General features: G+C 43.5%; 2 protein-coding genes, 1 long non-coding RNA gene and 1 pseudogene across 5 annotated transcripts; 3 read left to right on the forward strand and 1 right to left on the reverse strand.

Moving 5' to 3' along the window:
• Positions 1–7,109: 7,109 nt before the first annotated feature.
• LOC306997959 (neuronal acetylcholine receptor subunit alpha-9-like) lies at positions 7,110–10,396 on the forward strand (annotated as a pseudogene). Its single transcript, XR_013800680.1, has 2 exons — positions 7,110–7,632; positions 9,620–10,396. The product of XR_013800680.1 is annotated as a neuronal acetylcholine receptor subunit alpha-9-like (transcript).
• A 13,017-nt stretch (positions 10,397–23,413) lies between these two features.
• On the forward strand, positions 23,414–32,210 carry LOC306997416 (sialic acid-binding Ig-like lectin 14). Of its 2 annotated transcripts, none has more exons than XM_079610722.1 (8): positions 23,414–23,459; positions 23,648–23,730; positions 23,976–24,368; positions 24,695–24,988; positions 25,219–25,479; positions 25,724–25,771; positions 26,141–26,258; positions 31,547–32,210. In XM_079610722.1, the coding sequence occupies exons 2-8, from the start codon at positions 23,661–23,663 to the stop codon at positions 31,632–31,634; spliced, it is 1,272 nt and encodes a 423-aa protein (XP_079466848.1). In that variant the 5' UTR covers positions 23,414–23,459; positions 23,648–23,660; the 3' UTR covers positions 31,635–32,210. The 2 variants fall into 2 exon arrangements, with proteins under 2 accessions (XP_079466848.1, XP_079466847.1); XM_079610721.1 differs by having other exon boundaries at positions 23,416–23,459; positions 31,544–32,208.
• Positions 24,683–25,283, reverse strand: LOC306996625. The gene is made up of 3 exons (XR_013797129.1): positions 25,175–25,283; positions 24,877–24,941; positions 24,683–24,784 (listed from the first exon to the last, which is right to left on the reverse strand). It is a non-coding gene; the product is annotated as an uncharacterized lncRNA (long non-coding RNA).
• Positions 32,211–42,713: 10,503 nt separating the features above from the next.
• LOC306997666 (neuronal acetylcholine receptor subunit alpha-9-like) lies at positions 42,714–46,140 on the forward strand (the record flags this gene model as incomplete). The annotated part of the gene is made up of 3 exons (XM_079611030.1): positions 42,714–43,236; positions 45,238–45,770; positions 45,961–46,140. Exons 1-3 carry the CDS (start codon positions 42,729–42,731, stop codon positions 46,138–46,140), a joined length of 1,221 nt encoding a protein of 406 aa, XP_079467156.1. The 5' UTR covers positions 42,714–42,728.
• Between the last annotated feature and the right edge of the window lie 15,173 nt (positions 46,141–61,313).

Raw genomic sequence — 61,313 nt, forward strand, 5'->3', positions numbered from 1 at the left:
CACATGAATTTTCAGGAAATTCTTCACACAAAGCTATGACTTAGTGCATGAGTTGTATGAACATAAAACACAGAAACAATTACTCTAATCTTGTGCCTTCAGATTCTTTCTTGACCACTTTTATTTGCCATTTTAGTGAAACCTAATGACCCTTCAGTGGCTATAAAAAAAACGTCTCAGGTTACAACTGTAACCTTTGTTCCCTGAGAACAGGGAACGAGACAATACGTCATCGACGCTTTGGGGAACGCCTCAGGCGTGACAGGTGTCTGAAATCACAATCAAATCACGGCAATCACATTGACCGGCGACAGCCCGTGAATCATTACGTGAATGATTAACGTGCGACCTGGAAGTATATAAGGGCGCCTTGCAAACATGACAAATCATCCTTCGTCTGAAGGGACTGTTTGGTAGGCAGGCCCCGAGGCATGGCAGGGAGACGTATTGTCTCGTTCCCTGTTCTCAGGGAACAAAGGTTACAGTTGTAACCTGAGACGTTCCCTTTCGGAGGGAACTCGACAATACGTCATCGACGCTTTGGGGAACGAAATACCCACTCCGCCATGCTGAGGGGAGTGCATGCCAGGAGGCAGTGACAACTGTCAGAACCAGCAAATTCAAATGAAATGCAAGAACCACTCACCCTCAGGTCACACTGGGCTGTCAGTGACAGCATTCCCTACGGTCATAGCCCAAGCTATAAGCCTAACAGGAGGAACTCCAAATATGTAATCCGAAGGCCTACCTGGGCCTGCTCAAAGGCCTAGGACCACAACTTCAATTTAGAAGGGGTCCCTTCTAGGGAATGTGGCTAGGGAACCCGAGGGAACCCCAGCCAGTCACTATTCGGGGGAATATACCACCCGAAATGCCACCAGGACGGCCTGACCTGGTGTCACTACGTCGGACACTTCAGTCTGGCCAAATTCCTGTCTGTCTGGAGACAGAGCCTCTGGACATTTGCCTTAGGTAAGGCATCCAACCCGAGGGACTGCGAAGCTGGCAGTGAACCCTCAGCCCGGATCTCAGAGACGGGATATCCCGGAGAGTATGACTCAGCATAGTGCTTTACAACCCTTGCTAGAGAGGGGAGTTTCTCTACTCGATCCATGGATCTACCCAGTGTTTGTGTTTGAAACACTGAGGAGGCCTGTGAAGGCCTAGGGGCTGATCTAACTGGGAGGCCTCACGAGAGGCCTACGACCGTCTGACCAGACTCAGGAGTCCAAACACTCATAGAGACCCTCAGTGAGGGGAGCAATGGACCGACTGGTAGGAAACCAGGCTGTAGGCAGAGTAAGAAGTTCCCGGAGGGAACCAGAAGCAGAGGATGAACACTTTAGTTGAGCCAGGGCACGAGCTCGCTTTTAGCAACGGCCTAATAAGGCCAGCTGAACTGATAGCAGGCGGCCACTAGCTTCCAGAACCCAGCATGGTTGGGGAACCACTCACAGGGAGGCCTGGAGGCCTACTACCTGATAACCACAGTATGTGGGAGCTCATATTCAGGAAGGCCTGGTAAGGCCTGTAACCTGATAACCACAGTATGTGGGAGCTCATAACCAGGAAGGCCTGGTGAGGCCTGTAACCTGATAACCACAGTATGTGGGAGCTCATAACCAGGAAGGCCTGGTGAGGCCTGTAACCTGATAACCACAGTATGTGGGAGCTCATAACCAGGAAGGCCTGGTGAGGCCTGTAACCTGATAACTCCAGTATGTGGGAGCTCTCATGACCAGGAAGGCCTAGTGAGGCCTGTAACCTGATAACCACAGTATGTGGGAGCTCATAACCAGGAAGGCCTGGTGAGGCCTGTAACCTGATAACCACAGAATGTGGGAGCTCATAACCAGGAAGGCCTGGTGAGTCCTGTAACCTGATAACCACAGTATGTGGGAGCTCATAACCAGGAAGGCCTGGTGAGGCCTGTCACCTGATAACCCCAGTATGTGGGAGCTCTCATGACCAGGAAGGCCTGGTGAGGCCTGTAACCTAGCGACCACAGTGTGTGGGAGCTCAAAACCAGGAAGGCCGGATGAGGCCTGTAACCTAATAACCACAATATGTGGGAGCCCACATTCAGGAAGGCCGAGTGAGGCCCGTAACCTGACATGTGGAGACTCATAACCAGGAAGGCCTGGTGAGGCCTGTAACCTGATAACCACAGTATGAGGGAACTCACCTTCAGGGAGGCCTGGTGAGGTCTACTACCTGATAACCCCAGCATGTGGGAGCTCATGACCAGGAAGGCCTGGTGAGGCCTGTAACCTGATAACCACAGTATGTGGGAACTACCTTCAGGGAGGCCTGGTGAGGCCTACTACCTGACAGCCACAATACTTGGGAGCTCACATTCAGGGAGGCCCGGTTAGCGGCCTACCACCTGATAATCACATTACGTGAGAACATGCCTTCAGGGAGGCCCGGTGAGGCCTACTACCTGATAGTAGGTCAGGCTAGCTGTCCAGTTGCCTGTCCTTTGGGCTTGCCTACAGGAAGGCCTGGTAAGGCCTACTACCTGATAGCCACCGTAAGTGGGAATTCACCTTCAGGGAGGCCTGAGGAGGCCTACTACCTGAAAGTAATCTTAAACAACTGGTAGCTATGAGCCCTGAATCTGGGTGACGGTTCGAAGGCGGCCTGCTAAGGCCAGCCCACTGGGGACTCGCCTATCAGGGAGGCCTGGTTGGGCCTACTAGCTGACAGCAAGTCAATCTGCTCCAAATGTACACTGTTGGGAATCATACCACACCAACAAGTAAGTCCCACAATGTTGGGACTCACTTCCGAGGAGGCCTGTTTAGGGCCTACTACCCATCAGTGAGTCAACTGCCCGAACCACCAAGGCCAGCAACACTTTTTTGAAGTGAGCTGGCCTACAGCGCCCACTTGGGGGCTGCCCATACAGGAGGCCTGCTGAGGCCTACTACCTAATGGCGCAGCCTTCGTTGGCAGATAAGCTGTTTACACAGCGCCTACAGCATTCTGGTACCTAATCACATTGCCCATGGCAGTGTACTCAGCAAAAGCGCTAGCACCCTTTGAGCAAGGGGAGTACAACATACGCCACTCTGCCTCAATGGAGGCCCCAGAGCCAGGGGCCTACCATCTGTAAGCATGGGCGTCAGCTCATGGCAATGCTCTGGCTTCAGGGGAGCGTACTTCGACCAAAAAAGAAGTGAAGGCTAGAACTTTCCGCTCAACCCGAGCCATAGTGGTGCGAGGTAGGATAATACAGAACTGAAAGTGAAGGACTCAGACCTGCCCTGTATCACAGGGGAATACTCTCCACCTCACCCTGAGGTTTACCAGGGTGCGGGCCCGCCAGTGGCTCTAGGGGTGACAGAAAAAGTATCTGTGCCCAACCTAGGGGAGTGGGGCTTGTTTGTGAGCCAACCACCTACAACCCGACGCTCGAGCAGTAGCTCAGCGAGGTGAGTAAAGCCTATACTGGCAGCCCATATCCGTATGCTAGTTCTGCACGGCAGGGTCGGGCAGACAGACCCAGCCTCTTAGTGAGGCGAAAGGCGGCCTAACCCTGCTCAATAAAGACACATTGTACCGGGGAGGCCTATTTGAGGCCTAACCCAGGATCTTTATAAACCATGCCTCTGCACCACGCTGCATTACACTTGTCGCCCCAGAATGCAGAGAAGGGGGCGGGCCTTGGCCTAACGACTCCCATTGGAGGAGGCTGTCATACAGGGATGCTAGGAACCTATATTCACACAGTGAAGGTTCAGAGGCAGAAATGCTTAAGCAGAGCGCCTCCACTATCCCTGGCACAGCCTAGGCCAGCTACAGAGGCGGCCCTGGTGAGGGCCAGCCTGCAAGCATAGATCTACCTGAGGGCTCGGAGGAGCCACAGCCTTACTAGAAAAATAGTTATTATTTCATACAACTGGCTGCAGAATCGCTCAGCCCACTGAAAACCCAAACAGAGCTCAAGGGGGCGATGTACTCAGGAAGGAAGTCAGACGGTCCCATGGACCGGACATAAGATCTATCTGAAGCACTAGCGTCAGTCTATACTCCAAGATGAAAATCCTATGGGAGGGAGACCAACTACTCTACCCTGAGGTGGCTAACAGCCCGAGGGCTAAGATAGTCGTTCTAGCCACCTAAAGGGGGACTTCAGGGCCCTAATAATCCAAAAATGTACCTTACATGACCCCATAGCTCTATACAGGGAACGAGGTCTGTAGAGAGATAAATTTTAGTGTTAGTTGCACACAAATTACTCTTAAAGAAGACCACTCAGCTCACCTGCGGCGTGCGAAGTGAAGACTTACCAGACAGTTATTTATGAACATGGGGTCTACCACCTATACATGCCTGAAAGAGGCACTCTCCTAAACAAGCAGAGGCAGGCCAACAGAACATTGTTCTAACCATGAGCCCAGCCTCAGGCCTGATGTAGAAAGTGTCTGGGGAGTCGGGGAAGAGAGGAGAGGGCTAAGATATAATCACGCCCTCAGGGGGAGGTGATCCATGCCGATGCTGTGTGCAATCGTGCTGGATCACCTCCCTCAGATCCCTCTTCTTGCGGGAGTTGCACCTCTACAGCGATCTACTCCTCCACGGAGGAGGCGCACGAGAGGCGACACTGGCTCTCTGGCCCTGTCTAAGGTCCCCGGACCATGATGGGCCAGGCCCTCCCGTCTGTCTGGGTGTGGATACGGATCTCAGCGGTATGTATTTGTCCTAATACAGCTGAGCGCGCCCTCGCCTCTCTGAACTTTCCAGCCACCGCCTACACGGAGGTGCCAAAAAGCTCAGAGGGCGAGGGCGAATCGAGGAGAAAGACTTTCTCTCTTCTCCCCGATGTCGGCCAGGTTCACTCCGTGGCGCAGCTCAGTAACCGCCTCAGGGGCCCCACCCCCTGGACGAGATCCCCCAGCAGATTGGCCTGGTGTACCTGCAACACCGCCATGATGTGCAGGGTAGCACCGGCCTGACCCGCTGGCGTGTATGCTCTGCCATTCAACTGGCAGGGTTTGAGCTCTCAGTGTAGACGCCTGTCCAGACACGAGATAGTTGCAAACGTCTCGTCAATGGGCGGCATCGACACATACCCATGCTCTCCTATCACCTCAACATCAGTGAGACTAGCCCGCTGATGTCGGTGGACACGGGCAGAGTATGGGTTCTTCCATGTCCTCTCGATCTCAGTATGAGATCGGGAAGAAATGAAAGGCTCACCTGAGCTAGTGGTTTTATGACTGAGGAAAAAACGCTCTCATAGTGAGCGATTTTTCCCCCAACGTTACCATAAAACCACCAGTTCAGCATACACGGGGCAGGGTGGCTGAGAAGATTGATTATCACCACCCTCATCAGCCATCTCCTGTTTGTCCGGAAAAGCACTCACTGCTTAATCTCGTCAGCCGCCGCATCGCTTGAGAGGATTATACCCCTCTCAAGGCGATCGGCGGGCTTCATCTGGGATCCCTTTTTTTTTTTTTTTTTACACCCAGACGCTGAGCCCTCTTCTCTCAAGGAGAGGGTCAGACGAGATCGGAGCGTTCTCAAAGAAAAACGCTCGCAATTGTACAGGCAGTTCCCTCAAGAACTGCCTGTGCGCGCTCTTCCTTCCCAGACAGAAAAAGCACAGTTGAAAACACTCAGCCTTCTCAGTGCATTTCATAAATACCTGATTTTCAAAAGCGGTTACAGACAAAACAGTCCCTGAAGACGAAAAGATGATTTGTCATGTTTGCAAGGCGCCCTTATATACTTCCAGGTCGCACGTTAATCATTCACGTAATGATTCACGGGCTGTCGCCGGTCAATGTGATTGCCGTGATTTGATTGTGATTTCAGACACCTGTCACGCCTGAGGCGTTCCCCAAAGCGTCGATGACGTATTGTTGAGTTCCCTTCGAAAGGGAACTCCACACACCCCTGTTAAGACGCGGCTTTTGTGATGTAACAATTAATCCAAGTAAATGCATAGATGTTCTTGAAATAACCATTAAAATAGGAAGATGAGTAGGATGTTTATTATTATTATTATTAATAATAAAAATAATTATTCATGATAAGAACCTCTAACACAAATCTAAGTCAACAAAGGAGAAGGTTTTAAAATGGCCCAGTCAGAGCCCAGTCTTAAATCCAATCCAAAAATAAATAATAAAAAAGACCTTGAGGAATTTACTCAAAAGAGGGATGTACATACAGTAGAAAAGCCCTCTTATCACCATGGAGCTCGTTTGCAAGTAAGACTTGGAAAAAAAGACAAAGTAAGAATGGAAGTTGTTGATATATATATTAAAAAAGAATGTATTAAAAGCAAAATATGCTTCAACCAAGAATTTCAACCAAGTATTACAGGAAGTGGACTTGTGCAACCAGGCTAAGTATATATATATATATATATATATATATATATATATATATATATATATATATATATATATATATATATTAATATTGCATTAAAAGTGTAAAAAGATCCAAAATTCTTTACAGGGGTGTGTGTTTTTTAGGGCTTTTCAAACTGCGCTTAAACCCGGGTTATCCTCGTTCCAGCACCACTTTTAACCATGAGTAAGGGAATGTTTCGCTTTTGCAGTGTGTTTATCCTGTATTGCGAATGCCACACTTGTTCAGCATAAAAACGACATTGTTAGAATGTTACAGCTAGACAGCCAATCCTGTGCCTCATATTTATGTGCATTGGACAGTCACAGAAACACAGAAGAAGAGACTGTTTCATTCTTTCATTCAGGATAAACTTGATAGTAAAGTCGGCGATGTAGAATATGAGGATGGACATTTTAGATGTAAACAGGTCGCGTGCTGCATTCATCCAGGGACACTGACACTGCACATATGCAAATAAAAACATTAACCCAGCAGGGTTTAGGAAAGTGCAGTGTGAAACATCAGTTTTTAAATACCCAGGTTTAATTGTTAACCCTGGCTAAATTATGAGCAATGCAAAAGTGAAGCAAGATAACCCAGGATTCCGTTTACTCTGGGTTTAGTATGACCCAGGCAGGGTTAAGTATTTCAAGTGTGAAAAGCCCTTTTTTATAATGACCCCAATTACTCGACTGTTTACTGTAATAGCATATTCTGTTTCTTGTAGCGCTGATGATCACTTCACCAGCACCATGGACACCAATGTGGTGATACGCCATGACGGCCAGATCATGTGGGATGCTCCAGCCATCACCAAAAGCTCCTGTAAAGTGGATGTCTCGTTCTTCCCCTTTGACGCCCAGCAGTGCGGACTGACCTACGGGTCTTGGACTTACAACGGCAACCAGCTTAACATTTTGAACGCCATGGAGAGCGCGGATCTCGCCGACTTGGTCGACAATGTGGAATGAGAAGTGCTGGGAATGCCGGCCAAGAGAAACGTCATTCTGTATGGGTGCTGTGCAGATCCTTATCCGGACGTTACATACACTCTGAAACTGAAGAGAAGAGCCTCGTTTTACGTCTTCAACTTGCTCATTCCCTGTGTGATGATCTCATTCTTGGCTCCGCTGGGCTTCTATCTGCCTGCAGACTCTGGGGAGAAAGTGTCACTGGGGGTTACTGTGATGCTGGCGCTCACCGTGTTTCAGCTGCTGGTGGCTGAGATCATGCCTCCCTCGGAGAATGTACCTCTTATAGGTGAATCACAGCTGCTTGACAAGTTATATATATGGTTAGAGTTTGTGTAAATACAACATCTGAATACGAAATTAGTAAAAAGGCAAAGCCAGTGTAAACCAGTATGGCTGTGCGGATGCTCGGTGCTCTGTCACGCCGGACAGAGGACAACAGTTCAAAGAGAGAGGGGGTTTGGGTGTGTGGGGTCCAAAGTGATTTTCTTAGCCCTTTTTCTCACTCTGGTGGTGTAAAGATCTTGGAGGGTGTTCAAGGGGAACCAATAATCCTCTCAGCCGTTCTGACTGTATGTAGTCTCTTGATGTCTATATTTGGTAGCTGAACCAAAACAGACAGTAATAGATGAGCAGAGGACAGACTCGATGACTGCGGAGTTGAACTGTTTCAGCAGTTCCTGTGGGAGGTTGAACTTCCTCATCTGACAAAGAAAGTACAACTTCTGCTGGGCCTTTTTCACTATGGAGTCTACATTAGTGTCCCACTTCAGGTCCTGAGAGATGGTGGTGCCCAGGAACCAGAATGACTCCACTGCTTCCACAGTGCTGTTCATGATGATGAGTGGGGGAGTGCTGGGATGTTTCTCCTGAAGTCCACTATCATCTCCACTGTTTTGACTGTGTTCAGCTCAAGGTTGTTATGACTGCACCAGACAACCAGCTGTTCAACCTCCAGTCTGTAAGCAAACTCATCACCTTTTTTTGTATGAGGCAGATGACTGTTGTGTCAACTGCAAACTTCAAGAGCTTGACTGAGGGGTCTGAGGAGGATCCAGCACGGGTCTAGTGATGTTCTTCATGTAGGCCAGCACCAGTCTCTCAAATGACTTTATGACCACAGACATGAGAGCGACAGGTATGTAGTCATAAAGTCCAGTGATTTGGGTTTTTTTGGGGACTGGAATGATAGTGGAGCATTTGAAGCAGCAGTGAACTTCACATTGCTCCAGTGATCTGTTGAGTTGGTCAGCGCAGACTTGGTCTCGGCCTGAAGCTTTTCTAGTATTTAGTTTTTTTTTAAGACCTAGCACATGTCCTTCACAGGTTGGATGGCAGGAGGGGGATTGCAGGAGGTGTCGGTGAATATGTGAAGTACAGATCAGAGTGGCTGTGGGGTGTGAGTTTAGGCTTTTCAAACCTGCACTAAAACACATTCAGACCCTCAGAGCCATGTTGATTCTCCACTGATCGTGGGGATGGTGACTTGTACTTGATGTTCCTCAGGCCTGTCCTGACTGATGCCGGGTCGTTGGCTGAAAACTATTCCCCCCGCGAATTACTGTTGCGGTAATTCACAAATTAATGAACAATATTAGTTAATAAAATAAGTGATTATGGAATTAATCCACGATTACATATTTAATTAATAACAATTAATATATGAACTAATATATTAACCAGACAGACTCTTCATTAGTTCCTAATGAGGCAATCATTAATGAATAGCTTAGATAATCATTAGTAATACATTAATTCAGTATTATCTGTGCATTAGTTAAGCATGAATTAATGCTTATTAGTGCACCCTTACTGTAAAGTGTTATTGATTTGTCTAATCTCCACTCAGCAACGTTGGTGGAGTATGACATTAATTTCAATACTGTCTATAAGGAAGATGGGCAGTATCGCTTCTTGCTTCCCCACTTCTTAGAAACTTTATGCAATAGTGCAGAATTGTTTCTCTCTGTAATGTGCTTAAAGCCTTGAGACACAAAATGAAGAAGATGGGCTATTCCACTGCTCGCGTCCCACTTTTTTGAACTCTTATACATTTTTTTGGCAATGTACCTAAAATGACTAAAGCAATTATTAATGGAACAGTTAAGGAACCAGACTCATTAAACTGTTACTGTACATATAACATATAATATATAACAGAGCCTACATATAATTCAACAGAATTGGTAAAATGTCATTGTCAATCTAATTTAATCATGTATTGATTTAAAAAAAAAACTGACACTAAAAGTTTCTCTACCTCTTACATTCTACAGGAAAGTATTATATAGCCACGATGACCATGATCACTGCATCCACCGCCCTCACAATCTTTATTATGAACATACATCACTGTGGCCCCGAGGCTAAACCAGTCCCAGACTGGGCCAAGAAATTCATCCTGCAGTATCTGGCCAGGATTTGCTTCGTCTACGAAGTCGGTGAGAACTGCATGACGCTGCAACCAGAGAAACCAGAGCCTCAACCGCAGAAACCGCCTGACTCCAACTGCAACATGAATGGACAAGCTGGGAAAGACGACCTTGTGTTCAAATTTGAGCAAGGTCAAGACGCCACATTTCCAAAACTCACAGAGGACACCGAAGACATGTCTCAGATCATGAGCCCGTCGTGCTCACTGGGAAAACACCCCACCTGTCACTACGGGATGTGGAAGGAGGGAATGTTCATGAGCATGGATTGCGGCGATGGCGCGGCAGAGGCGGGGAAAGCCACAGGAAGAGGAGGGGAAAGAGGAGATAGATGCAGAGATCATGATGGTGGGCTCAAACTGCAGTGCAGGTGTGAGCAGCAGCATCTCATGAGGAATATCGAGTATGTCGCAAACTGTTACCGCGATCAGAGAGCTACGGCGAGAAGAACGGGGGAGTGGAAAAAGGTTGCCAAGGTTCTGGATCGATTCTTCATGTGGCTGTTTTTCATTATGGTTTTCTTCATGAGCCTGCTCATAATGGGGAAAGCCATATGACATGGAAGTATTTGTGAATGATATAAGGACACAACTTATCGCAAAACAAACCCAGACAGAATGATCAAAATTAAAATATTTGGCAATTAAGATATATTTAATATCATTTTTTTGTTATTTTTTTGTTATTTTATTATGTGAGACCATTGAGTGACACAAAACATGAAACTAGCACGGCAATGTAGGAAAGTTGTTGCCAGGGTCAACAGTACATTATGCAGTGTTGAAGTCAATACGGAAAATACTTGTGAGTACTGCAATTGACCAATCAGAATCAAGTATTCCAGAGAGCCGTTTAACCCTAGTGCATCCTTATGGACATTTTTGTCTTTTTCAGTTTTGTTTTTTGATAAGTTTGCCTGTTCTAATGCCTGCATACATTTTGGTACAAGTGTGTATTTTTTGGGGAATTTCACTATTTCACCCCCATTTCCTTTACACTAGGTACAAAAAATAGTTACACTTATAGGACCTTAAGGACAAATAAATCCCAGGGCCATTTAACTAATCTGAGGCACTCTTTGTTAATAGGCTTTTATTCTGTTAGCAAGGTTTCACATTTTTTTTCTACTATTGTTTACCAGATGGTGCCATTTCTCAGGTTTGGCTTATAAAGCAAATTTTCACTTTATTCCTGTTTTCTGCTTATGCGTATTATATTCCAAACTGGATAAAACAAAATATGCAGCTTTATATGTGTGGGTGTGTTGGTAGGGATGTCAGAGTGTGGTGTGTATGCGTGTAATAAAAAAAATGTGTGTGCGTCTCTGTGCGAGAGAAAAACTCTACTGCAAATCACAAATCCAATCACTGTGTATACCACTGGAGCTTTGCTAGCATCTAATAGGGAACATTTTGTCAAAATGGGCAACATTTTACTGAAAGTAATTTTTTTGAGATATGTTGTGTTGTGATTTTCTAACAGTTTTTGAGTTCAACATGTTTAATTATATTTATTTAAAATAATGTTCATAAATCATTTTCATACACTTAAAGGTGCTGTATGGAGTTTTCAGCGGCATCTAGCGGTGATGTTTCAGATTGCAACCAATACGTTCACAAGCGAGTGCTCGTGCGCGTGCTTTCTTTTGTTTTTTATTATTATGTGGAGTTTGTGTTGGAGTCGTGCTAGTCGTTTCCTAGTATTTGCAGACTCCATGTCATAAAGTTGCAGTGTCGTCGCTGTTGAGTGCAAAGTCAGTAGACGAGGCGAGCGGCGAGACGCTCGGGAGCGCGCATGCAGGTCTCAGTCACGTCACTGGATTTCGCGGCAAATCCGACCCGGAGCATCACATAGAAATAGGAATACTTGCTTTCAGAGGTAATAGCAAAACCCGCCAAGTGGATCATTTTATTGTGAGATTATAACCTCTTCACACACAGGTAATAAAAAATGGATTCATTTTAGTAGAAAAACTCCATACAGCACCTTTAAACCTCTATAACTTTTGTTTTTTACTTCAACAAAAAAGTGTCTTCTTTAAAATGAGACTTAAAGAGTTAGTTCACCCAAAAATAAAAATGATCCCACGATTTACTCACCCTCAAGTCATCCTAGGTGTATATGACATTCTTCTTGTAGACGAATATAATCGGAGTTATATTACAGTTTTTCTCAAATGCTAAAACACATTTCACAAACGTTTCCTCCATGTTCCCCAATGTCTAAACACAACACCCTTTTCTAAAGCTACATAAACACAACCACACCTTCTCACTTCAAAACTCAAACTTTCACACCAAAAGAGCAGCTCGAAGCTTTCAAAAATGTAAACACTATACACATCATTACACACTACAGCAAAACAATTGAAAACACAATGCTCAATTTGTGAGAAGGTTCTTTGTTTCATAACTGCCAATGCATATTTTTAGAAACTTTACAGTAATGGATCTTCTTAGATCTCTGCAGAGGATTAGGCATTTAGATTTGTGAGTTTCATATGAAGAGTATAAATCTATAGTAAATTCTGCATGTACACTACTGTAACACAACTCAATGCAAAAACAGAATCGATTGCACACAACAGTACTCTTGAAAACATGATCAGGGTGTGAAGTTTTTTTATTTACTTTATTCACACCACACACACACCACAATCACTGTGCGGCATCATGACGCTGAGCTGCATCGGGCCACATCACCTCATCCACATCGCAGGCTATATTGTCTCTTGCCAGGCACCGCGGGAAAAACGCCCTGGAATGGCGAATCCATCCTTGGAAGGCCTCCATTGCCCTTAGGAGGTTCTCTCTAGTGTATGTGTCACAGGTCGGGGCGGGCCAAGCCAGACTGCACCCACCCCTGAAAACCGGGAACCACCTCGAGGAACGGGTCAAGGACCAGACAGACAAGAGAATAAAAATAATCACAGTTCTTTATTAAATTAAAAGGGGTGAATTGGATAAGTCCTAATTAAAACTTCTTCTTGCCGCCAGGGAAGTACAAGCGTCTCTGGACCTCCTGGGATGGGAGGAGAGGAACGATCGTGGCGGGCCGGGGGCTCGTTGAAGGGGGCTCAGGGGAGGTCCTCGCGCCGTCCAGGTAAGTCACTCGGTAGGTACTCAGGTGTGGGGGCCAGCGAGTCCCTTCTCTTCTTCTTGAACAGGACAGAGGCTTCCCATAGGGCGTGTGGAGACCACTTCTCTCTTCCTGAACAGGGCAGAGACTTCCCATAGGGCGTGTGGGGACCACCAGGCAGGTAGAGCACTTTGGACGAAAACACTCCGCGTCGTTGGACACTGAAACAGTACAGGAAGGTCTTAACGGTTCCTACAGTACATGAAACTTCAACTGATATACCTCTCCCTTCGTCTGAACAGGGCAAAGGCTTCCAATAGGGGCGTGTGGAGACCACCAGGCTGGGAGGGCACTTGGACGGAAACGCTCCGCTTTGTTGAACACTGAAACAGTACAGGAAGGTCTTAACGGTTCCAACAGTACATGAAACTTCAACTGATATACCTCTCTCTTCGTCTGAACAGGGCGAAGGCTTCCAATAGGGGCGTGTGAAGACCACCAGGCAGGGAGAACACTTGAGTGCAACGCTCCACTTCGTTGGACACTGGAACAAACACAGCACGGTTTTAACAGTCCAGCGATATATAAAACACTCAGCTTTAACAGGGCCGGGTCTTCTCACGGAGGAAGTGGGGCTCTTGATTTGTCGAAACCTTCCCCTGGAGACAGCGGGTGGAAGACTGAATGGGAAGAGTGCACGGCAGACTTCTAATATTTCTCCACACAGCAATTTCACTTCACAGCACAAACCGGGTGAATCGTCATTTCAGGCACTGTAATTCCACTCACACACCGTGCATTAGGGCCAGCACTCACCCACCGGTCTTTCTCCCACCAGATCGAATCTAGTCTTTGGCCAGGGCTCGACTTCGCTCCAGGAAAAGCAGAAGAATGTTGCAGCTGTCGTTACATTCGGCAAAGAGAGGACTGAAGTTGGAGACAGATCAACAATTCACTCGGTGTAATAATTCACTCGTGCCACACACTTCCAAACTTGCAACACCACTTCAGTGTTAGTGCATATAAACAACGGATCCAATACTCATCACTTGCGTCTTTCCCACTGCTGACGATATTCCTTAGGTTTTCGCTGACAAATCCTTCACTCCTTCCTTTCTCTTCCTTAGCTCCAATCTTCACCACTCCACAGCCCAGCCTCAATAAAAAGAACGACCCGCTGACAAACACAGTACTACACGGGAGGAGAACCCCCAGGTGGGGAGGAGAACCACCCCTCCAGTCTCTTTCCTCTCTGTTTTTAAAGCCCCATCTAGCTGCGTGTCCCTCTCACAGCGCTCCCTTTAATTAATCCACACCTGCTGTCAATCGGGCAATTGGCCTTGCTGCCATGGCAACAGATTTGTAGTGCATAGAACGGATATTCACTGGGGATTTCTCAATCAACTGCATTCGCAAGGAACTTAGTCCCATTCTGATTTTTGTCACCCCGTGACATACCCCCCTGCCAAACCGTTCTAGTCCCTAGAACGGGATCCGGACACCCAATCTCCATACCTGGCTGGGGGTAACCCCCGGTTCTCCCGTTGGGATCGCCTTGGCGGGGAGTTAGGTTCCTCTGGTCTTGGTGGGGAGTTTTAGGTTCTTCTGGCCTTGGCCCTATACCCAGCCTCTCTTCTGTGCGTCCCCGTCTGTGCCAACGCAACCCCCACTACGGTCGGGCCCGTTTGACTGAACTTAACTCCTCCTGGCTCTTGCACTTGCTGGGGGGTTCCACCGAGATAACTCGGGCTAGACACTGGTGACGATGCAGTTGGATCGGGAAAGGATTCGTGTTCCGGACTCTCACCCGGACTCAGCCGCCTTGGGCGGATGCCAGTCCTCTGGCCACCTCCACCTTAGGACCGTCGTTGTGCGGTTCCACCAGCACCCACTCTTCCGGGTGGTAAAGTCTAGGGGACACCCGGACCCAGACCATCGCCTCGCTTCGAGCCGGGCTGGACAACGCCCAGCGACAAGCCACTCTTCCAGTGCTCTCCCGGTCCCCCTGCTGTTCGGCCAGGCAAATTCGGTGTCAGTCAGCTCTAATGTGATCCCATTCTCTGCCCTCTAGGTCCTTGATCGCTCCACTCGAGGTGGTAACCCTGCCGACTACGCCAAGTTCTGTCACAGGTCGGGGCGGGCCAAGCCAGACTGCACCCACCCCTGAAAACCGGGAACCACCTCGAGGAACGGGTCAAGGACCAGACAGACAAGAGAATAAAAATAATCACAGTTCTTTATTAAATTAAAAGGGGTGAATTGGATAAGTCCTAATTAAAACTTCTTCTTGCCGCCAGGGCAGTACAAGCGTCTCTGGACCTCCTGGGATGGGAGGAGAGGAACGATCGTGGCGGGCCGGGGGCTCGTTGAAGAGGGCTCAGGGGAGGTCCTCGCGCCGTCCAGGTAAGTCACTCGGTAGGTACTCAGGTGTGGGGGCCAGCGAGTCCCTTCTCTTCTTCTTGAACAGGACAGAGGCTTCCCATAGGGCGTGTGGAGACCACTTCTCTTTTCCTGAACAGGGCAGAGACTTCCCATAGGGCGTGTGGGGACCACCAGGCAGGTAGAGCACTTTGGACGAAAACACTCCGCGTCGTTGGACACTGAAACAGTACAGGAAGGTCTTAACGGTTCCTACAGTACATGAAACTTCAACTGATATACCTCTCTCTTCGTCTGAACAGGGCAAAGGCTTTCAATAGGGGCGTGTGGAGACCACCAAGCTGGGAGGGCACTTGGATGGAAACGCTCCGCTTCGTTGAACACTGAAACAGTACAGGAAGGTCTTAACGGTTCCAACAGTACATGAAACTTCAACTGATATACCTCTTTCTTCGTCTGAACAGAGCGAAGGCTTCCAATAGGGGCGTGTGAAGACCACCAGGCAGGGAGAACACTTGAGCGCAACGCTCCACTTCGTTGGACACTGGAACAAACACAGCACGGTTTTAACAGTCCAGCGATATATAAAACACTCAGCTTTAACAGGGCCGGGTCTTCTCACGGAGGAAGTGGGGCTCTTGATTTGTCGAAACCTTCCCCTGGAGACAGCGGGTGGAAGACTGAATGGGAAGAGTGCACGGCAGACTTCTAATATTTCTCCACACAGCAATTTCACTTCACAGCACAAACCGGGTGAATCGTCATTTCAGGCACTGTAATTCCACTCACACACCGTGCATTAGGGCCAGCACTCACCCACCGGTCTTTCTCCCACCAGATCGAATCTAGTCTTTGGCCAGGGCTCGACTTCGCTCCAGGAAAAGCAGAAGAATGTTGCAGCTGTCGTTACATTCGGCAAAGAGAGGACTGAAGTTGGAGACAGATCAACAATTCACTCGGTGTAATAATTCACTCGTGCCACACACTTCCAAACTTGCAACACCACTTCAGTGTTAGTGCATATAAACAACGGATCCAATACTCATCACTTGCGTCTTTCCCACTGCTGACGATATTCCTTAGGTTTTCGCTGACAAATCCTTCACTCCTTCCTTTCTCTTCCTTAGCTCCGATCTTCACCACTCCACAGCCCAGCCTCAATAAAAAGAACGACCCGCTGACAAACACAGTACTACACGGGAGGAGAACCCCCAGGTGGGGAGGAGAACCACCCCTCCAGTCTCTTTCCGCTCTGTTTTTAAAGCCCCATGTAGCTGCGTGTCCCTCTCACAGCGCTCCCTTTAATTAATCTACACCTGCTGTCAATCGGGCAATTGGCCTTGCTGCCATGGCAACAGATTTGTAGTGCATAGAACGGATATTCACTGGGGATTTCTCAATCAACTGCATTCGCAAGGAACTTAGTCCCATTCTGATTTTTGTCACCCCGTGACATATGGTTGTCTGTCAAACCTTCCATTTCCACGATGAGAAGAACTCCTCTAGGGTTCAGGAACGGGGAGTAGGGTGGCAGACAGACGTTTAAAAAGTGGTTACTGTTGGTGGTGAACCACTCTCTTTTTTTTTTTGTTCTGTGGAAGCGTACATTGTCCCAAATGATCACATAAATGTGATGTGCGGGCCCAGGATGGTGTTGTTGGCGGTCCAGGAGGATGTCTTTTAGCTCCTCTAGGAAGGTGAGGAGACGTTGGGTGTTGTAAGACCCAAGGACAGCACGCCAGTGGACAAGCCTCTCCAAACCCATGTGTCACGGGGTGACAAAAACCTGAACAGGACCAAGATCCTGGTGAATGCACTGCGAATTTGTTGCCATGGCAGCGAGGCCACTTGCCTGAGTGACAGCAGGTGTGGGGCAATTACAGGGAACGCTGGGAGAGGGACACATGTTCAGATGGGGCTTTAAAAACAGAGAGAAAACAGACTGTGGTGTGGTTCTCCTCCCGTGTGGTACTGTGTTTGTCAGCGGGTCGTTCTTTTTATTGAGGCTGGGCTGTGGAGTGGTGAAGATCGAAGCTAAGGAAGAGAAAGGAAGGAGTGAAGGATTTGTCAGCGAAAACCTAAGGAATATCGTCAGCAGTGGGAAAGACGCAAGTGATGAGTATTGGATCCGTTGTTTATATGCACTAACACTGAAGTGGTGTTGAAAGTTTGGAAGTGTGTGGCACGAGTGAAATATTATACCGAGTGAATTGTTGATCTGTCTCCAACTTCAGTCCTCTCTTTGCCGAATATAACGACAGCTGCAACATTCTTCTGCTTTTCCTGGAGCGAAGTCGAGCCCTGGCCAAAGACTAGATTCGATCTGGTGGGAGAAAGACCGGTGGGTGAGTGCTGGCCCTAATGCACGGTGTGTGAGTGGAATTACAGTGCCTGAAGTGACGATTCACCCGGTTTGTGCTGTGAAGTGAAATTGTTGTGTGGAGAAATATTAGAAGTCTGCCGTGCACTCTTCCCATTCAGTCTTCCACCCGCTGTCTCCAAGGGAAGGTTTCGACAAATCAAGAGCCCCACTTCCTCCGTGAGAAGACCCGGCGCTGTTAAAGCTGAGTGTTTTATATATCGCTGGACTGTTAAAACCGTGCTGTGTTTGTTCCAGTGTCCAACGAAGTGGAGCGTTTCGCTCAAGTGTTCTCCCTGCCTGGTGGTCTCACACGCCCCTATTGGAAGCCTTCGCCCTGTTTAGACGAAGAGAGAGGTATATCAGTTGAAGTTTCATGTACTGTTGGAACCGTTAAGACCTTCCTGTACTGTTTCAGTGTTCAACGAAGCGGAGCGTTTCCGTCCAAGTGCCCTCCCAGCCTGGTGGTCTCCACACGCCCCTATTGGAAGCCTTTGCCCTGTTCAGGCGAAGAAAGAGGTATATCAGTCGAAGTTTCATGTACTGTTGGAACCGTTAAGACCTTCCTGTTTGTTCCAGTGTCCAACGAAGTGGAGCGTTTCGCTCAAGTGTTCTCCCTGCCTGGTGGTCTTCACACGCCCCTATTGGAAGCCTTCGCCCTGTTCAGACGAAGAGAGAGGTATATCAGTTGAAGTTTCATGTACTGTTGGAACCGTTAAGACCTTCCTGTACTGTTTCAGTGTTCAACGAAGCGGAGCGTTTCCGTCCAAGTGCCCTCCCAGCCTGGTGGTCTCCACACGCCCCTATTGGAAGCCTTTGCCCTGTTCAGACGAAGAGAGAGGTATATCAGTTGAAGTTTCATGTACTGTAGGAACCGTTAAGACCTTCCTGTACTGTTTCAGTGTCCAACGACGCAGAGTGTTTTCGTCCAAAGTGTTCTCCCTGCCTGGTGGTCTCCACACGCCCCTATTGGAAGCCTTTGCCCTGTTCAGACGAAGAGAGAGGTATATCAGTTGAAGTTTCATGTACTGTTGGAACCGTTAAGACCTCCCTGTACTGTTTCAGTGTCCAACGACGCGGAGTGTTTTCGTCCAAAGTGTTCTCCCTGCCTGGTGGCCTCCACCCGCCCCTATTGGAAGTCTTGCCCTGTTCAGAAGAAGGGAAGGTATTTTGGTTGAAAGCTACATATACTGTTGAACAGCTAACCTTACTGTATCGTTCCAGTGCTCAACCCAGTGGAGCGTTTCACTTCAAGTGTCCTCCCCGTCTGGTGGTCCCCACACGTCCTCCATTGGAAGCATCTGCCCGAAACGGAAGAAAGAAGGTACCTCAGCTGAGTGTTCATATACTGACGAACAGTTAAACCTTGCCATATCGTTCCAGTGACTCGCTCGCCCCCACACTTGTATACTTACCTGGTGACCTACCTGGACGGCGTGAGGATTTCCCCTGATCCCCATTCAACGAGCCCCCGGCCCGCTACGATCGTTCCTCCCCTCCCATCCCAGGAGGTCCAGAGACGCGTGAACTGCCCTGGCGGCAAGAAGAAGTTTTAATTAGTACTTATCCAATTCACCCCTTTTAATTTAATAAAGAACTGTGATTATTTTTATTCTCTTGTCTGTCTGGTCCTTGACCCGTTCATCGAGGTGGTTCCCGGTTTTCAGGGGTGGGTGCAGTCTGGCTTGGCCCGCCCCGACCTGTGACACATGGCCACACAAAGAGTAATATTACCTCCCCATTGGCCAGGAACCTCAGTGATAGCTCTTTGGCCAATGACGTTACGGCCTCTTTGCCTTCGTTTCTGTAGGTTATAGCCAGCCTCATCCAGGAAGAGTTTTTTTTTTTTTGAAGTCCCCTCGAAAACGAGATGTTACATCTCAAGGGGTTTTCCTCTTAACAATAAATTCAAATTCAATTTAAAAAAATACAATGACATGGTCAATGACTGTTGCTCGCATCTCGTCCGTAATGATGGTGCGAGGTTGTCTTGCTCTCCCTCCAGGACCTTCTCCTCTCCCTTGTTGGCCTCCTCCTCTCCCTTGTTGGCCTGCTCCTCTTCTTCCGTGGCTAGCTCTTCTCCCTCCTCTGACTCAAACTCCTCTTCCCCTGACTCTGCCTTCATCCATTGTGTTTGTTTGAAAACTTCAGCAAACTGTGCACTCTGAACTTGCATTTATACATGTGGTCACAGCATTAGCAACAAGTGTCTTCAATTTTGAGTCGTTGTGTGTAATGAATGACGACAGGTGTGTTCATTGTGTTCAAATATTGCTGACTGTGGCAAGCATTTTGCATCACATGAGCTTTCATTTGAGAATATGAGCAGAGTTCTTTTGCAACTTGTGTTTTAGCAAGGAAAAATGTGTTAAGATTTATGAGAACGGAGGATTGTGTTGTGTGAATTGTGTCTTCATGTGAAATGTGTTTATGATATTGTAAAATGATGGCTAGATTTAGTAAAAGTGTTTAGACAACTGGTCATTTGGTTTAGAGGATTGGCTTTTGTGTTTTAGCATTTGAGAAAAACTGTAAAACATATCCTGGCTCTTCCAAGCTTTATAATGGCAGTGAATGTCCGTTTCTGTTTTGAAGTCCATAAAGTGCATCCATCCATGATAAAAGTAATCCACATGACTCCGGGGGTTAATAAAGGCCTTCTGAAGTGAAGCGATGCGTCCGTGTAAGAAAAATATCCACATTTAAAACGTTATCGACTAAAATAACTAGCTTACGGGTTCCGGCAGACGGCCTACACAAGTCGACTTACACCAAAAGAGTAACACTTGGCGTGATGTATGACGTAGGATGTAGGAGTAGTGTAAGGTTTGACGCCTCTCACGGTTCAAACAAACAGGGCTGGGCAACAAACTCAAGCTACCGTTTTAGACTTCTAATTTGTGAATGGTGTTTTACTTTGCTCTATCCTCTGTGCTTCCGCGTTCGTCAATGCATCATGTGTCAGGTCAAGTCTTACTCTTTCGCCAGAAAATCAATGCGTACGGCCACCTGCCATATTATTCTTACACAAACGCATCGCTTTACTTCAGAAGGCCTTTATTAAACCCCCCGGAGCTGTGTGGATCACTTTTATCATGGATGGATGGACTTCCAAAAAAAGATACCCTTTGACTCCCATTATAAATCTTGGAAGAGCCAGGACATTTTTTTATATAACTCCAATTTTATCCGACTGAAAGAAGAATGTCATATACACATAGGATGGCTTGAGGGTGAGTAAATTATGTGCTAATTTTAATTTTTGGGTGAACTATCCCTTTAAGTCAAATCTTTATGACAGTTTTTTGACATGGTCATTTTTGTCCTCCAAGGACCTCAGAGTAACTTTTTTAAATTGATGCACAAGGGTTAATTTACATTATTTATGATAAAGAAGTTTAGCCTAAATGATTTGTGATTGGCTAACAATTATTAGTTGTTTTCTTCTTTTGAATGAATTATTCATTACTTAAAAAAAATAAGCAAATCCTGTCCTCAAAATGCCTGAAACAAAAGCATTAAAAAACTGATGACAGATGTTGTGGAGCTTTGTTGATTGTTGTATTTTTTCTCCACACATCTCCCAGAGCCTATTCTTCCTTTTTATCCTTTGCACACAGGTGTTTCCACCACGGGAACTTTCCCCAGGAACTAGGAACTTTGGGGTGGTACTCTGTGTGTTTACACCGCAGGAACCAGGGTCTAAATGAAGTTCTACCAGAAAGACTCGGGAGATAAATTGATATAACAGCGCATATTTATTAACAGCCCAGCAAGCATGAATTTATAAAGTTCTTTGGCGTAGGCCCCGTCCTTAGAGAGCAATGCGAGGGTAGCGGAATCTGCATATCCTGCCTGAAGACGAAGGCAGGGGCGCAGCCGACCCCCCCTGGAGGTTAAGGAAGGGACCATCCTGGTGGTGGTGGGGAGGATGAGGGGAAGGTACCATCTTGGTGGTGGTTGGGGAGGATGGAGGTACTTGGCAGCGTCAGCATCTGCGAACTCAGACGAATGTAAGTACCGATCTTTTATACTGTGAGTGTTAGCACATGATTGGTTAGAAGAGAAGTAATACGTGGCACGCTGATTTAGTCTTCTTGGCAGAACCTACGCTAAAGCTGTCATTTCCGGGTAAATTTTTCCCCCCCTCCGAAAGTCCCTGCTCGCAAGGTAGTACTTTTTTCAAAGTTCAGGAACTTTCAGGGGTGGGACTTGTGTACTGAACTTGCTGATTGGTTGTGTTTACGCCGCATTTTGATTGGATGACTCCACGCAGCATTCTAATTGAACCGGCATTTTTTAAAATCTATTGCGGCTTGTCTTCATGCAATAAGAGTTGTCTGTCTGCAAATATTAAATAAAAAAGAAAGAAAAGAAAACACAGCTGAACCGACGACGAGGTTCAGGCTTTATTAAGCATATTTGTGTAACAGGAAATTTTCTGCGCGTTCGTCCCAGCCATCTCACGGTCAATGTCCGCATCGTCTAATTTTACATCTAGCATTACGAGCTTTCTGAACACGCTTTAGTATCAGTGCTCGTCTCTTTTTGTTAATTTCCTCGTTAGTAAACCAATACATCACAAACAACTGCAGCACAGTTTAAATCTCCTCCATACTTATTATAAATGTGGCGCTCAAAACTGATTACTGTCCGTTGCAGACTGGGAGGAGCAGTCGAGCGCAGTTTCAATCTTCCCGGTACTTTAGACCGCGGTGTAAACGCAGAAAGCAACCGGTCTGGGGCAAAAAAAGTTCCTGGGAAAAAAATTCCTGGGACAAATTGTTCCGGGTAATTTCGGTGGAAACGCGGCTATAGAAGATCATTCTAAAGGAGCCAGAAACCAGAAACGCAACATGGACAGTAACCGACAGTGATCAGAACACACTTAGGAGTAAAAATGCATAGGATAATGATAAACTAAACTAGACACATGTGTCTAGTTTAGTTTATCATTATCCTATGCATTTTTACCTGCAGGTGAGAAACATAATCAGTAACCAAGGAAACAAATGAGAACATACTTAGATAAGATAACATGAGAACCAAGGAAGCAGGAACTAAAAGCACAGGAACCATGGAATGAAATGAAAGTCAAAATAATGGTGCGTTTGAAAACTTATACTGAGTATATATATACATTTGAATTTGAACTTACTTTACAACCATTAAAAAAGTATGTTCTATGTAGTATGAATGTAGTATGAATGCATTTCGGACGTACTATATCCGCCATGTTGCTATTGTCACATGACCTACCAGCATCCGTTGTGTCGCTTTACTGGCATGCCATTCACAATTCCTCTCCCGTGGCCTCATGGAATAAATTGTCCTTCGAATGCACACTTGCCAGAATATGTAGGTAATCCGGGTACTTTTTGCAAATTATTTTTCAAAAAGATAGAATGAATTCAGACATCCTACTCTGTTGGCGAGCTGTTTTTAGTATACTATGTAGGGAAGTATTCTATTTAAGACGCAGTGTAAGAGTCCTCGAACAGAACTCAACAAAACTAGATGTGTGACAATTTACAAATTTTTTCAAAGCAGAGAACTTCCTATGCACATTTAACTTGTTACATTTCCAATAGACCTACACTATTTTCACTGCCTTTTTCGCTTTCAAGTCAAATTTTTGGCTAATAATGCATTTGAATCAAACTATGGTTCATTTATTTGTTTTACTGAATTATGCTAATTATTTCATTATTTATGCTTGTCATGCACAACAATCCCTCATTTGTGCAAGTCAGTTTAATGAGGAAGTGCTCCACTAGAGGAAGGATGCAGCTTGTACACTCGTGTGCTGCTTCTGCAGTCTTACAACTAAATCTTCTGAGAACACTGTGAACGGTTTGACTTGAAGCGGTAAGGCCAATTTTAATGCTGTAAATTATGACATTTGACAAAAACATTTGAAATGTAGTTTTCTTCACTAGCACATATTTTATATATGCACTGCCAAAGTATTTGCAAACAAATATAGAATAGTATATAGGACATTTTGCATGCATAGCATTTATATTCATTCTCAAGCAATGTTTTTTTGTGTGCAGATCTGTGGAAGGCATGTTTAAAATGCAGATCATTTCAAGCTGTACAATCCTCTCTTTGTTTGTATTAAATATGTTGTGTACAGGTACGTATTACATGTTTTACAGTAACATTTAAGTTTAAATATTTGTATTAAATTTGAAAATAAAAATATTTTAATAAAAACTATACCTCACACTCCTCAACCATCACTGCACTTCTATGAGTGAAATATTTGTACATCATATACACTACATGTGAACATGTTTTGAGCATGAACAGGCAACTATTATTTTAAGATATGAGATGTCCTGTGTCCAGGCATTTCATCACTTTCTTCTGTTATTTAAGGCAATGGAAAAGAGGACTGGAACATCACCTTCAATCCGCCAGAAATTACTGCAGTTCCAGGATTATGCGCTCTGATTTCATGCACCTTCACCTATCCAGAAGAAGCTAAACCTATTGATAACGTTCAGTGGATAGTATGTACAAATGGTCAATGTAAAAAAGACAGAAGAATTTTCAAGGGGAAAGTGATTACACAAAATAAAATCAAACTGGAAGAGAAGAAAACTGAAACAGAACGGATTAAGATGCTTGAACCTGATCTGACCAAAAACAATTGCAGCATCATCATGAAAGACATAACAGCAGAAGATGAAAATGAATATGCATTTAGAGTGGAGGGGCAGCTTAAACATAAAAGCACATATAAACCCACAGTTAAAATCATCATTCAAGGTAATGCTTGCTTGTGTTTGGCAAAGTTTAAAAGGTCATGCCTTTTTCTCTAGTCTGATGTTCTCTTTCAGTTCTCAGTTGTTTCAGAGGGATGTTCTGCTCACTGCACACGTTCTGATGTTATGATTTCATAATCTCAGCAGAGGAACTATGCAGGACATGATCTCTTAAAAATAAGGAAACTTAAACACATGGCTGTGCTCTGCTTATCACACTAGTTTTTTTCTCTTCATCTTAATAAAATATGCATTTGATCTGAATCTGTCCTCAAAGAACCTTGTGGAAATCTGCAATGTCTACATTATGTTGTGTACCTCTCTTTGCAGACGAGCCTATAATGGATATTCCTCCTCTCAGTGAAGGAGTGGAAGCCAGTCTGACATGTTCAGCTCCTTTTCCATGCCCGGAAACTCCACCTGAAATAACATGGTGGATCAAGACAAGAGGAGAACATATCACCAATCTCAAGGATGTCAACATCACTCTGATCACCTCCAGAAGCCTTTACCTCTCAACTTTGCACTTGACTCCGACCTCCAAATTGCACAATGCCACTGTAGGATGTGACGTGAGCTATGGAAACAAAACCATCAGTGCCAGTAGGACTCTAGAAGTAACATGTGAGTACAGATATACACATTTAACCAAACTTATTGAAAAAGCATGTTTCTTTGACAATTGCTAAAAACTAAAATTCTGAAATACAGTTCAGAAGAGTGTAGAGATTCTCACTGCTGAGAACTTCCTTCTTCTATCTTCTACCATTGATCAATGAGTAGAACTAAAATGATTTATTTCCTGCTTACTGTGTCACTATGGTGTCAAAACCAATGCAGTTGCTCTTTTTCAGATGTACAGACTCTTCGAATTCTGGGCGATGACAAAGTGATGGAGGGTGACACTCTCCGCCTGAACTGCACTGTTGAGAGTCACCCACCGTCCTCTGATCCTGTATGGAGTTTCAATGGAACTGCAGATAAAATCAGGAACCACACGTCTGCAGAAAATCTCATGATTACCAATGTGAGAAAGGAGCATGCTGGGATATACGTCTGTGAGATGACATATATGAACGAGACTTTGAATGCATCCATCACTATCAATGTCATTCGTAAGTAGAACCAGATTCCACATGAAATGTTTTGGTAACCTAACAATGTCACAGACTTACAACATTAAAATTACGAAAGCAACTGTTGAAATACTGAATTATGACACATCTAGAAAAGTTCATTGCGTGTTTGAAGGGACAGCCCTAAAGTCTGAATTATGTCTTTACTATAACATGAAACATTTATCACATGCTAGGTGACACAAATGAATTGAAAATTAACAAGTCCTTCACTCCTGCATAGGTGAAAACTTGCTTGGGAAAGACGATCTGCTGAATTCCTCCAAAAAATGTAATGCTGAGCAGTTTACGCACTTTAGACACTGTATGTTTATTTCAGGGCGATTATGATTTAGCCAGTTAGCAATGTTCCTGGATGACAACTTGAAAATGTCTATTGTTCTGAGGTGAGAGTAACATGTTCCTGGAATCCTAAACTTAACCCATTCCCTAAACCTACTGCTAAAATCCGATTGATTGAGAGGAATGTTGTTCAATGACCAGAAAAGTATATTATATAGATCACTATCAATGTCATTTGTAACCAGATTCCATTATGAAATGTTGATAACCAAGCCACAGACTTACAAACATAATTCACTTATATATAGACAAATGTAAGAAATTCAAGACTATAACAATTTGTGTTCTTAAATTCAAGGTAAAGAGGCTTTTCAAATGCAAGTGGACATTCGAATGATAATAGGATTTTTGTTTGGAATATCAGTTTCAGCAGTCATCTTCTCTGTGGTTTTGTGCTGTCACGAGTCTTGGCAAAGGTACGGAAATGCTTAAAATGTATACATTTTGTTGCGCCTTGTGCATATCTTATGATATTTACATGAAGGTGTTCTGAGTGAATTATAGAGATGGGATTTGGTTGATTTGAAAGCATGTGAACAATAGCCCCGTTTACATGCACTTTTTTCCTATTCTGATTGAGATTGTTCTGATTGACGGATTCCAGGTTGACTGTTTACATGGGATGTTATCTAAACCGATCTGGTGTTTACATGTGCTGATGCTTTCAATGGGAATCATTTGTTACATGCACACAGCTTGTCTGCCGCATCTGAAAGCTCATTATTTCCCTCGTTTTAAATCCTGTCAAGATGGTGAATCACTTATTCGTTGCGCTAGTTTAGGCATTAGCCACATTAGTGCGAGCCAGGGTTTTAAACGGGCCAAGCCAGGGTATAAGCCTCGGGCCAGTAGGACCGGGCCTAAAATCTGCTACGTTTCCATTGTCGGGCCAGAAGCTCCACAGCGCTTTAATAAAACACGCCGTAACACGCCTCTCTGGAACAACATCACACTAACCCATCATTTCACCAACAAATGGAAGTTTTATCAGGAAACTATCAGAAAGAAATCACTGGAAACAGCGTGATCGGTAAACAAACACAATAAAAGCGTCCGTTTGCTGGCATAATTGTTGTTTAATTGAATATTTAAAACCCACAAATCGATGTTTTACCACAGGCTTACAATAAAAAGTGATACATTGATCATAATGAATTAATTTGTGTCAAAATTGCACATTAGTCACACAGAAATAAAGTTTACCGGTTTACCATCTATTAAAAAAAAAAAAAAAGAGAACAAACTTAGTTACAGGACATATTTACATCACATTTAGAAAGAATGATCATTTCTACAAATATGCCACCAAAAATACGACCTGAGGAGCTTTAGCACTCTCCCGAGTCTCGACTCCCAGCAGGCTATAGGCTACAGGTATATTTTCAGTCAGAGAAACAGAGGAAGCTCCCGAAAAAAAAGTTGCTTTATTTTATGATAGTCCGGTATAAAGAGACGAGACGTATAGGGCCTAGGCCACTGACAGCCCAGTCAACAATTTGATCTCACAATGATGTGACTATGAGCTCACAATATTCTCATGGTGCGGTCATAATGTGAGTGTCACAGTGAACTAAAAGTGTAACCACACAGAGCTCTCACTGTGTGCTCATTCTTTGTTCACAACATGAGGTCACTGCACAATCACAGTGCACTCATACTGTGGTCGAAATATGAGGTCACATCACACTCACTGTGTGCTCATACTGTGATCACTGTGTACTCATACTGTGGTCACTGTGTGCTCATACTGTGGTCACTGTGTGTTCATACTGTGATCACTGTGTACTCATACTGTGGTCACTGTGTACTCATACTGTGGTCACTGTGTGCTCATACTGTGGTCACTGTGTGCTCATACTGTGGTCACTGTGTGCTCATACTGTGGTCACTGTGTGCTCATACTGTGGTCACTGTGTGCTCATACTGTGGTCACTGTGTGCTCATACTGTGGTCACTGTGTGCTCATACTGTGGTCACTGTGTGCTCATACTGTGGTCACTGTGTGCTCATACTGTGGTCACTGTGTGCTCATACTGTGGTCACTGTGTGCTCATACTGTGATCACTGTGTGCTCATACTGTGATCACTGTGTGCTCATACTGTGATCACTGTGTGCTCATACTGTGATCACTGTGTACTCATACTGTGGTCACTGTGTGCTCATACTGTGGTCACTGTGTGTTCATACTGTGATCACTGTGTACTCATACTGTGGTCACTGTGTACTCATACTGTGGTCACTGTGTGCTCATACTGTGGTCACTGTGTGCTCATACTGTGGTCACTGTGTACTCATACTGTGATCACTGTGTACTCATACTGTGGTCACTGTGTGCTCATACTGTGGTCACTGTGTGTTCATACTGTGATCACTGTGTACTCATACTGTGGTCACTGTGTACTCATACTGTGGTCACTGTGTGCTCATACTGTGGTCACTGTGTGCTCATACTGTGGTCACTGTGTGCTCATACTGTGGTCACTGTGTACTCATACTGTGGTCACTGTGTGCTCATACTGTGGTCACTGTGTGCTCATACTGTGGTCACTGTGTGCTCATACTGTGGTCACTGTGTGCTCATACTGTGGTCACTGTGTGCTCATACTGTGGTCACTGTGTGCTCATACTGTGATCACTGTGTGCTCATACTGTGATCACTGTGTGCTCATACTGTGGTCACTGTGTGCTCATACTGTGGTCACTGTGTGCTCATACTGTGGTCACTGTGTGCTCATACTGTGATCACTGTGTGCTCATACTGTGGTCACTGTGTGCTCATACTGTGATCACTGTGTGCTCATACTGTGATCACTGTGTGCTCATACTGTGGTCACTGTGTGCTCATACTGTGATCACTGTGTGCTCATACTGTGATCACTGTGTGCTCATACTGTGATCACTGTGTGCTCATACTTTGGTCACTGTGTGCTCATACTTTGGTCACTGTGTGCTCATACTTTATTTCCATCAATAAAAACAATCAAACAAAAAGTCAGCTTTTTCCTTTATTTGGCTTTCTTTTCAGCCTGGTGTTGGCGTTGGACAAAAAAAAAATCTACTTGGCGAATACATTCTGCGTCTGGTGTTGTTCTGGTGGTTACTTTTAGCTTCTTCACCTCTATTTCACTTTGTTTGTGAAAATACCTGATACTTTCTAAAAACACAAAGAGCAAGGTGTTAACATTACAATTTCTATAGCAGCATCCAGATGCACAAACCAAAACTTAAACACTTTTCAAACATGTCAGGAGTACAGGTGGCAACACCTTCTTCCCATCTTTCCCCGTTCTGTTATACAGACAGAGAACATTGTCTGACGCTATGCTTTTTATAGCCTGTCTCACCATCTCACCTATATTGGAGCTGCCATGAGTATGGATGAGATAGTGTACCTGACAAAAACATACATAATATTGTCATGATTAAAATATACCAGGCTTCAACATTTCTTTTACATGGTATCTGCTGCAAAAAAAAAAAGACCAGACCACATTGCACATCTAAAAGTATGTAAATAGGCCACTTACCATTTCTGCGGTGTAACAATACCATGCACAACTTTTTCTTCTTCTTTACATATTTTATGGTGGTTGGAAGACCAGCTTAGATGGTGCATTTACCACCGCCAACTGGACCGGAGTGTGAAGCATTCACCTTGAGCTCATGCTTAACACACATGGTGAGGTATGAGCACACAGTGATCAAAGTATGAGCACACAGTGACCACAGTATGAGCACACAGTGACCACAGTATGAGCACACAGTGATCACAGTATGAGCACACAGTGATCAAAGTATGAGCACACAGTGACCACAGTATGAGCACACAGTGACCACAGTATGAGTACACAGTGATCACAGTATGAGTACACAGTGACCACAGTATGAGCACACAGTGATCACAGTATGAGCACACAGTGACCACAGTATGAGCACACAGTGATCACAGTATGAGCACACAGTGACCACAGTATGAGCACACAGTGACCACAGTATGAGCACACAGTGACCACAGTATGAGCACACAGTGACCACAGTATGAGCACACAGTGACCACAGTATGAGCACACAGTGACCACAGTATGAGCACACAGTGATCACAGTATGAGTACACAGTGATCACAGTATGAGTACACAGTGACCACAGTATGAGCACACAGTGACCACAGTATGAGTACACAGTGACCACAGTATGAGCACACAGTGACCACAGTATGAGTACACAGTGATCACAGTATGAGTACACAGTGACCACAGTATGAGCACACAGTGACCACAGTATGAGCACACAGTGACCACAGTATGAGTACACAGTGACCACAGTATGAGTACACAGTGACCACAGTATGAGTACACAGTGACCACAGTATGAGTACACAGTGATCACAGTATGAGCACACAGTGAGTGTGATGTGACCTCATATTTCGACCACAGTATGAGTGCACTGTGATTGTGCAGTGACCTCATGTTGTGAACAAAGAATGAGCACACAGTGAGAGCTCTGTGTGGTTACACTTTTAGTTCACTGTGATACTCACATTATGACCGCACCATGAGAATATTGTGAGCTCATAGTCACATCATTGTGAGATCAAATTGTTGACTGGGTTTAATGCCATTGCCATGACAATTTAATTAGGTCACCGACTGTGGTTTTTTTAGACCCCAAGAAACTCATTGAAGAAACTGAGAATCCTCATACTATGATCCTCACCATGTGTGTAAAGCGTGAGCTCAACGTGAGTTCATCTGATCCTCATACTGTGATCCTCACCATGTGTGTCAAGCGTGTGTAAAGCGTAAACCTCACGCTTTACACACATGGTGAAGATCACAGTATGAGGATCAGATGAACTCACCTTGAGCTCACGCTTAACACACATGGTGAGGATCACAGTATGAGGATCAGATGAACTCACGTTGAGCTCACGCTTTACACACATGGTGAGGATCACAGTATGAGGATCAGATGAACTCACGTTGAGCTCACGCTTAACACACATGGTGAGGATCATAGTGTGAGGATCAGATGAACTCACGTTGAGCTAACGCTTTACACACATGGTGAGGATCACAGTATGAGGATTGTGTGATGTCACTGTGATCATCGCATGATCTCACGTGTTGTCTGGGAGATACAATAAAATCAGAATTATGATTGCCTTTATGATTTGTCTGATTTCTTCAAGCATTCGTATTTACCATGTTTACCATGGTAATGGTTAACGTGCAGTCTTTTGCATCGGGTATAAATATTTCTACCTTGTATGGTGATCAGAATCGACATCGGATCACAAACAGAAGGCATTCCAACATGAAAGTTAGTTGAGGTAAATTATTTTAAAAGTCTTTAAAGCTGGTGTTAGCTGACAGAATTATCCGGCACAAAACCAGGCATACGCAGAAAGACGTACACCCAAAGTAATCGGATCGGCTCGTTTACATCGTGTCATTTTTCATTTGATCGGTTCATGAAAAGGTTTATTCCACCCCCTTCAATCCGACTGAAATTTCAATCGGGTTGAGCATTTTTATTCTGCTTGAGGTGTTGACATGGATAATTTTCATTCTGATTGGACTTTTAAACTGTTATAATCGGAATACAATGCTACATGTAAACGGGGCTACTGTTGTCCATAGCCATGATAAACAGTATTTCACTCCATTTGCTTGTCTTATTCCCTGAATATGTTTTTCAGCAGAGACGAGACACAAGTGGTGGCCACAAACACAGACACTGAAGTTATACTGGAGGTTTTTTATGACCAACAAGGACATCAGAAAAAGTGAAGTTTATTATTTAAAAAAGCTCATATGGAGGTCCTTAAATTCCCATTATGTTGGATTTTGCTTAATCTAAAATTGTAAAATATCTGGAGGTTACCGCTATTTCATTTATGTTTATATAATTTAGTCTATATTTAATATAGGCTTTATACTTTTTACAAATGTAGTACAGAAACTTCATCCTGATCTGAGCTTAATTTTTGTCTGTAGGATTAAAAATCCTTATACATTTATAAATGTATATTGTATCATACAATATACAAATTATGAATTGAATAGTTTTGTCATTCCATATTGTTTTCTTCTGGCTCCAGTGTACTTTTTTTTTTTTTTTTTTACAATTAAACTGTGAATTACTTCAAAGTGTTCAAATTCATAATTTCACACTTTCTGTGTTTTAAAGGATGTTTGTAGAACTAAAGCAAATTGTACCCCGGGTGTATATTATACATAGAAACTGTGTAGAACATAATAAACATTTGTGTGGAGTTTTTTGTTGTTGTTGTTGTTGTAAAATGTGAGTAAAATATTAGGCCTATTAGATATAAGATTAGGAATGAACGTGTGCATATTGTAAATTAATTTAATAAATGTGACCGGTCACAGAAAGTAGGGACACAAGTCGGTTCTGGAGCATTTTGAGTTATTCACAGATTCTGAAAGTGTAGTCTCCAAGCTTTCCAACGATGTGTAACACATGGAAATCTGATAATATTTGGAGAAGTTGTGGCCATTTGAAGGTAGGCACTCAAAAAAATTCAAAGTGGAGAAATCTGCCTCTAAAGATTGAGCAGTTCTCACCTCTCTGCTGCTGGGAGTGACAATAGGGCTCATTTACATCTCATTTAGATAAGCCATACCCCATGTAAAGCTCCCCCTGTAAAGCTGTAAAGCACATGTTGTTTTATTAACATTAAATGAATAGTTCTCCCCAAATGTTTAGTTAATTGTCATCATTTACTCTCTCAAGTTGTTTTAAACCTGAATAAGTTTCTTTCTTCTGTTGAAGATATTTGGAAGAATGTGGGTAACCAAACAGTTGATGTTCCCCAGTGACTTCTATATTTATTTCCTATGGAAGTCAATGGGGACCAGCAACTGTCTGGTTACCCACATTCTTCCAAATATCTTCTTTTGTGTTCAGCACAAGAAATAAATAAATACAGGTTTGGAACAACATTAGAGTGAGTAAAGAATGACAAAATGTTTATTTTTGGGTGAACAATCCCTTTAAGGACAAGCGGCTGCATGTTTACTATTAGGGCTACTGTCTCTTTAAGACCTGAAAGCAACGCGTCTAATATGTACGCATAATATGACACGCAGATTTCTCTCAATTTAGACATAACCAACTTTTTTATGTAAACCTTGAGTGTATTTGACAGTATTAGCTCAAAAAGACTCGAAAGATAACCTAGTCCAGTATCCAGGCACTGTTAGACAGGCTTTTAGTGCATGCGCGCGTCGGCTGTTTGTGCGCAGAAAAGCGCATTAGAACAGCGCTTCAGCAGCGAACGACATGTTTAACCGGCAAGGCTTTGAAGGAGAACTCCGGTGCAAAATGAACCTTTGGTCTAATTACACATTGTTACCTAGTCAACCGTTATCTGAGATTTGTTTTCATGATTATCGACTGTAAATAGTTTTATCTCTAAAAACAGTTTAGCCTATAACGCTAGTATAACGCTAGTATATGGGGCATTGAGTAATGACAAATAAAAATCGCTTGTTAATACCACTAACAAGGCTCAAAATAGCCCCACACTAACATGGTAGCATAATGAGGGTCCCTACATGCAAACCGAAGCATTGAGAACTTTGACAGTGTCCAGACAGTTTAATAAGAAGATATTTTATACATACAGTCAACTTCACGTATACAAGCAGAATCCATCTTTGAAAAACAGACTCTATCAATCGATCTACGAACAGCCGATCCAAATGCGCTGAACTGTGTAGAATCTCATATGGTCCAGCGCATTTGGATCGGTGGTTCGTAGATCGATTGATAGAGTCTGTTTTTCAAAGATGGATTCTGCTTGTATACGTGAAGTTGACTGTATGTATAAAATATCTTCTTATTAAACTGTCTGGACACTTACACAGTTCTCAATGCTTCGGTTTGCATGTAGGGACCCTCATTATGCTACCGCGTTAGTGTGGGGCTATTTTGAGCCTTGTTAGTGGTATTAACAAGCGATTTTTATTTGTCATTACTCAATGCCCCATATACTAGCGTTATACTAGCGTTATAGGCTAAACTGTTTTTAGAGATAAAACTTTTACATTCGATAATCATGAAAACAAATCTCAGATAACGGTTGACTAGGTAACAACTAGGTTCATTTTGCACCGGAGTTCTCCTTTAAAGCACATGCAAATAATGAACTTTTGAGAACTGCAGTGTCGTGTTCCTCTGCGTAAACATTTAATGTGAGTATTTGTCGCGTTGTACACTGGGCTGTTGAGACGCAGACTGCTACAAAAGCACTCTGACTGCTTGCAGCAAGGATCACAGCGCAACTTTGAACTATATCGATGCGATATGGTCTAATTCCATATCCCATTTAAAAAATATATCAATATATTTTTTATATCGATATTATATCGCCCAGTCCTACCACGCTGTTCCCTTGGAGGGCGGGGGCAATAACAAAAGAAACAAAAGCCGGCTTATCCAGTATGGAAATACACACAGACAATGACACGCCCCTACTGCGAGCTAGAATCTCACAAAACAAGCCGATTTCAACCTAAAAATGTACGATTTTAAATATACCAATATTGATATCTAAAACATGGAGAGGCTTCTTCGTGATCTCAACTAACAGATTCAGCAAAAAAGCGAAAATCACCAGTTTCGAAAAAAAAAACGCTTCTTTCTCATTTTGCTCAAAAGTTGTGCTGCCGACTTGTGTCCTTACTTTCCGTGGCGGGTCACAAATGTGGTCACTTGGCTTTACTGGAAGCCTTATAGTAAAATATTATATTTTTTCTTCCATTTCCATTAGACCAAAAACTGAATTGCCTTTATCTCTTCCAAATCTAAAAACAAATTATTTGGCTAATGAAACATTTGAATCTGTCAGGGTTCTGCCCTGGCAGCTTTGTCTGTGTTGTCTTTGTTTCATGTCTTGTGTCGCGCTTGAACATATGGCTCCTCTGTCTTTGTTTTGTTGGCCATGTGCTCCTCTGTTCCTGCCTCCTTGTTTCCCAGTACCATGCCCTCTTGTCTAGTTGAGTCCTTATTTGTCTGATTGTTCTCACCTGTTCCTCATGTTCTCTGCTCACTTTCTTGTTGAGTCCTCGTTTGCCTGAGTGTGCTCACCTGGGGCCTGTACCATGAAGGTAGCCAAACAAATTTGGGGTTACAGGATTAGTTTTGAGTTGAGAAAACCAAACCAATGCAATCAGGCTTTATTGGTAACATCTAATCTATGCAAAATAATGGAGCGTATGGTTATGAGTAGATTAGTATATGTCATTGAAAGGGATAATATCTTATCACCTTACCAAAGTGGATTTAGGAAAGGACGTAATACAATGAACTCAGTACTGTGCCTGGAATCTGAAATAAGAAAGGCTCAGGTAAATAAGGAAGCTTTAGTGGGGGTATTTTTTGATGTAGAAAAGGCATATGACATGATGTGAAAAGAGGGACTTTTAATTAAGTTAGAAAAAATGGAAATTAAAGGAAGAATGTATAACTGGATCAGGGATTTCCTGTTTAATAGAACTATACAAGTAAGAGTAAGTACTGCTTTATCTCAGATACACACAATTGAGAATGGAAAACCTCAGGGAAGCGTTAGCAGTCCAATCCTGTTTAACATTATGATTAATGACATCTTTACAAAGGTTGATAGGGGCATTGGAAGATCTTTATATGCAGATGATGGAGCGATGTGGAAAAGACGGCGTAATGTAAAGTGTGTGGAAAGATGTTTGGAGAATGCTGTTAAAATGGTAGAAAATTGGGCAAATGAATGGGGCTTTTGGTTTTCAGTAGATACAACTCAGGTAATTTGTTTTGCAAAAAGGAAAAATAACCCTACCATTAAAGTCCACATGATATCAAAATTAACCATATTTACTTTGTTTGTCTAAATTGATCGTTTTGTGGTGAACAATTCATTCATGCAAGTCAATCCACATAAAAAAGTGAAAATCTTTAATCAAAATCTGAAAATGCCCCTCCCCTCTGCATTGGAGGACCTTCCCTGATGACGTAGATTTGACGGTTTGGGTGTCTGCTTAACATCCGTAACCACGCCCCTCCAACTGACAGTAGACAGGCTGAATGAAACACCTACAGTACTTTTCTAGATCCAATCAGGTGCTAGTTGGAAAAAAAGCCACGCCCTCTATGTTTCCTCATTTAGTATTCCGTTTCTCTCGGAAATACGTCACAACACTGAGATAAAGTCGGTTGCAACTTCCGGTTCACGTGGACTTTAACATTAAATTGTATGGACAAGAAGTGAAGCAAACAGCAGTTGTGAGGTTTCTAGGTATATGGATGGATTTGAAACTGAATTTTAGTATACATATCCAGAAACTGGTTGACAAATGCAAAAAAACCATTAAATATCATGAGGTGTTTAGCAGGAGTTGATTGGGGAGCATGTCGCCAGCAGAGGTGGGTAGTAACGAAGTACAATTACTTCGTTACATTTACTTGAGTATTTTTTTGAAAAATTTGTACTTTTAAGTGGCCGTGGACCTACAGTACAGTCAAGTGAAATCAAATCTGCAAATGCATCATATTTTTGCCAGCAATTAAGATCTTTATTAGTTAAACATCTCCGTGAGCTGTCTGTGAATGAATGATTCCACAGGACGGTATTCAATTTAATTTCATTCAGGTAATAGCCTACATTTTACAACCAAACAGATTATTACAGTTTTTCTCAAATGCTAAAACACAAAAGCCAATCCTCTAAACCAAATGACAAGTTGTCTAAACACATTTACTAAATCTAGCCATCATTTTACAATATCATAAACACATTTCACATGAAGACACAATTCACAAAATACAATCATCCGTTCTCATAAATCTTAACACATTTTTCCTTGCTAAAACACAAGTTGCAAAAGAACTCTGCTCATATTCTCAAATGAAAGCTCATGTAATGCAAAATGCTTGCCACAGTCAGCAATATTTGAACACAATGAACACACCTGGCGTCATTCGTTACACACAACGACTCAAAATTGAAGACACGTGTTGCTAATGCTGTGACCATAAAAGCAAGTTCAGAGCGCACAGTTTGCTGAAGATTCCGAAAAAACACAATGGATGAAGGCAGAGTCAGGGGAAGAGGAATTCGAGTCAGAGGAGGGAGAAGAGCTGGCCATGGAAGAAGAGGAGGAGGCCAACAAGGGAGAGGAGAAAGTCCAGGAGGGAGAGCAAGACAACCTCGCACCATTATTACGGACGAGATGCGAGCAACAGTCATTGACCATGTCATTGTCCATGGCATGACAATGGCTGAAGCAGGACTAAGAGTCCGTCCAAACCTGAGTAGGTTCACCGTGGCCACCATTATCAGGGCATTTAGACAACACAACCGGCATTGTACTCTATTGCTTTCTTTGTCACAATACAATTTTACAAGCATGTGAAAGTAGTCTATTGGTTTCAAATCAGTTGTTACTGTATTGTAAAACATGTCAATTGACAACACATGTTTCTTTCTTTAGAGTTGAAAGAATGCCACATAGAGGTGGGAGGGTTGCCATATTTACAGCGGCACAAGAAACCCTCATTGTGGATATGGTTCGTGAGAACAACCTCATCAGACTCCGGAAGATCAGAGACAAAGTCATTGCCAATAATGTCAACTTTGAGAGCATTGATGATGTCAGCTTGGCCACAATAGACCGAGTTCTCCGGCGCCAAAAGATGCGGATGAAACAGGTCTATAGGGTTCCCTTTGAGCGCAAAAGGTTTATGACAGACAACCATACACTAGAGAGAACCTCCTAAGGGCAATGGAGCTGGCCTGTGTTGACATCCCAGTGGAGGCCTTCCAAGGATGGATTCGCCATTCCAGGGCATTTTTTCCCGCGGTGCCTGGCAAGAGAGCCTGCGATGTGGATGAGGTGATGTGGCCCGATGCAGCTCAGCGACATGATGCCGCACAGTGATTGTGGTGTGTGTGTGGTGTGAACTTCATTCAGGATGTTGTGTTACAGTTGTGTATGTCGTGTATGCATGATGTATGTGCAGCCTATATTGTTATGCATGTTATGTATGTACAGTTGCTGTGTTATTTGCTGTGCATTTATGGGGTTAATGGACTCCTAGAGTGGCTGTGTCTCCTGGATTGACTATGGACACTTGTAGAGGACTGGGGTTGTGATAGACAATGATTACGTGCATCTGTGAAGAGGGAGGAGTTCGCTTACCTTGGTTGATTAACCATTTGTTTTCACCTGGCCTGGGGCTTTTATATGAGCGTACGAGGTGACAGAGGGGGGAGAAGAGAGATGCGACAGCAAGTGGCCGAACGGCAGAGAGCCCACCATCACCGCAAGCTAAGTACCCTGTTAAGGGAAGATATACTTCTGTAGCCTTACTTGCTATGCGTGAGTGAGTGGGAAGGCGAAATGGCGGGCGGCTCATGATTGTTTGTTGTTCGTTGCAGCTCAAGATTACATCAGCCGACAACGATGCGATTGGGAAGAATGCTGGAAGTGTTGATAAACTCCGCCGGATGCAACGCGAACAGCGGTGTCTGCTGAACCGCCGAAGTACATTCCAGGGAAGGATCCGCTCTGATCTGGACGTGTGGTGGATTGCTTAACGCCGACGGTGCGATTACCGGGGACAACGAGGTGCATCCGTGGGAGTATTTGTTTTACAGTAAACTCTGGTCGGCTTGTGGGAAGCCGACCAGCGGACTTATTTATTTATGTATTGTATCCGTGTTGTCTGCGTGACTCGTCGGCCCAGCTGTAAACACAGAGTGGACAGGAAACGTTGGGTGAGCTGAACTGAATATAATGTGCAGCGTGATCTGATCATTGTGTGTGGGTTTAATTATGAATTGCCGTGCCCTCTTGGGATTGGAATGTGTCGTCGTGTGACGTGCCGTGGGTTGTGTGTACGTTTATAACTTATTCACCTAGATAACTTATTTACCTGCATTTATTAATTTAGTTCTGCTTGCCAGATTACCATTGCCTGCAGTTGTTACAGTAAAGGCCAGTGACATGTACATACAGAATTTACTATAGATTTATACTCTTCATATGAAACTCACAAATCTAAATGCCTAATCCTCTGCAGAGATCTAAGAAGATCCATTACTGTAAAGTTTCTAAAAATATGCATTGGCAGTTATGAAACAAAGAACCTTCTCACAAATTGAGCATTGTGTTTTCAATTGTTTTGCTGTAGTATGTAATGATGTGTATAGTGTTTACATTTTTGAAAGCTTCGAGCTGCTCTTTTGGTGTGAAAGTTTGAGTTTTGAAGTGAGAAGGTGTGGTTGTGTTTATGTAGCTTTAGAAAAGGGTGTTGTGTTTAGACATTGGGGAACATGGAGGAAACGTTTGTGAAATGTGTTTTAGCATTCGAGAAAAACTGTAATGAAATCTGATGTAATATTATAATGCGTATTTGGCTTGCTTTCCGGGGGGAGGGCTCCGAGCTCAGAATTCGGCCCGACCCCAGAGTACTCCCCCCATAACTTTAGAGATCATAGGTATCTATGAACGGACCCAGCCGGATGTGGGGTGAAGGGGTGAAGGTGGGATGCTGAGAAATTAGTCATGAGACAGGAGGTAAGGAAAGGCTTTATTTATACTGGCTCCTTCTTGTGCTGATTGGATGATTACCAGAACATGCTCCTCCCGAACTTTGTTACATAAAACTTCATTATGAGCTTCACACTCCATTTCAGTAGGTTGGCGGGAATGCACCTTTTAAGTTGGTTTGCCAACCGCCATTAAATCCCAGAAGAAGAAGAAGAAGAAGAAGAAGAAGAAGGCTTTATTGGTACCATGACGCAGCTCATCAACTTTCTCTGTCAAGTGTCAACTCAGGCTTTGATCCTTAAGCTATGATTACTCCACGAGCGCGTGCACATAGCAAAGTGACGTTGGCACCGAACAACAAATCGCGTTCAATATGAATAGAGTGACAGCGATATATTTTTCCGCGGAGGAGCAAGAGATAATCATTCAGAATTACGATAATTTAAACGTGTATTTCAAGCTCGAAGCAATACGGTCTGTTGCCAAAGCAAGAGAAGACTATTGGAGAAGGATTGCTGATTGCGTTAATGCGTAAGTTAAAGGTCCCATATGGTGACACTTAAGCTTATATTTGTAACATGTATATGTGTCTATTAAACACTAATTTCATAGTGTTACCCCCAAAAAACCTACCCACCTACTCTTATCACCGGCTCTCTGTGCGCCGCTGTTGAAAAGGTTCTTGGTTTCGGGAAAGGTTCTTGGTTTCAAAAAAGGTTTTTGTTTCAAAAACATTTGCCATTATTTTACCTCCATAGTTTTGTCGCAGCTTTAATCTCCCTTTTGGTTATTTCAATACTTAATTGACGACAGAACACAACGTTACATGCTCTAGTTTCTTTTGCCGGGAGCACACAACTGACATGACAGGAAAGTTAGTTTTTCTGAATTTTACTAACATATAGCCTGACAACATCTCATCTGACAGAGGACTTTGCGGCGCTGCTGACTGCGTTATTTAGTAATTTTTAATTTTTTTTTTTTATTGTTGCTGTTGTGCACAAATCCTGGATATATTCTAGAATAGGCTAAAATCACTAACCTGTCTCTGTGTGAGACAGATTTCAACAACCACCAGTCAGAGACAGCAGCAAAGCCAAAGCACAATGAAATAAGGCAACTTATGATTTCGGGGGTTTACATAGGCTATTGAAGAAATGGAAATGGGAGAAATGGTGGCAGTGAGCGATTTCATATTTTCACAGCTTTTAATTTAAACCCCTCAGCCTATATGATACACAGAATCCCATAAAAAAAACATTTTCACCATATGGGACCAAATTATAACTATGACGGACTTGATACCCTCCGTATACCTTATGTATGGAGACCTGATATAGTCCTATATAACAAGTAGGTCGCATTGGTATCGGGTTTTAGTTTTTTAATTTACTCTTTCTTCTTTCTCCACATGGAGGCACAAGCTGAACACTTAATAAATGCATTCATGTTAAGTGTTTAGGAAATTGTCTGTTTCTGTTTTTTATGGCTCTAAGGTATATTCATAGGCAATTAATGTATTACCAATTTAAAAAAAAAACACAAATAAAATATAAAATGGAGCAAACATTAATATTGATACAGCTGCTTGTGTAGTTAATTTGGAGCTCCTCTAACTGGAATGTATTAGTCAATATTGCAGTATAGTCTTAACCTAGACTACCGGACCATTTTTTTTCCAATGGTTGTTCTTTTTTATGGCATGTATTTTAAAGATACTCACCCCTGAACAAACCATCACAAGAACATTAATTCACAAACAGAATAACATTTAACCATTGTTGACCATTGACCAGTTGACCATTTTCAATGAATCAATTAATTATGTTCACCAAACTGGTGATTCATTCATTAATCAAATCAGTTAAGTGAACAGAATCAAATGATTCATTGAAAATATCCAACTCGAAAGACTGATTTGTTCATAAACACTGCAACTTTTTTTTATTTCCACATGAATTTTCAGGAAATTCTTCACACAAAGCTATGACTTAGTGCATGAGTTGTATGAACATAAAACACAGAAACAATTACTCTAATCTTGTGCCTTCAGATTCTTTCTTGACCACTTTTATTTGCCATTTTAGTGAAACCTAATGACCCTTCAGTGGCTATAAAAAAAACTCCACACACCCCTGTTAAGACGGCGGCTTTTGTGATGTAACAATTAATCGAAGTAAATGCATAGAAGTAGGATGTTTATTATTATTATTATTAATATTAAAAATAATTATTCATGATAAAAACCTCTAACACAAATCTAAGTCAACAAAGGAAAAGGTTTTAAAATGGCCCAGTCAGAGCCCAGTCTTAAATCCAATCCAAAAACAAATAATAAAAAAGACCTTGAGGAATTTACTCAAAAGAGGGATGTACATACAGTAGAAAAGCCCTCTTATCACCATGGAGCTCTTTTGCAAGTAAGACTTGGAAAAATGGACAAAGTAAGAATGGAAGTTGTTGATATATATATTAAAAAAGAATGTATTAAAAGCAAAATATGCTTCAACCAAGAATTTCAACCAAGTATTACAGGAAGTGGACTTGTGCAACCAGGCTAAGTATATATATATATATATATATATATATATATATATATATATATATATATATATATATATATATATATATATATATATTAATATTGCATTAAAAGTGTAAAAAGATCCGAAATTCTTTACAGGGGTGTGTGTTTTTTAGGGCTTTTCAAACTGCGCTTAAACCCGGGTTATCCTCGTTCCAGCACCACTTTTAACCATGAGTAAGGGAATGTTTCGCTTTTGCAGTGTGTTTATCCTGTATTGCGAATGCCACACTTGTTCAGCGTAAAAACGACATTGTTAAAATGTTACAGCTAGACAGCCAATCCTGTGCCTCATATTTATGTGCATTGGACAGTCACAGAAACACAGAAGAAGAGACTGTTTCATTCTTTCATTCAGGATAAACTTGATACTAAAGTCAGCGATGTAGAATATGAGGATGGACATTTTAGATGTAAACAGGTCGCGTGCTGCATTCATCCAGGGACACTGACACTGCACATATGCAAATAAAAACATTAACCCAGCAGGGTTTAGGAAAGTGCAGTGTGAAACATTAGTTTTTAAATACCCAGGTTTAATTGTTAACCCTGGCTAAATTATGAGCAATGCAAAAGTGAAGCAAGATAACCCAGGATTCCGTTTACTCTGGGTTTAGTATGACCCAGGCAGGGTTAAGTATTTCAAGTGTGAAAAGCCCTTTTTTATAATGACCCCAATTACTCGACTGTTTACTGTAATAGCATATTCTGTTTCTTGTAGCGCTGATGATCACTTCACCAGCACCATGGACACCAATGTGGTGATACGCCATGACGGCCAGATCATGTGGGATGCTCCAGCCATCACCAAAAGCTCCTGTAAAGTGGATGTCTCGTTCTTCCCCTTTGACGCCCAGCAGTGCGGACTGACCTACGGGTCTTGGACTTACAACGGCAACCAGCTTAACATTTTGAACGCCATGGAGAGCGCGGATCTCGCCGACTTGGTCGACAATGTGGAATGGGAGGTGCTGGGAATGCCGGCCAAGAGAAACGTCATTCTGTATGGGTGCTGTGCAGATCCTTATCCGGACGTTACATACACTCTGAATCTGAAGAGAAGAGCCTCGTTTTACGTCTTCAACTTGCTCATTCCCTGTGTGATGATCTCATTCTTGGCTCCGCTGGGCTTCTATCTGCCTGCAGACTCTGGGGAGAAAGTGTCACTGGGGGTTACTGTGATGCTGGCGCTCACCGTGTTTCAGCTGCTGGTGGCTGAGATCATGCCTCCCTCGGAGAATGTACCTCTTATAGGTGAATCACAGCTGCTTGACAAGTTATAGATATGGTTAGAGTTTGTATAAATACAACATCTGAATACGAAATTAGTAAAAAGGCAAAGCCAGTGTAAACCAGTATGGCTGTGCGGAGGCTCGGTGCTCTGTCGCGCCGGACAGAGGACAACAGTTAAAAGAGAGAGGGGGTTTGGGTGTGTGGGGTCCAAAGTGATTTTCTTAGCCCTTTTTCTCACTCTGGAGGTGTAAAGATCTTGGAGGGTGTTCAAGGGGAACCAATAATCCTCTCAGCCGTTCTGACTGTATGTAGTCTCTTGATGTCTATATTTGGTAGCTGAACCAAAACAGACAGTAATAGATGAGCAGAGGACAGACTCGATGACTGCGGAGTTGAACGGTTTCAGCAGTTCCTGTGGGAGGTTGAACTTCCTCATCTGACAAAGAAAGTACAACTTCTGCTGGGCCTTTTTCACTATGGAGTCTACATTAGTGTCCCACTTCAGGTCCTGAGAGATGGTGGTGCCCAGGAACCTGAATGACTCCACTGCTTCCACAGTGCTGTTCATGATGATGAGTGGGGGAGTGCTGGGATGTTTCTCCTGAAGTCCACTATCATCTCCACTGTTTTGACTGTGTTCAGCTCAAGGTTGTTATGACTGCACCAGACAACCAGCTGTTCAACCTCCAGTCTGTAAGCAAACTCATCACCTTTTTTTGTATGAGGCAGATGACTGTTGTGTCAACTGCAAACTTCAGGAGCTTGACTGAGGGGTCTGAGGAGGATCCAGCAGGGGTCTAGTGATGTTCTTCATGTAGGCCAGCACCAGTCTCTCAAATGACTTTATGACCACAGACATGAGAGCGACAGGTATGTAGTCATAAAGTCCAGTGATTTGGGTTTTTTTGGGGACTGGAATGATAGTGGAGCATTTGAAGCAGCAGTGAACTTCACATTGCTCCAGTGATCTGTTGAGTTGCTCAGCGCAGACTTGGTCTCGGCCTGAAGCTTTTCTAGTATTTAGGTTTTTTTTAAGACCTAGCACATGTCCTTCACAGGTTGGATGGCAGGAGGGGGATTGCAGGAGGTGTCGGTGAATATGTGAAGTACAGATCAGAGTGGGTGTGGGGTGTGAGTTTAGGCTTTTCAAACCTGCACTAAAACACATTCAGACCCTCAGAGCCATATGTTGATTCTCCACTGATCGTGGGGATGGTGACTTGTACTTGATGTTCCTCAGGCCTGTCCTGACTGATGCCGGGTCGTTGGCTGAAAACTATTCCCCCTGCGAATTACTGTTGTGGTAATTCACAAATTAATGAACAATATTAGTTAATAAAATAAGTGATTATGGAATTAATCCACAATTACATATTTAATTAATAACAATTAATATATGAACTAATATATTAACCAGACAGACTCTTCATTAGTTGCTAATGAGGCAATCATTAATGAATAGCTTAGATAATCATTAGTAATACATTAATTCAGTATTATCTGTGCATTAGTTAAGCATGAATTAATGCTTATTAGTGCACCCTTATTGTAAAGTGTTATCGATTTGTCTAATCTCCACTCAGCAACGTTGGTGGAGTATGACATTAATTTCAATACTGTCTATAAGGAAGATGGGTAGTATCGCTTCTTGCTTCCCCACTTCTTAGAAACTTTATGCAATAGTGCAGAATTGTTTCTCTCTGTAATGTGCTTAAAGCCGTGAGACACAAAATGAAGAAGATGGGCTATTCCACTGCTCGCGTCCCACTTTCTTGAACTCTTATACATTTTTTTTGGCAATGTACCTAAAATGACTAAAGCAATTATTAATGGAACAGTTAAGGAACCAGACTCATTAAACTGTTACTGTACATATAACATATAATATATAACAGAGCCTACATATAATTCAACAGAATTGGTAAAATGTCATTCTTAACTTGTCAATCTAATTTAATCATGTATTGATTTTTTTTAAAAACTGACGCTAAAAGTTTCTCTACCTTCTCTTACATTCTACAGGAAAGTATTATATAGCCACGATGACCATGATCACTGCATCCACCGCCCTCACTATCTTTATTATGAACATACATCACTGTGGCCCCGAGGCTAAACCAGTCCCAGACTGGGCCAAGAAATTCATCCTGCAGTATCTGGCCAGGATTTGCTTCGTCTACGAAGTCGGTGAGAACTGCATGATGCTGCAACCAGAGAAACCAGAGCCTCAACCGCAGAAACCGCCTGACTCAAACTGCAACATGAATGGACAAGCTGGGAAAGACGACCTTGTGTTCAAATTTGAGCAAGGTCAAGATGCCACATTTCCAAAACTCACAGAGGACACCGAAGACATGTCTCAGATCATGAGCCCGTCGTGCTCACTGGGAAAACACCCCACCTGTCGCTACGGGATGTGGAAGGAGGGAATGTTCATGAGCATGGATTGCGGCGATGGGGCGGCAGAGGCGGGGAAAGCCACAGGAAGAGGAGGGGAAAGAGGAGATAGATGCAGAGATCATGATGGTGGGCTCAAACTGCAGTGCAGGTGCACTGTAAAAATGTGGCTGCGATTAGTTAAAATTTGTTGAGATAACTTAAATATCCAACTTAACCAAACTAAACTTAAGTTAACTAAACTTAATATTTTAAGTCAAGCTTGAACACATACTTTTTAAAGTTGAAACAATGTTGGATTTTAAGTTGTGCTAAATAATCGCAGCAATTTTTTTTACAGTGTGTGAGCAGCAGCATCTCATGAGGAATATCGAGTATGTCGCAAACTGTTACCGCGATCAGAGAGCTACGGCGAGAAGAACGGGGGAGTGGAAAAAGGTTGCCAAGGTTCTGGATCGATTCTTCATGTGGCTGTTTTTCATTATGGTTTTCTTCATGAGCCTGCTCATAATGGGGAAAGCCATATGACATGGAAGTGTTAGTGAATGATATAAGGACACAACTTATCGCAAAACAAACCCAGACAGAATGATCAAAATGAAAATATTTGGCAATTAAGATATACCATATATTTAATATATTTTTGTGTTATTTTTTTGTTATTTTATTATGTGAGACCATTGAGTGACACAAAACATGAAACTAGCACGGCAATGTAGGGAAGTTGTTGCCAGGGTCAACAGTACATTATGCAGTGTTGAAGTCAATATGGAAAATACTTGTGAGTACTGCAATTGACCAATCAGAATCAAGTATTCCAGAGAGCCGTTTAACCCTAGTGCATCCTTATGGACATTTTTGTCTTTTTCAGTTTTGTTTTTTTGATAAGTTTGCCTGTTTTAATGCCTGCATACATTTGGTACAAGTGTGTATTTTGGGGGGAATTTCACTATTTCACCCCCATTTCCTTTACACTAGGTACAAAAAATAGTTACACTTATAGGACCTTAAAGGGTAACTAAACCCTAAAACAACTTTTTTTAGTTAATGATCTGTAAGATTGTGGCTTTATTAATGCTGTTCATTGATTCAAGTAATTTTTTTGACATTTGGGTATAAAGTGTTTTAATTCTACAATATATGGTGTAAAAACGTCTGAGTGCTGCCCTCTTCAGGTTGAACGGTGGCTACTGCAGTTTAATTTTCCTATTGGCAGTTGTGGTACCCTGTGATGTAAGAGGGTACCAGCTAACCACGCCCTTGCCTACAGAAAGACACGTCTCTGCTTATGCGTATTCAATTCCAAACTGGATAAAATATGCAGCTTTATCTGTGTGGGTGTGTTGGTATGGATGTCAGAGTGTGGTTTATATGCGTGTAATAAAAAAAATGTGTGTGCGTGTACTATTTGAGAGAGAAAAACTCTACTGCAAATCACAAATCCAATCACTGTGTATACCACTAGAGCTTTGCTGGCATCTAATGGGGAAATTTTTTGTCAAAATGGGCAAAATTTTACTGAAAGTAACTTTTTTTGAGATATGTTGTGTTGTAATTTTCTAGCAGTTTTTGAGTTCAACATGTTTTATTATATTTTATTTTAAAATAATGTTCATAAATCATTTTCATACACTTAAACCTCTATAACTTTTGTTTTTACTTGATTTTAACAAAAATTGCATAAAAAAGTGTCGTCTTTAAAATGAGACCAAACTTAAAGGGTTAGTTCACCCAAAAATGAAAATTATCCTATGATTTACTCACCCTCAAGCCATTCTAGGTGTATATGACAATCTTCTTTTAGACGAATACAATCGGAGTTATATTAAAACATATCCTGGCTCTTCCAAGCTTTTGGAAGCTTTTGGCAGTGAATGTCTGTTTCTGTTTTGAAGTCCATAAAATGCATCCATCCATGATAAAAGTAATCCACACGGCTCCGGGGGTTAATAAAGGCCTTCTGAAGTGAAGCGATGCGTTCGCGTAAGAAGGCCTTTATTACCTCAGAGTAACTTTTTTCACGAGTTTACATGTTAATGAAATCTGATGTAATATTATAATGCGTATTTGGCTTGCTGTCCGGGGGGAGGGCTCCGAGCTCAGAATTCGGCCCGACCCCAGAGTACTCCCCCCATAACTTTAGAGATCATAGGTATCTATGAGCGGACCCAGCCGAACGTGGGGTGAAGGGGTGGAGGGGGAATGCTGAGAAATTAGTCATGAGACAGGAGGTAAGGAAAGGCTTTATTTATACTGGCTCCTTGTGCTGATTGGATGATTACCTGAACATGCTCCTCCCGAACTTTGTTACATAAAACTTCATTTCACGAGTTTACATGTTAATGAAATCTGATGTAATATTATAATGCGTATTTGGCTTGCTGTCCGGGGGGAGGGCTCCGAGCTCAGAATTCGGCCCGACCCCAGAGTACTCCCCCAAATGCCAGATAAACGAAGGACAGCGAGCGTAGAATTTAGAAGGCTCGGGAAGGCTCGACCGGCGCTTCGAAGGGGGGGCTGGGGCACGGGAAAGACCCCTCACGTCCCGACGAATGGGGAGCCCACCTGGCGACACGAGCGCGGACGTCCGGCGACGACTAAGACGGGCAGACTCTCACTGCAATTCGAACGGGAGGGCTCAACCGGCGTTTTGGAAGGGGGACGGAACCCGGCCTTCGAACGGGTGAGTTATCGGAAGGAGTGGCTAGAGAAATGCTCTGCTGAGACACCGGATTTGATGAGGACTGCTTTAAGATGCTTTTGGAACCAGAATCTCGTAGCTGGATGGTTGGAGTCGTTAGTAAAAAGTGGGTCGAGTGGGGATTTGGACGTGGAGCGTTTGTACTGCAGGTAATTAAAAAGCGCATGGAACGGTTGGATGGGAGTTTGAAGATTGAAAATATATACGAAGTGACCTCTTTTATCTTTGTCCGTTTTGCTTTGTTTAATGAAAAATGATATGGTTTCATTATCTACGACCTGAAGGTCTGACATAGTGGGATGGATATTTTGGTCGAATAAGGAAGTGATGGTCAGTTCGGAACAGCGAAGGAAACCGAAGAATGCTAGGATGAACATAGCTTCCAACGTATAGGCGGTGTTGGTGGAGTGGTATCCAAGACGGAGTGATGAGATGCATCTGGTGAGTATATCGATTGTGATTGGTTGTCTGGTATCTGGACGCGTGGGGCGGGATCTTTGGATTCCCTTAACTAGAAGGGACGTTTGGGAGTTATTTATTGCAGGTGTAGGTTTACTGTGGATTAATTTATGGAAGAATTGAATGCTGCTTAGGTAGCTTTTAATGGATCCGGCTTGGAGACCTTTGATACTATGAAGATGAGATATGAATGAAGTAACTGTTAAAAGAGAAAATTCGGGAAACGACAGGTTGTGAGAGAGGTGGAATGATTTGAACGATTTCCATGCGGTGTAATATGTTTGCAGGGTTCTGGGAGAAACGGCTTGGAGGATGGATTCGATGGACGTGTCAAGGAGGGATTTTAGCGGATGGTTTATGGGAAGATCAGCTGAGAATAAGGAGGTACTGGGGTTGGAGTGGGGTCTGCTTCTGGCGCCAGCATCCTGAATTTCTGAAAAGAGAAACGGGAGAGAGAGTCAGCGATTTGATTTTGAGCCCCTGGGATGTGTTTTGCAGTTATTAAGAACTGGTCGCATGCGGAGATCCATATGAGGCGTCTGAGGAGTGGCATGAGCGCAGGTGAGCGAGAACGACCTTTGTTAATACAGTGTACGGTTGCTTCGTTGTCGCAATGGATTTGGATGCTTTTGGTTGACCATTCTTTCCCCCATAGGGAAGCTGCGACGACGATTGGGTAGAGCTCGAAAAGGGCAGAGGAGGCTGAAGACTGGGGTGTGTCTAGGAGCTGAGGGGGCCAGGGAGACGCGAACCAGCGTCCTTGGTAATAGCCGTCGAAGCCGGTCGAGGGTGCTGCGTCTGTGAACAGTTTGATATCAAGGGGGAGAGAGATAAAGTCGTCGTAAAAAAAAGTTAAGCCGTTCCACTGATTGAGGAAATGAATCCATAATTTTAGCTCGTTTTTTGACTCGCCAGAAAGGATGATCCGATCTTCCAGCGCATGAACGGATGACGTGAGGGCTAGGAGATGCGTGATAAAGGGTCGGCCCTGTGGAATAATGCGCATCGCATAATTTAGGTGGCCCAGCAGCGAGAGAAGTTCGCGTTTTGAACAATCTGTGCTGTCTGTAAAATTGGATGCGATTAGGATGATGCGATCGATTTTTTCCTTAGGCAGCGAGGACTGGAATTTTACTGAGTCCAGATTGATGCCTAGGAACTCGATGGATGTAGTTGGACCCGATGTTTTCTCCTGGGCTAACGGAATCCCTAGCTCGGCGAAAACTTTTTTCACTATGAGGAGGTGAGCCTCGGGGATGGTGTCGTGAGGTGAAATTATTAGGAAATCGTCGAGCAGGTGGAGAAGATGAGGAATTGCGTAATTATTGGAAAGGATCCAACATATGGCTTCGGAGAGCGTGTCAAAGATTTTTGGGCTGCTTTTGCAGCCGAAAGTTAAGCGCACGGCGAAATAGTACTTTTTTCCTGCCAGTTTACCCCGAATAAGTGCCATGAATCGGGGTGGATAGGCATTACTTTGAAAGCAGAGGAGATATCTACTTTTGCAAGCCATGCACCTCGTCCAGCTATTTTAATCATGGTTATGGCTTGTTCGATATCATGATAGTTGAGAGAATACTCTTCGAGAGGGATGAGACTATTGATGCTCGGATACGGAGAATTATGGGGGGCTGAAAGGTCGATTATCAACCGCTTTTTCCCAGAGAATTTCCTGGTAGCCACGCCTATGGGGCTGATGCGAAATTTGTGGAACGGGGGGGCCTCAAAAAGACCCATCATGAAACCGGATTCAATTTCTTTTTTAATCAGCTTATTTACTACTCCAGGCTCGGCTAAGGCGGACTGAAGGTTGGCGCAGGTAATATTTTGTGTGGGATGGCTTTCTACACCGGGTTTAAAGCCTTGCTTGAGACCTGTCAGTAAATAATTTGTGAAGTTGGCATCTGGGTGGTGTGATAATTCTTCGGCCAGGCGGAAAAGATTCACAGGAGTCGAGAGATAGTTTTTGGCGTTTTTATTGACAGATTTTTTGACTGGGCATATCACGCGGGCGTGTGCGCCACCACAGTAATCGCAGACGTGGAGAAAACGACAGCGTTGTCTTGGGCATCTCCCTTCGTTGAAGTTCCTACAGACTTGTCTATCGGGTGCCGAGTATGGTGCTCTGATTGAAAAATCTTCTCTTGCGTGACGCGGAACGTAACTTGTGGATTTGGCATTCTGCTCTGGGCAGGGAGGGATCGATGGATTGATTTGGGGGCAAGCCGTGGTGGCATGGATTGTGGATCTGCAGATTGCGCAGGAGATATTTCTGCACCCGAGGAAGACTCGGTTATGTAGATCGGTGTCCAACGCTCCCCAATAGGGACACTGATTCCACTGGGAAACGCGGACGGCGCATTTTGCGGAAAACAGCTTGTGGTACATATAAAAATGACTTCCCCCGTAAGACAACGCGAGCTCCGCTATGATGGAAAGATAATCGTTCAGCTCGCGCCGTCTATGGGGGAGAGATGAGCATATGATTTCTGTATAGCGGCTGAAGGCAATACAGAATTCGGCCAGTGACAGAGAACGCGATGTAACCTGTGCGTTATTTTTTAGAGTGACTGAAATGTCGCCGCAGTCTACTTGGCGATTGGACTCAGCTGGGGGAAACAAGGACAGGAGAGAACCCAAATCAACATCTGCACCTGTGAGGATTTGGGCTCTGATGTTGTTCGTCACTGGAGGAGGTTCTGTGGCTACTGCATTCGGAGGGGCTGGTTGAGGAGTGGCTGAGAAGAGAGAGAAAGGAGAACGCACTTGGAGAGGGTTAAAGGGGGGGAAAAACGGGGCTGTGGCCGTTTGCGGAGGCATCCTCGCGCGGAGATCGGCCCCCGGGTTAGTTGGAGGAGGAATAGGAAAAGCATAGTGTGGAAGGGGAAGGGGAAGGAAATGCGCCGGCGATTGACCGGCTAACGGAGGCATCCTCACGTTAGGGTAAGCACCTGACGCTTGGGAAGGAGGAAAACTGAAAGTAGAAGGGAAGAAAAACGATTGGGCATCGTGTAAGAAAGTGGAACTGCCGGGATCTAGAGTTTGAGGTACCGCGATGGGAGGGGCTGAGGAGGGGAGTTGACCTGGAGCAGGTTGACGCTCTTCCGTGACTGGTTCCGGGGCGCGGCCCAGGCTAGCGGAAGGTCTGCGACGACGTGGCGCGGGGGCGGGGGCGGGGCCCGGCGCTGCAAGTGAGGAAGGAGATACTGCGGGACGAGCGATCGGGGCCCGGCGAGCCTTGCTCGTTCGAGCCGATGGGATTGGAGCTGAAACAGAAAGGGGAAAAGATTGTAAGGTGACATATAAATCAAATAATTCTGCTTTTTTCATCCTGCGGGAGAAATTTGCATCAGAATTAATTAGGGCTTGTCTTAGCCCCTTAACTGTCCACTTCCCTATGGGAGGGATGTTTGGGGGAGCTGGAAGGTGGGAAGCCGCGGAGGAAGACGATGATGAAGATGATGAGTTCCTCGCTGGCGGTGGTGAGGGGAGTCTTCGGCGTCTTGGAGTATGTGGAGAGGATCTGGAAGGCCGACGTCCCCTGCCTAAGGATGGAGGCTCAAAGTTGTTGGCTGCTGGAGAAGAAAGAGTCGCTGGATCTGCGTTTTGCGGTGGAGATGTCTCTGTAAGATTCATCGTCGGAGGGGAAGAGCTCTAACTCGGACATGACTGCACGAAGGCGGAGTCTAATGCTGAGAAATTAGTCATGAGACAGGAGGTAAGGAAAGGCTTTATTTATACTGGCTCCTTCTTGTGCTGATTGGATGATTACCTGAACATGCTCCTCCCGAACTTTGTTACATAAAACTTCATTTAAATTGATGCACAAGGGTTAATTTACATTATTTATGATAAAGCATTTTAGCCTAAATTATTTTTGATTGGCTAACAATTATTAGTTGTTTTCTTCTTTTGAATTAATTATTCATTACTAAAAAAATCCTGTCCTCAACATGCCTTAAACAAAAGCATTAAAAAACTGATGACAGATGTTGTGGAGCTTTGTTGATTGTTGTATTTTTTCTCCACACATCTCCCCGAGCTTAATCTTCCTTTTATCCTTTGCACACACTACTACTATCCTGTGAACTGAACCACTACAGAACAAGCAGTGGATCTCTTTTGGGCCTATGCATGTCCTTCATTTTAAGAATTAATGCACTCGGGATGTTACGTTTTAGCAGGGAAGAGTAGAGATGAGGATCCCTGTGCAGCAGTTTTAATTTAACAAAGAAGATCATTCTAAAGGTGCCAGAAACCAGAAACGCAACATGGACCGTAACCGACAGTGAACAGAACACACTTAGGAGTATAAATGCATAGGATAATGATAAACTAAACTAGACACAGGTGAGAAACATAATCAGTAACCAAGGAAACAAATGAGAACATACTTAGATACCACGAGAACCAAGGAAGCAGGAACTAAAAGCACAGGAACCATGGAATGAAATGAAGTAAGGAATAATTGACGACAGGCCGTTGAATTATTATAAAAATAATGCACACCCGAGGTGTAACGGCCACTCTTCGCGTCGTGACCGCATTACCACCTCGGGTGTGCATTATTTTTATAATAATTCAACGGCCTGGAGTCAATTATTCCGCTTTTACTACAGTTACCACACCTCGAAATATTGTTCAGATGATGTATTTCAAGACGTTTGTAAAGTTTTTGTCATTAAAACGCTCTTGTATGTAGGACTAATTCCTTGCGCATCTAAACCCATGCTTCGTTGCTAATTCCAAAACGTCATTTTAGAGTTAGTAACGGAGGTTTGAGCCGCTGATAGCAGAGTAATGATGGGGACACACTTAACCACTAGAAACATTCTCTGACTGTGAATGCAGCAGATTTTAAACACCGCTGTGAACACAGACTGAACGTGCTGAAAACGCGTGCATGATCAGTCATATATGTGGTGTGATCTATTATATACATATATGCTGCCAGGACACTGGGTGGCAGTATGGGGCGTTCGGGTGCGAGGGAAGAGAGTTATGCAAGTGAATAAGAGTGTATAATAAAGTATTCCATGTGAATCTATCCAGCTACGTCTTCTTTATTATCTTAAGAACCCAACACAACATGGTGTCAGAAGTGGAGCTAGAGTGGATGGATAGCGGACTTATATGAGAAGTGGAGAAGCAAAAGTTAAGCAAAAATGTCGCAATCGCAACGAGGACAGCAAGCTGCCGGGGGCGAACAGAACGACCCTCCAGCACAGCCTCTTACTAAAGCATGTGCAACGTTCTCAATAAATCCGCCGGAATCCTTCGACTTTTCAAAGCCACAAGATTGGGAAAAATGGATTAGACGGTTCGAGCGCTTCAGAGTGGCTAGCGACCTGGATAAGTCAACAGATGTTAATCAGGTAAACACGCTGATATATTGCATGGGAGATGAGGCAGATGACGTTTTAAAAGGGCTGACTTTAACCGCCGAAGCTAAACTGGTGTACAGCTCCGTCAGAGACGGTTTCACAAACTTTTTCGTGCCGAAGAAAAATGTGATATATCAAAGGGCTAAATTTAATCAGCGAGCCCAGGGGCCGTCCGAATCTGCCGATTCGTTCATAACTGCTCTTTATGCACTGGCTGAAAACTGTGAGTACGGGGCACTGCGCGATGAACTGTTGAGGGACAGGATCGTAGTAGGCATCAGTGACAACGTGCTTTCACAGAAAATGCAGATGGAGAGCAGGCTGGATCTGGCAAAAGCTATTAATATGGTCAGACAAGCAGAAGACATTAAACGGCAACAAACAGATCTGAGAGGAGATGCTACACATGCTATTAAATCTTCAGTGGATGCAGTGCACACTAAGAAAGCAAAACAGCAAGCATGGAAAAATAAAAGACAGCCAGCTAAACAGTACAAAGACAAACATGAAGCACAATCAGGAGCAGAGCATAAGTCGTGCCCTAAATGTGGAAATCAGCATGCTAAATTCCAGTGCCCAGCAAAGAATGCAGACTGCCACAACTGCGGTAAGAGAGGGCATTACGGCAAAGTATGCAAGTCTACTAAAAGCGTGAGTGCTGTCACAGAGGATGATGATATATTCCTGGGAACTATTGATGCAGGAGAGGATGCATGGACTGTAAACTTACAAGTAAGACAAACGAATGTGAGGTTCAAGATAGATACAGGTGCCGATGTTACTGTCATACCGGAGCAGGTGTACAAACAGATATGCAGCGGCACCACATACAACCTCACTCCATGTAATAAAGTGCTGTTTGGGCCAGGGCGTGTACCTCTTTCTGTATTGGGTGTGGCTAAAGAAATACTGAAAAGTGGTGATAAACACACCACAGAGGACATTTATGTAGTTAAGCACCTAAACACAGCTCTGCTGAGTAGGCCCGCCTCAGTTAACCTCAGACTGGTGGCCAGAGTAAATGGCATCGACTTGGACTCTGTAAAACAACAATACCCAAAGCTGTGCGGTGGGTTAGGCTTAGTACAGCAGCAGTACACAATTAAGCTCAGACCAGATGCCAAGCCCGTTTCTTTGAAGGTGCCTCGTCGTGTCCCACTGCCCTTAATGGGAAAAGTAAAGCAGGAACTCCAGCGCATGGAGCAGCTAGGAGTAATCAGCCGCATTGAGCAGCCAACAGAGTGGTGCTCTGGCATGGTCGTCGCACCTAAGAAATCAAAAGATGAAATCCGGATCTGTGTTGACCTTTCTCCCCTCAACGCTGCGGTGTGCAGGGAGAAGTTTATCCTCCCGTCTGTGGACCAGACGCTAGGCATGCTGTCTGGAGCAAAGATATTCACTAAACTGGACGCCAACATGGGGTTTTGGCAGATCCCATTATCAAAAGACTGTGCCCATTACACCACTTTCATCACCCCATTCGGGCGCTTCTTCTTCAACCGCTTACCATTCGGCATTGCTTCTGCTCCTGAACATTTTCAAAACAGGATGGTAACGGAAGTGACAGAGGGCTTGGAAGGAGTCGTCTGCCACATGGACGATGTCCTTATATGGGGTTCCACACAGACAGAGCACGACGCACGGGTGCATGCGGTCCTACAGAGGGCACAGGCGGCTGGCATCACACTGAACACAGCCAAGTGTGACTTCAGCAAAACCAAGGTGAAGTTTCTCGGATACATCATCTCAGCATATGGGATAAGTCCAGATCCAGATAAGACACGTGCTGTGCGTGAGATGCCTCCGCCACAAAACATCAGTGAGCTCAGGAGCTTTCTGGGCATGGTGAACCAGCTAGGCAAGTTTGTGCCCAACCTGGCTGAAAAGGACAAAGCTCTCAGAGACCTGTTGTCTAAAAAGAACATGTGGTATTGGGGGTCTGAACAGCAGATGGCATTCACCAGCCTCAAACAAGAGCTAGCGTCCACTCCAGTCTTGCAGTTATACGACCCAAACCAAGAACTGAAAATCTCAGCTGATGCCTCGTCATATGGGCTAGGCAGTGTACTTCTGCAGAAATGCAAGGGGACCTGGGCGCCGGTGGCATATGCGTCCAGGGCGCTCACAAGCACGGAGCAACGCTATGCTCAGGTGGAGAAGGAAGCACTGGCCTTGACTTGGGAGTGCGTATGGAAGTAAAACAATGACAAATGTTTTTGAAATAAAAAAGCCTGTTGAATTGCACTACTTGAAAAAAATATGTATTGCATTAACCATGCTTGCATTTTAATGCATTGTATTTTTAGGGCTTGCATTTTTATGGGCTGAAATTCAACATGGTTGTATATTTAAGCTGTGAATATTTCAATTCAAAACATTTCAAACACATTTTCATTCATAAAAATTCAATAATCCATTTTCACCTTTCATATTTCACTTCCAAAATATTCAAACGTTTTAAAAATACAACCTATAATATTCAACAGGCAATTTTCGGTCCACTTTATTTCGCTTTACAAATTCGCTTCCACAAATTCAGTGGTTCAAATTCGACAGTAAATTCAACATTGACATCCAGGAACTGCAGGAAAAGCAGTAGATTACCGAGCATACTCTCCATCTGCTGTTAATCGATCTCACCAGCAGGGAGTGCAAGCGCGTGTTGTTGACGAAGACCAGAGCAACAGTTAGAGCAAGCCATTCATTCATTCATCCATTCATAAACACTGATTTATAGAAATGTAAGTGTATTTGCGATTATTATGAGGGCTGTTTTTATGTTTATTTCAGTGTCTTCACGGTCCCTGTGTAGTCTACATGCATCTCTCTACCGTGAACGAGAACAAACAAATGTACAGAACAAATGTTACATTTGAGGTAGACATATATTTCTCTTGGTTGTTTAGTTGCCTTAACTTTATATCGCGGCGATGTGTTGCAGTATTAGGGTTTCCCTCAATAATTCAGGATTGCTGGACATATTAAACGCTTAACGTAGCATAACTACAGTGATATAAAAGACCAAACTCGCACCTTATTGAGAAGGCTGTACTATGGCTACAGGCAAGCAGACTCAGAATATAAACTTAACGTGCAAGCAAAGTTTCACGCTAAGCGTTTCCCAGTTATATTTGGTTATAAAGTTGGCTTGACGTTGGACATTCGCACATTTAGGGACCGTCTCTAAAGTTGCATATGACATTAGGCTACACACGTTTCTAACTTCAATAGCAAACTTCTATTTATGAATAAATATAAAAAATGTAAAAGGTGTGCATCACGTCTGACACCTACATGAACACTTACAGTTGTTTTATGACTGCAAGTCATTCTCTTCCAATGCTATTGAAGTTAGAAACGGAATGTCGTATTTAACTTTAGAGACGGTCCCTAAATGTGCGAATGTCCAATGTCAAGCCAACTTTATAGCCAGTATATCACTGGGAAACACGTGAAACTTTGTGTGTTAAGTTCATATTCTGAGTCCATCTGCTTGCCTGTAGCCATATAGTACAGCCTTCTCAATAAGGTGCGAGTTTGGTCTTTTATAATATCACTGTATTAGTCCATTAAGATACGTTAAGCGTTTTATATGTCCAGCAAGCCTGAATTATTGAGGGAAACCTGCGCAGCACATCACCGCGATATAAAGTTAAGGCAACTAAAGTTGAACAACCAAGATAAATATGTCTACCTCAAATGTAACATAACATCAGCATCGGGGGAATAACATTATAATCTCGTTCACGGTAGAGAGATGCATGTAGACTACACAGGGACCGTGAAGACACTGAATTAAACATAATAGCAGCCCTCATAATAATCACAAATACACCTACATTTCTATAAATCAGTGTTTATGAATGGATGAATGAATGAATGGCTTGCTCTAACTGTTGCTCTGGTCTTCGTCAACAACACGCGCTTGCACTCCCTGCTGGTGAGATCGATTAACAGCAGATGGAGAGTATGCTCGGTAATCTACTGCTTTTCCTGCAGTTCCTGGATGTCAATGTTGAATTTACTGTCGAATTTGAACCACTGAATTTGTGGAAGCGAATTTGTAAAGCGAAATAAAGTGGACCGAATATTGCCTGTTGAATATTATAGGTTGTATTTTTAAACAGTTTGAATATTTTGGAAGTGAAATTTGAAAGGTGAAAATGGATTATTGAATTTTTATGAATGAAAATGTGTTTGAAATGTTTTGAATTGAAATATTCACAGCTTAAATATACAACCATGTTGAATTTCAGCCCATAAAAATGCAAGCCCTAAAAATACAATGCATTAAAATGCAAGCATGGTTAATGCAATACATATTTTTTTCAAGTAGTGCAATTCAACAGGCTTTTTTATTTCAAAAACATTTGTCATTATTTTACTTCCATACGTGCGAAAGATTCAGTGACTTCATCATCGGTCTCCATTTTGAGCTGGAGACAGACCACAAACCCCTCGTGAGCCTGCTGGGCGGACAAGCGCTGGATTCTCTCCCACCTAGAATACAAAGATTCAGGATGAGGCTCATGAGGTACAGGTACACAATCATGCACGTCCCAGGGAAAAGCCTTACTACTGCAGATACACTGTCACGGGCGCCGCTGAAAGATGGCGTGACAGATGGAGATGGCTTAATGGAGGAAACAAACATATATGTGGACTCTGTAATGGAACACTTACCTGCAAGTGAGTCTTACCTGTCTGAGCTGCGGAAACAGCTGAGTGCAGACAGCGTGTGCGCCGAGGTGATGAAGTACTGCATTGAGGGCTGGCCAGATCGCAGCAGACTGGACGTGCTAGTAAAACCTTACTGGACCGAAAGGGCTGTTCTCAGCACTCACAATGGACTGTTATTGCGGGGTACTAGACTAGTTATCCCTTCAGTAATGAGGAATAAAGTGCTTGAGAAAATTCACGAAGGACACCAGGGGATAGTTAAATGTCGTGAACGAGCCCAGCAATCCGTATGGTGGCCGGGGCTAAGCAGCCAAATAGGAGAGCTGGTGTTGAAATGCACTGCGTGCGTTAAAGAACGTGCCAATGCGACTGAGCCTCTTATGCCTTCCAAACTACCCGATAGGCCATGGCAGAAGCTAGGGGCTGATTTGTTTACTTTGAAAAACAAGGACTACCTTCTTGTTGTGGACTATTTTTCCAGGTATGTGGAGGTGGCCCAGCTGAGCCCGACAAGAAGTGCGGATGTGGTAATACACCTCAAATCAATTTTTGCCAGGCACGGCATACCGGAAATTCTAGTCACAGACAACGGGCCTCAGTTACTCGCCACCGAGTACGAGTTTGAGCATGTAACGAGCAGCCCAAGATACCCTCAAAGCAACGGTGAGGCCGAGCGTGCGGTCCAAACCGTTAAAAACCTGCTGAAAAAAGCAACTGACCCGTACCGTGCGCTGCTGGCTTACAGGAGCACTCCTTTGAGCAACGGCTTTAGTCCAGCACAGCTGCTTATGGGGCGCCGCCTGCGCACCACGGTGCCAACGTTCCCAGCAGTGCTGGAGCCAGCCATCCCAGATCTTTGGTCTGTGCAGCGAAAAGAAAGGGAGAAGAGAAAGATGGATGCGAGTAACTACGACTGCAGACACAGAGTGAGAATTCTCTCTGACCTGTCACCAGGAGATCAAGTGTGGATCACAGATACAAGATCTACAGGTACTGTGACAGCCGCACATGAAACACCTAGATCTTACCTGGTCAGTGGACCACAAGGCACTTTAAGGAGGAATCGCCGTCACCTCATGCCCATGTCGGCAGACAACAGCAGTAACATACTAGAGCATGCTGCAGGGGTTGGCGTGCAGGATACTTCGGCAGACTCTGGACATGTGTCTACAGAGGGGCATAAGAACACTCCCACAACTTTGAGAACCAGATCTGGCAGGGCTATTAGAAAGCCAGATAAACTGAATCTGTGAGAACTATGGGAAAGGTATGCTAAATGTTTTTGGGGTTAAACAAGGAGGTTTAGTAATTTCAGTGTTCTAACAGTTTAATAATTGTAATAAGTTGAATCCTGGTTTGTGTTAACTGTCTAGGGTAACTAATGTGTGTTCATGTGTAGCTTAAAGAGGCCTCAAGGAGTTCATATTTCTGGGTGTAATTCAGTATCACTAATGTTTACAGGAAAGACAAGTGTTATTATAAAGACATGTTATAGTTAAGATACGTTTTGTAAGGATACAAAAGTTGGTTTAAGAGTTTTACCAATCTAGTATATATATGTGTAATGATATAGGTCACAGTCTATTGCTTTTCAGAAAGGGAGATGTGGTGTGATCTATTATATACATATATGCTGCCAGGACACTGGGTGGCAGTATGGGGCGTTCGGGTGCGAGGGAAGAGAGTTATGCGAGTGAATAAGAGTGTATAATAAAGTATTCCATGTGAATCTATCCAGCTACGTCTTCTTTATTATCTTAAGAACCCAACACAACAATATAAGTATCAAATTACATTTATAACCGGCCTTAGAGAGAAGCATGTGCGTCAATATTATTATTTATTTATTCATTCAATTCGTTTTAATTAATTCGTTCATTCTTTTTTTCTATTAGTGACAGTAGACTAGACTAATAAATGAAACACAAAGCCCTTTTAACAAGTATAGGCCTATCAATTTTATTTATTTGTTATATTATCTTCAATAATTACGAAAACCCGTGCAACAGGACAATCAATTTATTTAAATATTCAGTTCAATTTTCTATTGATTATGTATAGGACAGTATACTTTATTTATTAAAATTAAACTGCATGTTTTCATTGATTGTGAAGTTAGACATTGAAAATTGCAGATCAAGCGCATGGGGCTGCATGGTTTTTCTTGTAATGAAATGTATCCTATTTTCCGTTATTACAGTTGACTACGCGAAGTGATATGGAACTGTAATGAGGTCAAGACCTGCTGGAACTACTTTAGCCGTGCGGTTCCCTGAAAATAATTGCACACCTCAGAACGTTCGTCAACCAATCAGATTCAAGCATTCAACGGCCCTGTAGTATAAAGTCAAAATAATGCTGTCTGTATACATTTGAATTTGAACTTACTTTACAACCATTAAAAAAAAGTATGTTCTATGTAGTATGAATGTAGTATGAATGCATTTCGGACGTACTCCGCCATGTTGCTATTGTCA

This window comes from Phoxinus phoxinus (genome assembly GCF_949152265.1).
Source record: "Phoxinus phoxinus genome assembly, chromosome: 4".
Classification (NCBI taxonomy): domain Eukaryota; kingdom Metazoa; phylum Chordata; class Actinopteri; order Cypriniformes; family Leuciscidae; genus Phoxinus; species Phoxinus phoxinus.

Coding starts and splice junctions, on each gene's coding strand:
- LOC306997416 (XM_079610721.1), top strand. CDS start 23,661: ATGTTTAAAATGCAGATCATTTCAAGCTGTACAATCCTCTCTTTGTTT. Junction 24,989..25,218: donor TAGGACTCTAGAAGTAACAT/GTGAGTACAGAT, acceptor GCTCTTTTTCAG/ATGTACAGACTCTTCGAATT. Junction 26,259..31,543: donor TGTCACGAGTCTTGGCAAAG/GTACGGAAATGC, acceptor TATGTTTTTCAG/CAGAGACGAGACACAAGTGG.